This window comes from Vanessa cardui, chromosome 27 (assembly GCF_905220365.1).
Source record: "Vanessa cardui chromosome 27, ilVanCard2.1, whole genome shotgun sequence".
In the NCBI taxonomy this organism is placed as follows: domain Eukaryota; kingdom Metazoa; phylum Arthropoda; class Insecta; order Lepidoptera; family Nymphalidae; genus Vanessa; species Vanessa cardui.
In genome coordinates, this window is record NC_061149.1 from 1,089,044 (window position 1) to 1,161,132 (window position 72,089).

The following is a 72,089-nucleotide window of genomic DNA, read 5'->3' on the forward strand; positions in this document are numbered from 1 at the left end:
CTTATCACAACTATCGTTATTTAAAATGTTTGCCTCATTGTTCAGTATGCAGCTCATTAGGCTGAGGATCCTGAGGTATTGGGTTCAATCCTGAAGCCGGATGTTAAATCGTCATCACTACTCAGGAGTACAAGAGAAATATTATGTCCCTTGTGCATGGTATACATACCATCACAACAATAAGGAGTATTGTCGTCATAAAATTGGATTTAACCCAAGCCTACATTCATGTTCAGTCTGGGTAAGAAAAGTTTAGTCACCTTAAGATCTATTTTCGTGTGCTCATTATGAGCGATAATCTGCTTTACCGATCGAGAATGACATATTGCGTCGCAATGATTCTATGCTTAGATTCAAAAGGCACTAAGAGGTTAATACGTGATAAAGGAATTTGAACACTGACGAAGGTTTTCATACTCTAACTGTACCTATCACTGACACCATTACAGAAACCTAATGTTCAATTCTTATCACAATTCGCACTAGGATCAGCTGTTTTAGGTGACTTGTTTACATTTGAACCCATCGTCAACACCAAAAGTTTTTGCTCCTATGACCAACTAAACGATTGCAATTACTGGGTGGTACCTACCCAGAAGAACTTGCATAAAACCAAACATGATTTATCAATCATGATATCTTCAATACAAGATTAGAAACAGAAAAAATAGCATTGAAGACTATCATCTTTAGGAAGTATGAAATGCAACTAAATTAGAAACTAGAATACATTAACAGTCTGTAAATTTCCTCCTCTCCCTTTGAGGAGAAGGTTTGGAGCATATTGAACCACGCTGCACCAATGCTGGACGGTGTAAACACATGTGTCAGAATTTCGTTGAAATCAGTCACATGCAGGTTTCCTCACGATGTTTTCCTTTACCGACGACCACGAGATGAATTATAACACAAATTAAGCACTTGATAATTCAGTGGTGCTTGCCTGGGATTGAATCCGCAATCATCGGTTAAAATGCACGCCTTCTAACCTCTGGGTCATCTCGGCTCATCTATTTACAACTCAATTCTCTTCATAATTGGTTACCCACCGCTTAAAAATGGGTGCTCGGTTCCAAATCAGCTTGGAAGAAATAACGCTCCTCACTAATACATCAAAATAGTTATTTATGCACTCACGTTCGTCTCCGCGAAACCACTTAGCTTCCTATTTAGAAACTTCAGCTGGTTTTCGAGGTATTCCTTCACGCCGGTCATTTTGCTCTGTAAGAATTATTCTTATTACAAAATTGGATAAAGAATCAGATTCTATTTTTATATATTTCTTTACTGGCAATATTTTTCTTATTATCAGACCATTTTTTTTTCTCGTGATGAAAAGTGGGAGGGGGGTAGGTTTGTGACTCCCTAGATGCTCTCACTCTTAGTGCGCCCAAGTACACCAGGTTTACCCACTAAAAAACCGGCGGCACAATCTCTGTTTTTCGTCGGGCGCCACCGGATCGCTTACGCATGCTACCGTGACGCTTATAGTCAGGCTAAGATTTATATCATGTATAGTATTAGACATATTTCTTTATGTTACTTTCACATGATAGATTGGTAGATATTCTCTTCCTTAATAGGAATTCTAAGTATGCTTACTGTTGACCGTATATGGCTTACTTTTAATAATCTGGTAATGCCTAAATAAAACCTGCCAGTAAAAATTCGAACATTAAACCTTCTTCTAACCTAGACTGTGAATACACATATCAAGGAATTTCATTCGATACTAAAAGATTAGGTATGCTCACAATATTTTCCTTGAAACACACACACATAAACACAAATCAAGAACATGTAGTGCTTAATTGGTCACTAAAAACTTGGTTATATTTGACCATTATCAGCGAGTTTTTAGTTACTGGTTGATCTCAGTCCTTTCCTTGATCATTAATTTAAATCTTATTATATTCATTTACAGTAATATTAAATTAAATTCCATACTTAATCTATATTAATATGATAAGTGTGAAAGTAATTCTGTCTGTTTGTCGCCCTTTCACGACCAAACCGCTGAACCGAATTTCATGAAATTTGGTATGAAGCAAACATGAATTCCAAGAAAGGTCGTAGAGTAAACAACGGAGTAAAACACGAAACCGCGAGTGACTTCTTAGAATCTTGTAAATTTCCCACTGCCAGACTAAGGGTCTTCTCTCCCTCTGAGGAGAAAATTTGGAGCATATTCGACATGTGGGAGAATTTCGTTGAAGTCACTATTATTACATTAATTAGTCGTATCTATTCATGCAGGTTTCCTCACGATGTTTTCCTTAACCGCCGAGCACGAGATGAATTACAAACGCAAATAAAGCACATGAATATTCAGCGGTGCTTGCCTGTATTTGAACCCTCAATCATCGGTTAAGATGCAACACTGGACCATCTCTACTACAGCCGCGGGCGACTGCTAGTGTTTAATAATTAAGTGATATTTTAAATTCAGCACCTTATCCTCATCGCTCATCCCTTCGTACTGCTGGATCAGGTCCTGGACAGCACGGATCGTCCCCAGGCATTCGGTCCGGTCTTCCTGGTGTGTGTCTTCCGTCAAGGTTATATCGTAAGATGGATATGTGGACTTCTCTGTGTAAATGAGATATAACAGATTTCAAAAAAAGAATCAATTTGCTTGTAACTTTTTAGGGTTCCGTAGGCAAAAAAAAGGCTTATAGATTCGTCATGTCTGTCTGTATGTCACAGCCAGTTTTTCCGAAGCTATAAGAACTATACTGTTGAAACATAGTAAGTAGATATATTCTAAGTTTGTAAGTGACTCAAATATGTTCAATTAAAACAAATTAAAAAATATATTTTATAAACATTAATCTTGTTACTGGCTACTACGAAACGAGTCAAATGGGTCGACTCCTTCACGAGTCCAACTCGCACTTGGCCGCCTTTTTTGTAGTTGTTTAACTTGGTGGTAGGGCTTTGTACAAGCCCGCCTGGGTAGGTACCACCCACTCATCAGATATTCTATCGCTAAACAACAGTACGCAGTATTGTTGTGTTCCAGTTTGAAGGGTGAGTGAGCCAGTGTAAATACAAGCACAAGGGACATAACATCTTAGTTCCCAAGGTTGGTGGCACATTGACGATGTAAGGAATAGTTAATATTTCTTACAGCGTCATTGTCTATGGGTGATGGTGACCACTTACCATCAGGTGGCCCATATGCTCGTCCGCCAACATATGCCAAAAAAAAAGCCTTAATGCTCTGACATTTATGAGATGATTTGGATTTTTGGTTTCAGAAAAATATTACAATTTTAATAATTATTTTACTTAAAGGACATCGTGTAGATATTATATCTGTTCTTTTAGCAAATAAAAATCAAAATAATCTTTATTCAAGTAGGCTTTTACAAGCACTTTTGAATCGTCATTTTACAATTAAGTGAAGCTACCACCGGTTCGGAAAGTAGATTCTACCCAAGAGCACCGGCAAGAAGCTCAGTAGTTACTCTTTTTTCAACATTTAAAAAATACAAAGTCAAGTTAGTTAAATACAATTATTTTAATTGATATATCCTACTTGGAAGTCAACAGGTATTAACTCCACGCTTTTGTTATCATCTATAAAATCTTGTATTGAATAATATGCTTTTTCTACCAATGTATTTTTTACAAACGATTTGAATTTACGAAAACGGCAAAGTTAAAAATGTCTGCAGAATTTTATTATAGAAACGGATACCTTGCCCCAAGAAGGATTTATTGGCTTTGCGGAGTCGGAAACTTGGCTTGACTCGAATATCCAAGTTTCCAAAATATTTTGGTCAAATCTCCTATAACCTCAAAAGTCACATGTCTTATCAACAGTATATCTAACTTACGTCATTATGGAAACAACATTACCGTATCTGTTCACGCTATCGTCGATGGTGTAACTTTGTCCAGGGAAAACTTCGTTAATTTCAAAATTAGTATCCTGTGGTACCGTCAGCCATTCCAGGAACTTGTAAAGATCAGACGGCAGTTCTGAAGAAAAAGTCAATTTCGAAGATCAATTTGAATTTAAAGTTATCACCGATTCTGAACGGAGATTCTATCTTAAAGAATCGCAAGGAAACTCATCTAAGCTCGTTTGGGTAGGTACCATTAGACCAGTACCAGTACCATCAGATACCGCTAAACAACAGTACTCAGTATTTTTGTGTTCCGGTTTGAAGGATGAGTGAGCCATTGTATCTAAAGGCACAAGGGACATAACATTTTAGTTCTCAAGGTTGGTGGAGTCATTGAGCGGTGGTGACTATTTACCATCTGGTCGCCCAGATGCTCGTCCACTATACACATACCTAAGCCGTAAAAAAAATAAAAACAATATAGGCGATATGATTTGTGCAAGCTCGTTTGAGTACCGGCTAACCATATATTCTGCCGCCAAGCAGAAATATTTAGCATTGTTGCGTTTCGGTTTTAAGGGTGAGTGAGTAAGTGGAACTATAGGTATGAGAGACAAAACATCTTAGTTCTCAAGGTTGCGCATTATCGATGAAGAAAATATACAGTGCCAATATCTATCGAGTCTGGTGACCACTTAACAGGTGATCCATTTTACCCGAATACCTATTACAGGTGATTTTTAGTTATACGTACAGTATTATCAATATCTTCAATAATAAAACCATATTGGGCATCGTTTAACTTTTTTTTTGTTTATAATCAAACTACCGTACTAAATATTATTATTTCAATTATAAAAAAATATGAGACAACATCACGTATATACATTATTCTGATCCCAATGTAAGTAGCTAAAACACTTGTGATATGGAAAATCAGAAGTAATGATGGTACCACAAACACCCATACCCAAGAGGACATAGAAAACCAATGGTAATCTAACCCCGGGACCTCGGAGTGGCGTACCCATGAAAACCGGTGTACCTCTCGACCTCGGAGCTCGTCGAACATAATAACAAGTTTAATAAAAGCTATTAATAATACCCACTTGCACAATTCTTCTGTTGCACCTGGATATCGACGAGGTCAGTCATGAGACGAACCAGTTGTTGCATGAGGCTTGTAGCAGCACCATCTTCTTTTTTCTCTTCTCGAACTGAACCAAATATGTATAATGTTAATTGTGGCGTGCATACAACAATAAAGTTTTCTTAATGCTATATGTTGGCGAACGAGCATATGGGCCACCTGATGGAAAGTGGTCACCATCACCCCTAGACAATGACGCTGTAAGAAATATTAACTATTCCTTACATCGTCAATGTGCCACCAACCTTGGGAAATAAGATGTTATGTTCCTTGTGCTTGTAGTTATCTGGCTCACTCACCCTTCAAACCGGAACACAACAATACTGAGTACTGTTATTTGGCGGTAGAATAACTAATGAGAGGTTGGTACCTACCGAGACGGGCTCGCACGAAGCCCTACCACCAAGTTAAAGTAAAGTCTATTTAATTAAATAGTTTCACAGCTTTTGGTAGTGCCGACAGGGCACAGATTATTTCGCCAACATCACGTAGGATTGAGAAGAGTTAGATGAGATTTATCAGAACGGCTGCCAAAATAAGGTCAATTAAATTTTGAAGACATGTATTAGCAATAGTAGTAGCATTTTTTTTTGTTAATCCTCAACTTAAAATAACACTTAACACAAGGGGACAAGTTCAAAAACATTGAATTGACGCGAAATCATTGGAAGCTTTTATTTATTTATTTATTTATTGGGTTTGGTAGCCATTTTTCATTTGTCTAACATAAATATTAGGTTGGGGAAAAAGTCTTTTCGCATATAGTATGTATGAACTTGTAATAAAATCTCTTTGGCTATACCATTTGTATCTGGCTGGTTTTGGTATCATTAAAAAGTTTTAATTTTAAAGAAGGCACTTCCAAATTCGAATTAGGAATTTGTGTGATTTTCATTTGTTTTTGTTGTTGTTAAAATGGTGAATCTAAAGAAGAAATTCGATACATTTTAAAATTTCACTATAAAAAAGGTAAAAATGCAACTCAAGCCGCAAAATTTTTTTTTGTTTGTTAAATTTGTGATGTTTATGGACCTAACGCAGTATCTGTGAGAGTAGCGCAAGTTTGGTTTAAGCGTTTTCAAGCCGGAAATTTTGATATCAAAGATGCATCTCGCCCTGTTACGGACAAAATTGATGCCATTTTTGAAAAAGTGGAGCAAGATCGGCACATTAGTAGTTACGATGTAGCTGAAGAACTGGCAATTGACCACAAAACGGTTTTGACTCATTTGAATAAAGCTGGGTACACAAAAAAGCTCAATATATGGGTGCCTCATGAACTCACTGAAAGAAACCTAATGAACCGTGTACTCATTTGTGATCCTTTATTAAGACGTAATGAAACCGAACTATTTTTGAAGAAGCTGATAACTGGTGATGAAAAGTGGATCACATACGACAAGAACGTGCGAAAAAGATCGTGATCAAAGGCCGGTCAAGCTTCACAGACTGTGGCAAAACCCCGGATTAACTCGCAACAAGGTAATGCTGTGTGTATGGTGAGATTGGAAGGGCATCATTCATTATGAGCTGTTACCACCCGGCAGAACCATCGATTCAGAAATGTATTGTGAACAATTGATGAGATTGAAGCAAGAAATTGAGAGAAAGCGGCCAGAATTGATCCAATTGACAACGCTAGACCTCACACATCTTTAGCCACTCAACAAGAATTACGAGAGTTTGGCTGGGAGGTATTAACGCATCCGCCGTATAGTCCTGACCTTGCACCTTCAGATTTTCATCTGTTTCGGTCTCTGCAGAATTCCTTAGGCAGTGTCAGGTTAACATCACGAGAGGACTGCCAAAACCACTTGTCGCAGTTTTTCGATCAGAAGCCCCAAAATTTTTACAGCAATGGGATCATGTCACTACCAACAAGATGGCAAAAAGTTATGGAACAAAATGGCACCTACATACTTTAGTCAAATGTAAATAAACTATAAAAAAAAAACTTTTTGAATTTTCATATAAAATACGAAGAAGCTTTTTCCATACATGATGACGATGACATGCATACACAGATTATGTAAAATCATTTAAAAGCAAACACTACATGCTAATGAAATTATTAATTACTATTACTTGCTACAACAACAAAAGAGAAATAGAAGAAACAGAAGAATATTTTTATACTCAAACTCAAACTCAAATTCCTTTATTCAATATAAAAGCATTACACTTACTTATTGATTGTCAAATAAACACTACCACAGGTTCGGAAAAAGGACACCCTGACCTGAGAAGAACCGTCGAAAGAAACTCAGCGGGTCTTTTTTTTCTGTTATTTATTTTTTTTTTTGTCAATTTTATAAGGTACATAGTAGTATATGATTAGAAATAGCCAGGAGGCGATCGTTTCATTCCCAAGGTGTGCTATCAAACATAAACTCGCTAATTGTATAGTAACCTTTTGCACACAAGCGTTCCTTAACAATTTTTTTAAATTTGGCAACAAAAGCATTTTGAACGCTTTCTGGGATCCTGTTGTAGAAGCGTATACATTGCCCCACAAAAGAGTTACTGACTCTATGCAGTCGAGTAACAGGAGTAACAAGATTGTGTTTGTTCCTTGTACCAATGTTATGAGAATCACATTTTCTCATAAAAACATTAATATTTTTCCGTACATACAAAACATTACAAAATATGTATTGAGAAGCAACAGTCAATATCTTAATTTCTTTAAATCTATACCTTAATGATTCCTTGGTTCCTAGGTTATAGATTGCGCGAATAGCCCTCTTCTGCAGCACAAATATAATTTGGATAGCGGCTGCGTTACCCCAAAGCATAATACCGTAGGACATTATACTGTGAAAGTAACTAAAATATACTAGTCGAGCCGTATCAACATCAGTAAATAATCTAATTTTTTTGACAGCAAATGCCGCAGAACTCAGTCAGTCAGGGAGCCACTGTAACTTGGCATCAAGAGTAAGGCCAAGAAATTCAGTTGTTTCAACTGGATCTGGATTTTTTTATATTATACACATATAATATAAAAAAAGCTTGAGAATTTGCAAAAATGGTATTTTGAACGTCGACAAAGCTATTATTGGAACTTTAGAAGTAGATTAGTTGGAATAGTGTTGTCTTATAATAGAGATATATTAATCACAAACTCTTAGAAAGTAGAGCACATATAGTAGAACTAACAGAACTATGGAACACGTGAATCTAGGTTTGTTTATTTCTCCGATTTTAATAGGATGATAGGATCTCAAAACATATTCAAGTGACAATTTTTTCTAAATCACATTAGAAAACTATATTTTTTTAGATGATTGGACACACTTTGGGAAAAAAACCCGCATAGTTTCTTTAAACACTTTTATCAGTGCTGAGGTGTTTATTTCCAAACCGGTAGTATCTAGATTGTTCAGAATTAAAAACTAAGTTCAAAGCTTCTATATTAAAAAAAAAATTGAATTCGGTTTTCATTATATTCAAAAAGTCATTGTCATTGTCATTGTCTATGGGTGATGGTGACCACTTACCATCAGGTGGCCCATATGCTCGTTCGCCAACCTACGCCAAAAAATAAAACAGTGGTCATTATGGTCGAAGATATGATCACGTTTTTATTTATTGTGATGCTTATCACTATATTAACCTACTATGTTAAATATCCATTATATTAAAGAATAGATTCAATTATAATAATTTACCCGTAAATAACCTTTGATACTCGTCACTATATCAACCAAGAATAGCTCTTAATATTATAACTTATAATAGCCTCTTTACCTTCAATATTCTTCGTATCCTGCACCGCCCTCACAGCTTCTTGGCATACCTTTTTCATATTCTCTGTCAAATCAGCGAAACTCTTTTTTATATCAGCATCAGCATTCTGCAAGGAGTTCTTACATATAAGACTAGTGTACTACTAGCTGTACCCGCGATCTTGTATTGTACGTGTTTGAATTTAACAAAAAATTTGGATCTAAGTTACTCCTTATTATATCAGTTATCTACCAGTGAAAGTCCCGTCAAAATCGGTCCAGCCGTTCCAGAGTTTAGTGAACAAAATATTATTTATATGTTGGTATTCATAAGCTGTTGTACCGCCTTACAGTAAAATTTAGTATTGTTATGGTTTGAACGGTGAAGGAATGGTTAATATTTCTTTCAGCGATTATATATGGTGGTGGTTTACCACTTACTTACTATCAGATGACTTATTTTCTTGAACGCCTAAATAATCCTCTAACAGTACCAAATAGATCTATATTAAACTAGATATTATTATGAGAATAGAGAGAGTAAGCCTGTAAATTTCCCACTGATGGAATAAGGCCTCTTCTTCCATTAAGGAGAGGGTTTTGTAACATATTCCACCAGGCTGTTCCAACGCGGGTTCGTGGAATGCACATGTGGCACAATTTCGATGAAATTAGACACATGCAGGTTTCCTCACGATGTTCTGCTTCACCGCCGAGCATGAGATGAATTATAAACACAAATTAAGCACATACATATATATAGTGGTGCTTGCCTGAGTTTGAACCCGAAATCATCGGTTAAGATGCACGCGTTCTAACCACTGGGCCATCTCAGCTCCTTATTATTGTTATAAACATAATGTACTAAGTAACATAGATCTGTATTTCCAGTAGATTGCAGTAAAAACATTATCCAATTATTTATACAAAGATCAAGCCTAGCAGATCAACTGAAATTAAAAAGGAACTGTGTTTAATTTACTAACATTATTCGTTTGTCTGACAGTTCGTTTGGGAGTATTGACTAAAGTACTGGGACTAGAGGTTATATTCTTAGATAGATTTGGAGATTTATTTGCAAATTTGAATTTAAATTTATTTGTTAAATTTTTGAATCTGTTCTGAAACCAATCTCTTGACTGCCTGACGACATTTCGACCTTTCTTCGCTGAATGCTTGTCCCTGATATTCTGTGAATAGTCTACATTTACTCCGTATTCGTCATCGTAAAGATCATTCCAGACTACAGACTGGTGATCAGCGTTTCTCTTGACGATAGTTTTATTTTCTTTTTTAATCTGTACACTATTACTGATGTTTTTGCCTTTATGTTTCGTAATATTTTCTTTATCGTTTTTGACTAAAACAAGAGCGACAGGTATTATGTTGTCTGTTTCTGAAATAAGAAGACATACTTTTATCACTGTATAGTATAAAACAAAGTCGCTTTCTTTGTCCCTATATCCCTATATGTTTAAAACTACGCAACTAATTTGGATGCGGTTTTTTCTAATAGATAGAGTGGTTCGAGGGTAAGGTTTTTGTATGTAATACATGGACAATATAGTAAAGAAACACTGATAATTTTCTTAGTTTGTAATGTGATGTCGTAAATAAACAAATTCTGTTGTATATTTAGTATCAGTATTGTACCCGTGCAAGCCTGGGCAGGAGGCTAATTTTTAATAAAATAAAAAATAGACATGACAACGCATGTCACCAAAATTGCTCAAATGTCTCTTACCTGTAGACGTATGAGCTGGATCATTCTTTAAAGGCATATTATTGACGCTTTTTTTATCTTCAATAGACATCAGTACTCTTGATCTGTGTCCAATATTATCAACCATATCAGAATCATAAGACGGATAATTAAAATCACCCTGCGTTTCATTAACATCACGAATAACCTTACTCGCTTCCATTTCTGTTGCATTATATCTGTTAACAATTAATTCTATTATGTACTAGCTGTGCCAGCGACCTTGTACGCGTAAGAATTTTACAAAAAAAAAGTTATTGCAGCCTAAGTTACTCCTCATTATATCAGCTATCTGTCAGTAAAAGTCCAATCAAAATCGGTCGAACCGTTTCAGAGATTAGCCGGGACAAACAGACAGACAGACAGACGAAAAATTGTGAAAAATGTTATTTTGGTATATGTGCCATGTATAATACATATGCATTGGGTAAAAGGACCATTTTAATATTACAAACAGACACTCCAATTTAATTACATGCATAGATATTGATAATTTCATTGAATTAATAATTATTTCAAATCCAATTATTGGTAAAGTAAAGTAACAACCTGTAAAATTCCCACTAAGGGCTAAGGCCTCCTCTACCATTAAGGCGAGGGTTTTGAAACATATTCCACTTCCTGTTCCAATACGGGTTGCACATGTGGCAGAATTTCGATAAAATTAGACACATGCAGGTTTCCTCACGTTTCCTTCACCGCCGATCATGAGATTAATTATAAACACAAATTAAGCACATATATATAGTGGTGCTTTTCCTGAAATCATCCGTTAAGATGCACGCGTTCTAACCACTGGTCCATCTTAGCTCTTCAATTATTAGTAATACAATAGTAGTAGAGTAAATTTGACAAACTTACCTGGACTTTTGATTGGTATCACTCGAGTTTACTTTGGAGTCTTCAATTTTACCATTAATAGACAGATTAGGTAAGTTAATCAGCCAATCTGTGAGCATCGATATGAAACTCAGCAAACCATCGGTGGAGAATCCAACCTTATTATCATTAGCATCACTATCATTATTATTAATCAGTGGATTAATAGCTTCATCTGTATTATTAACATCATCTGGATTTTCTATAGATTTTAACGAACGTAAACTTTTCTTCCAATTGAAAATAACATCATTTGTCTGCATTGCACTTTCAGGAGTCACATAGAAATGTGTATCTTTGGTTGTTTCCGTCATCTGTTTACAGTTATCTGTTTTAGTAGTATCTTTTACAAATTTTATATGTTTTGAAATGGATTTCATCAATTCATCTTTTTCATTGGACGTCTCTCCGCTTCTACGTTGGAACGAAAAACCTTCGTATGAATCTAAAGATATAAAAGGATTAGAGATAATTAGATTTTTTTAATATATGTAAAAGTATATATTAAATACTAACTGTGCGAACTTGTTCACTTCTGTAAATACAAATGTTAAATAACAAAAAAAAATTGTAATCTAAGTTACTCCTTATTATAACAGTTATTTGCCAGTAAAAGTCCCGCAAAAATCGGTCCAACCGTTCCAGAGATTCGCCGGAACAAACAGACAGACCGATAAAAATTGTAATTTTTTTTATTTTGGTATATGTACCGTGTATACATACAAATGCATTGAGCAAAATAGGGCTATTTTAATATTACAAACAGACAATCTAATTTTATTATATGTATAGATATAATAAACATTGGACAACATCACATACATTACTCTGATCCCAATGTAAGTAGCTAACGTACTTGTGTTATGGAAAATCAGAAGCGTTCTGATTTTCCGGAACGGCACCACAAACACCCAGACCCAAGACAACATGGAAAGCTAATGATCTTTTTCTAAATCGACTCCGCCGGGAATCGACACCAGGATATCGAATAAAAGAAAATACTAAATATACTACTAAAACTTATAATATAAGGATACTACATAAATAATATTTCAACCTTTTTTCGATCTTTTGAAGAATCTATCCATTAACGACTCTTTATTGATATACGGCTTTAGTTTGTTATACTGATCATTCTCATCATTATCCTTCATAGGTTCAGATCTATCCTTCTTACCATATAACACACCATAATCACTGTACGCTTGTGCCATTTTAAGCATTTTATTGTATTTACTGTCGGCATAATTTTCTATATACTCAGTGTCGCTTACGTCCTTTCCAGGCCTTTCTTTTTCCTGCTTCATAGCTTTTGTATCGACAGGTAACTGATGCATATTCTGTATCGACATTTGTTTTATTGCCGCGTTTATTTCGTCTGGATAAAGTGGCATCGGGCCTTTCCAATTCGTATTGTGCGTGTTTTGTGCGGAATATCTGCTTGGATTCGCCAAAGGCTCAGGGTCATACTTCTGTAACGTAACAAAACATTTTTAAAATCGAGATAGCCCAGTGGTAACAACGCATCTTTACCGATGATCGCGGGTTCATACACAGGCAAGCACTGAATATTCTTGTGCTAAATTTGTGTTTATAATTCATCTCGTGCTCGTCGGTGAAGGAAAACATCGTGACGAAACCTGCATGTGTCGAATTTCATAAAAATTCTGACACCCACCTGCCTTGGAACAGCGTGGTGGAATATGTTGCAAACCTTCTTCTCAAAGGGAGAGGAGGCCTTAACCCAGTAGTGGGAAATTAGCAGGCTGTTGTTGTTGTTGACAAAATATTTTTAATATGAAATTGTATATATATTTATAATAGTAGGGCTTTGTGCAAGCCCGTTTGGGTAGGTACTTCCCACTCATCAGTTATTTTACCGCAAAATAACAGTACTCAGTATTGTTGTGTTCCAGTTTGAAGGATGAGTGAGCCAGTGTAACTACAGGCACAAGGGACATAACATCTTGGCCCCCAAGGTTGGTGGCACATTGATGTAAATAATAGTTAATATTTCTTACAGCGTCATTGTCTATGGGTGATTGTGACCACTTACCATCAACCAGTGGCCCATATGCTCGTCCGCCAACCTATACCATAAGAAGGCCCTACCACTGAGTGGTAGATAAGCTGATTATTAAAATAATTAAATACATTTAAGGTACTCACATCATCTCTTTTATTCCTCTCAACTTGCTTATCTATGTCATCCTGGCTTTGACCTTCATCTTCTAGTACCTCCTTCAAATCTTCATAGACAAGATCTTCTTTATCTTCCTCGTCATCCACTTGCATGAGCCTGCGATGTCCCGGACGTTCGACCGGGGTATGTTTACGTGGAGGCTTTTCCGTCAGTGCCATTTGACTTCTAGACAAAAATAAAACAAGATACATAAAATTTCTTAATCATGTACTATCTATCTGTCGCAGAACGGATAACCGTTGGGGGAAACGTGTTCTAGAGTGGAGACCGCGTCTCGGCAAACGTAGTGTAGGACGTCCTCGGGCACGGTGGAGTGACGACTTACGCAAGACGGCTGGTAGGAGCTGGATGCGAGTAGCCCAAGAACGATCTCAGTCAAGTCAGCAATTGAAGAGGCCTATGTCCAGCAGTGGACGGAAATGGGCTGATGGATTGGATTGTACTGTCTATTTTTGTTTTATTATTTTTATTTTTTTGTGTTCATTCCTGAGATATTTGTATTTTTGTTTGTGGTGTACAATAAAGTATATTAATTAACAATGTATGACTATAGTTATCATTAATTTACTTATGGCCAGACTCAAGAAACGATTTGTTTAGCTAGAATTGTGAACCATATTGCGTTGTGTGTAATTGTGACTTCATGGAAATTAGAACGCTACGATTAGCGTATTGTGGGTTACATAGGATAATATACTCCAAAAATAATTTCAAGAAAGACTTTCAACTACGCATGACATTATATTACACAATTGTGTGGGCACACATAGATAACAGCAAAAATATCAGCTTGTATATTTCCCACTGCTGGGTTAAGGCCTTCTTTTCCTTCGAGGAGGTTTGGAACATATTCCAACACGCTGTTCCAATGCGGTTTTGTGGAATACACATATGGCAGAATTTCTATGAAATTAGACACATGCAGGTTTCCTCGCGATGTTTTTCTTCACCGTCGAGCACGAGATGAATTATAAACACAAGTTAAACACATGAATATTCAGTTGTGTTGATGGGTTTGAACCCGAAATCATCGGTTAAGATGCATGCGTTCTACATGGGTCATGTCGACTCAATCTTATTCATTATCATTTAATTGTAATGACTAGAAAATAATAGCAAACATTGGTATATATTTACGTAGACCTATTATTAATTCATTTTCGATTCAAAATATTCTAAATCGATTCCAAATTACTTTCCTAAAAAATTAAAACATCAATCCAACTTACATGAGTGTCGAAACAGTCAATGCAAAATGGTACGTAGGGAGTGTAGACGTATGTTTATTCACATTAAAATCAGTTGTATTTGGACCGAAACCGGCCCTTTCTCCATCAAGAACCACATCAATACTATCGTAACTATTATTTTTATCCGTCAACTTCTTTTCTTTACGATTAACATTTTTATTTTTGACTACATTCAAATTGGTATTAGCATATTTAGTATCTTCAACAACCTTATCGCTTCTAGTCGTTTTCTTCTCATAGAGCATTTCATCAATTCTCTGACTGTTCTTATAGAAGGGATGCTTGAGTTGCTTCTCGTGATTCTTAGTCTGATGCGAATGGGAGCACTTGGGGAAGTTCCTTCGTCTCTCTGGTATGTATTTTATGACGATCTGTTCATTTTTGATCCACACTCTCGTCACGCCCGTGTCGTTCGGTCTCGAGTGTGTGTTACTTTCTTTAGTTGTTGCAGTAGCATCGTTCGTTGTATCTCTATCGAGATTCTTATGTAGGTCGCCTTCCTTGTTGTGCTTACGTTGACGTTTCGATGCTGATCTCTTGAACCGATCAGTTATAGCTTTTGTGTCCGTCAGATAATTGTTGTTCATGTCCTGTTTCAGTTTTCGAATCTGCGTGTCGGTTTGGATGAGTTTCTTGAAGAATTCTATAAATGATTAAACAATTTCATTAATATAATAAAGTAACTGCCTTTAAATTTCCCACTGCTGCGCTAAGGCCTTCTCTCCCATGAAGGAAAGAATTTGGAACATATTCCACCACGCTGTTCCAATGGGTCCGTGGAATGCGCATGTGGCAGAATTTCGATGAAATTAGACACATGCAGGTTTCCTCACGATGTTTTCCTTCACCGCCGAGCACGAGATGAATTATAAACACAATTAAGCACATATAGTGGTGCTTGCCTGGGTTTGAACCCGAAGTCATCGCTTAAGATGCACGAGTTACTTACCACTGGGCCATCTGAGCTCTTTTAATATTATAAATGCGAAAGTAAAGTCTTTGTCGGTTAAGCCACTGAACCGAATTTGATGAAATTTCATATGAAGCAACCATGAACTCCAAGGCTTTTCGATAAAACCATAAACGTGAGAAAAGCCGCGTGCGATAATTAGTTAAAGTGCCAGATATTTTTTTTTATGGAATAGGTTGGCGGACGAGCATATGGGCCACCTGATGGTAAGTGGTCACCATCACCCATAGACAATGACGCTGTAAGAAATATTAACTATTCCTTACATCGTCAATGTGCCACCAACCTTGGGAACTAAGATGCTATGTCCCTTGTGCCTGTAGTAACACTGGCTCACTCACCTTTCAAACCGGAACACAACAATACTGAGTACTGTTATTTGGCGGTAGAATATCTTATGTGTGGGTGGTACCTACCCAAGCGGGATTGTACAAACCCTACCACCAAGTAAATTTTCTTGTAACGTAAAAAATACAAGCGGTTACAAGGCTTTTTGATGGGAGATTTTAATCCAACACATGCTGTTGTACATCACAATGATTTCCTATATCATCAAGAGCGAGACAATTTATAAAAAAAATCATGAAAGTGGTGCTTGCCTGAATTAGAACCCGCAATTATTGATTCACGTTTTTTTAATCGCACGGTCTCAACTTAACAATTATTGCTAAAATTATTTATTTTATTTTTTTTGTTTTTTTATTTAACACTTTAATCAAAAGCGAGTCTTATTATGAGGTTTATTAGGATCAGAATTGCATATCAACTATATTACTTATGTATTTATTCAATTGGAAAAGTTAATAATTATATTAAAATAAAAAATAAAATATATTTTTTTAAATATATGTAAAATGTTCAAAGAAGTTTTGATGAAACCGAATTTGAACTCCCTACCCCCTAACTTTTTGGTTTATTATTTCTATTGTGCCATAATTTTATTAACCTTATGTACATTACATTATACTATGAGCATAATACACTACATACATATATTTAATTAAATGCATATATTACAAAAGTAAAGAGTTAATCCACAAACGGATACAATGGTTACATATAATAAAACAAAGACTCGGAAACTGTTACACCTATAAAATTCGGCAGGTTACTTGTAGGGTGTAGAAATCCGCTACGAACTGGTTTTACGAAACTCCACCTCCAAGGGGGTAAAACAGGGACGGTTGTGTTTTATACATTCGCGCGGGTAAAACCACAGGTTTAGCTAGTATATATGTCTGTACATGCGAAGCTTATAAACCAATAGATTATGTAAAATATATTACTTTGCATTTATATAATAAAATGTGAAACACATATATGTATGTGGCATCTATCACGTAAAGAAATTTGCCACAATCGAGAATCGAAGCGGTACCATTTCGTAATTATAGAAAGTAAGTATTCATTATTCATAAGACATTCAAATAGAAAAAAAAAATAATAATTTCCATGATACTAAAAGCCCCTTTGCAAATAATAATCTTTTCATCCCTTCCGGCTGCATATTTCCATTGTTCCATCAACCCCTAATGGAAATATAGTTATTTACCGCGTAGACGGTCGCTTTTTCGTCCCTCTATAATTTTCTGAGAGCTTAGGACATTAGCGAGATCGCCACTTAGTCTTGACAGTTCTGGAGAATTCTGGAACAGAAAAGACGCATTACTAATTAACCATTAAAAAAACCGGTTCGGAGTGTAGATTCTACCGAGAAGAACCGGCAGAAACTCTTTTTTTCAACATTTAAGAAATACAAAGTCATGATAGTTAATACAATTATTAAAATTAACATATCCTGCCTGGAAGTCAACAGGTATTAATTCCACGCTTTTTTATCATCTAACAAACTCTTGTATCGAGTAATACGGCTTTTTTACCAATGTATTTTTTATAAACGGTTTGAAATACTACGTTATACTCATTTTAAATTATTAACTTATAATGTAATAATGTTTTAATTGACATCTAGTATAGAAAGATTACCATAGTCTCGGATAACAGCCTTCAAATAAAATAAACGGCAAGTAACTCGCATAGTTGCACTTTTGAAATAAAGTTATTGTTCAATCAGTTGCTATGGAACCCGAGGGTAAATACAGGCGTTATTTTTATGTATTATTTTAATGAATGTAAAGATTTATTGATTATGTTTTAGTTTTAGTCTTATTAAATATTTTTAATTTATTAAATGGTAATTTGACTAGCTTTCCCGGTATATTATACGCGTATACAACAACAACAACAACAACAGCCTGTAAATTCCCACTGCTGGCTTGGGAACATATTCCACCACGCTGTACCAATGCGGGTTGGTGGAATACAGAAGCAGATGGATACAATGGCAGAATTTCTATGAAATTTGTCACATGCAGGTTTCCTCACGATGTTTTCCTTCAAATTAAGCACATGAATCAGCGGTGCTTGCCTGGGTTTGAATCCGCAATCATCGGTTAAGATGCACGCGTTCTAACCACTGGGCCGTCTCGACTCGTCATGCGTATACCACTGTCTAAAAACGTTCTCTGTACCATATGCAAGGAGTAAGTAGGGGTTAAAAGTTTATCTTTATTTCTTGATTGTATATCAATTTTTGTAGAATATATTTGTGAATACTTATTTACTTTACATAAATATACCATGAAACAATTAATACACCTATTTCTTTAGATTTTTCGCGTAATGATATCTTATTACTAATATTGTACATAATTCGAAATCTTTTCTTCCTTTCATTACACGATCAACAATATCCTTAATTCCACACGTAATTAATTAAGATTTTAAATCAAAAATCAATGTTATGAAACGTCCTTATCTAAGAGAATTATTTTATTCAATGAGATTACATTACAGATATAATCACTGCGGTCTTATCTAGTTTTAAGAATTAATACTTTTTGATAATAAAATGCACGGAAGCAACGTATTATATTTTACTTTCATTATTTAAACATTCATTATTCTTCGTATTTATTTATTATGCTTAAGTGGCAGTGGGCTGGCCATATTTGTCGCAGAACCGATAACCGTTGGGGAAAACGTGTCCTAGAGTGGAGACCGCGTCTCGGCAAACGTAGTGTAGGACGTCCTCAGGCACGGTGGAGTGACGATATACGCAAGGCGGCAGGCAGGAGATGGATGCGAGTTAGTAATACCTGTTAACTTTCAGGCAGGATACATTACATGTATAATATTATAGTATTTAACTAATATGATTGTATTTTTTAAATGTTGAAAAAGAGTAGAATCTACTTTCCGAACCGGTGGTAGCTTCACTTAATTGTTAAATGACGATTCAAAAGTGCTTGTAAAAGCCCACTTGATTTTAGATTTTGATTTAGAGTAGCCCAAAAACGATTACAGTGGTGTGCATTTAGTGAGGCCTATGTCCATCAGTGGACAAACATGGGCTGTTGATGATTTATCAAAATAAATATACTAAATTAATTGTTTTCACCATCGGAATTTAGATTAAACCGAAGAGTGCCGTAGAAATTCTAGCAACTCTTTTCCAATATTTTAAGGACAAAGTTTGCAATAGTAGGCCAGTAGAAGGGGGCTATCCTTTTATTGTATCAAATCAAATTAATTTTAGTCAAGTGAACTTCATAATGAAGCATTTTTCATTCGTCAATAAATAAATACTACCACTGTATCGAAAAGTACAGCTTCCAGCGAGAAGAAACGGTAAAAAACTCGCATAGCTGCTCTTTTCATATAAACAGATTTACAATTCTGTTATTTACAGTAATTAGTGTCCTGTGATGGAACCCGAGCCTAACACCAGGGTTTTTTTTTTTAAATATTAATCATGAACTCACTATTACAATTTGTATTAATTAAAAGTATTTACTTCGATTATTCATCTATACGTATAATAAAATTGGAGTGTCTGTTTGTGAATTGTATTAAAATAGCCCTTTTTTCATATAAATGCATATTTATTTTTTGTACCAAAATAACATTTGTTACAATGTTTGTCGGTCTGTCTGTTTGTTCCGGCTAATCTCTGGAAAGGCCGGACTGATTTTGACGGGATTTTCACTGACAGGTGATAAAATATAATAAGGAGTAATCTAGGCTACAATAATATTTATTTTTTGTTAAATTCAAACGCGTACAAGGTCGCGGGCACAGCTAGTTTAATACAATTTTATAACCATAGACTTGACAGCTTTATCGACGTTTAAAAGAAGCAAATCCATAGAGAATATCATAGATTATCCAATTCGAGTTGTTTCATGCTGTGGTTAGAATAATAATGGTTCTTATATTTCAATTATTTCTCATTTTACTAGTCAGGCCTAATGACAATTAGACTCCCTTAATAAAGTACATAATTTCTAGCTATAGAATTGAAGACATTATGTCCCTTTTCGTGCAGTTCCACTGGCTTACTCGTGTTTCAAACCAGTTACAATAATATACCTTTTCAATTTAAATATTTTGAACATAATCCAATACATATTAATTACTTCTTAAAGTTTTTTTTTTAATTTAAAACAAGTCTACGATCATGTTAACTAATTTCGATTAATAATTAACTCAATAAAATAACTCTTATGAAACAAGTAGCTAGTGCAAATTAAAAAACATTATTTAACACTTAAACGCCGGTATAACTCGCGCCTGTAGTGCCACCTGCGGACTTTTAAATAACACCGAGCAAATTTATTGGGAAGGGTTAATATAGAAAATGCTGGCGTCTTAAAGACCGGGTCTCGCCACATTACACACGAGATGGCGAGCGAGTTTATACACATCACGTAAAAAGTAAAGAACAGCCTGTAAATTTCCCACTGCTGGACTAATGGCTTCCTCTCCCATTAAGGAGAGGGTTTCGAACATATTCTACCACGCTGTTCCAATGCTGGTTGGTGGAATGCACATTTGGCAGAATTTCAATGAAATTAGTCACATGTAGGTTTCCTCACGATGTTTTCCTTCACCGCCGAGCACGAGATGAATTATAAACACAAATTAAGCACATATATATAGTGATGCTTGCCTAGATTTGAACCCGAAATCATCGGTTAAGATGCAAGCTTTCTAACCACTGAGCCATCTCGGCTCACACATCACATATATTTATAAAATCATATGTCACATATATGGAAAATTGTTAACATATCTGGTATGTTATGTATATGAACAAGCATATATAACGTTTAAATTTTTATTAACAATACAGTAAGTTAAGAGATATATTAAACATATAGTATTAGACGCGTTCATCTCACCATATATATATATTTACAGGTTTCTTTGACAGGTGAGATCGCTTATGCGTCCGCTCCTGTAATCGCTCCTCTTATGCAATATAATCTCACCCGAACAGCCCTATTAGAGTGGTATATTTATGTAATTTCAACTTTCTCGATTAACTCACCTGCTTTCCTTTTAGCTAAGTGGTCAGTGAATCTCTTTTTAATATATAGCTGGTTTGATTACAGGGCCGATTAAAAAGTTTAATTATTAAACATTTAAATATATATTTTACTTAAAACCGACAAAGTCAGTGCTTCTCAAACTATCGCATAGTTCTACCACCGTTAAGGTAATCATCATGAGAGTCTCATTAAACTCAAACTCAAATAATTTATTCAATATAGAAGCATTACACTTTCTTATATCAATAAGACCATCAGGTCAATTGAAACACTACCACTTTTAAATAATTACTTTAGTGATTATAAACTTATATATCCAGAGTACATAGGTCATCATGCGTTAAGAACTGGCTCCGTAGATGAGTATGCCAGAGAGCTGCTGAGCTTTGTTGGGTTTGTTGTGGGTGAGCCAGTGTAACAAGCACAATATGAGACAACATCACATACATTACTCTGATCCCAATGTAGTAAGTAGCTAAAGCACTTCTGTTATGGAAATCAGAAGTAACGACGGTACCACAAACACCCAGACCCAAGACAACATAGAAAACTAATGGTAATCTATGTATATCAACTCGGCCGGGAATCGAACCCGGGACCTCAGAGTGGCGTACCCATGAAAACCGGTGTACACACCACTCGACCATGGAGGTCGTCTAAATGGATACAATGGACATAACAACTTAGTTTCCAAGGTGCGTAGCGCATTGGCGATGTAAGAAATGGTTGAATTAATTTATACATCGACAACCGTTGACTACAGATTTAAAACTTAAAAAAAAATCTAGTATAGACTGAATACAAGTAATAAGTTTGATGGGGAAGGGGGAAGGTCATCACCGCATGTCAACTATTGCTTGATTAGTTGCGACGCTAAAGCGTAACAAACGTTTAAACAAAAACAAATTCTCATTCATAATATTAGTTAGAATAACAGATTTCGATATATTTTATCACAAGACCCAAAACTTAAATTATAACAAGAAATTCAAATTGAACTGGCGCTATAATGAACTTGATGATTTAAGGGGTAGTTTCACCCTCATTTGTATTATAGCTGGCCAATCCCCAATTCAATTTGTACGTATATGCTTAAGAAATAATTTCTTTATCACTTAATTATGACAAAATAAATATTTATATTAATTATAATTGCGAGAATAAATCTATCTGATACTTCGTGCATAAATTGCTAAACCGATTTCGATGAGATTCGATATGGAGATAGTTTGAATTTGCGGAAAAGACATCGGCTGTTTTTTTTAATATGACCCCCGAGGATGTGAAAATGGTTTGATGGTTTGTGTTCTATAGGTAATGTATTATAAATTTCGCGCGGGTAAAGCTATTACATATGTGAATATAATTAATATTTAAATAAAACCGAACGGCTAGTAGGCCTTGTAAATAACAGCGTTCTCAGGTAAACTACTGAGTTTCTTGCCGATTCTTCTCGGTAGAATCTACATTCCGAACCGGTGGATTAATGTTTAGTTAAGCTTCACTTAATACATATAATATATGTAGAATTTGGTTTAAAGCGATTCAAAACTTGTAAAAGCCTACCTGAATAAAGTATATTTTAATTTTATTAGAAACATGTAAATAATTGATAACATATTTGAAATCCGTTAAAAAGTCTCATATGTGTATGGTACGACACAACTTAGATGTAGCATTATATGTATACGATTACTGCCGATTCATACAACCAATAGAAATAGCTCCCTATCGCGCTATTCGACGCTATAGATTCCCGCGTCAGTTCAACCCGAGACAGCAAGTGCATGTAAATCGACGCGTCAATTGACGAATATATTAGGTCATATGATATTACAAGTTTATTACATTTGTGTAAAGATCATATTCACATAAGAAATATATGCTGATAATTTGGGACAGCGTACTCAATTCGGATGTGATCGGTTTTACGAACTTTGCCGATGCGACATCTGAGTTATCGTACGATTTCAAAACAATACAAAATTAGTTACAAATAATTATAACACAAGAGCCTTAAACGTTTTCAAATTAAGCCGTCGTTAGTACAACGTGACGAACGCGAGCCATTAAATATGCTGCCATCTCGCTCTTAAATCAACGTTGGAAAGAGACGAGAGATCAATTTTTGGAACTCGACTGACGTAAGTCCCCCTACCCACATGTGGAGTTTGTTGTTTATTGAAACGATATTAAGTCTCGATTAATTTATTTGTCACACAGTCGGTTAAAAACATACTATGTTATATATGTTTGTAGTATATATTAATTGGATGTCGTAAATATTTAGTTAAATACGAGCCGAGATGGCCCCGTGGATAGAACGCGTGCATCTTAAATAAATAAATATGAGACAACATCACATAGATTACTCTGATCCCAATGTAAGTAGCTAAAGCACTTGTGTTATGGAAAATCAGAAGTAACAACGGCACCACAAACACCCAGACCCAAGACAACATAGAAAACTAAGGGTAATCTACATCGACCCGGCCGGGAATCGAACCCGGGACCTCGGAGTGGCGTACCCATGAAAACCGGTGTACACACCACTCGACCACAGAGGTCGTCAAATCTTAACCGATGATTTCGGGTTCAAACCCAGGCAAGCACCACTGTACATATGTGCTTAATTTGTCTTTATAATTCATCTCGATTTCGGCGGTGAAGGAAAACATCGTGAGGAAACCTGCATGTGTCTAATTTCATAGAAATTCTGCGAAATGTGTATCCCGACCCGCATTGGAACAGCAGCGTGGTGGAATGTGTTTCAAGGCTTCTCCTCAAAGGGAGAAGAGGTCTTAGCCCAGAAGTGAGAAATATACAGGCAGTTGTTGTTTAAGATTAATTCAATCTATAAAACAAATGACCAACAACAACGCCACCATTAATTTTAATACATATATTGGAGTCTACGAGCGTTATAATATATTGTACAACATAGTATTTCTACGAATATTCAGACCTCACAATCAAATCAAATCAAATTTTATTCAAGTAAACTTCACAATGAAGCGTTTTAGAATCGTCGATAATTAAACACTACCACCGTTTCGGAAAGCAGCCTCCAGCGAGAAGACGCCGCAAGAAACTCGCATAGTTGCTCTTTTCAAATAAACAGATCTACAATGCTGTATTTACAGTAATTAGTGTCCAGTAATGGAACCCGAGCCTAACTCCAGACATTTTCTAAAATGTGCTATTTTAGTCTATACATATAATAAAATTAAAATAGGCCTTTTTTACTCAATGTATGTGTCTGTATACATGATACATATACCAAAATAACTTTTTATACAATTTTTGTCTGTCTGTGTCTGTCCTTTTGTTTCAGCTAATCTCTGAAGTGACTGGTGCGATTTGACGGGACTTTCACTGGCAGATAACTGATATAATAGGGAGTAACTTAGGCTACAATAATATATATTTTTTGTAAATATCAAACGCGTACAATTTCGCAGGCAGATCTAATTAATAAAAAGATTTATTTATTAATTTAGTTCAAACATCATCGGTTAAGATGCACGCGTTCTAACCACTGAGCCATCTCGGCTCTTAATATATTCCAGTTTAAAAACTACTTTACAGTTATGTGACGTCATCAAGCGTGAAATCATGGTCTGGAGTTTATTGCAAACGCCAAGCTTCAGTCTGGAGTGCCTCAACACAACGTCTGCCCGAAATATTATGTTTTGTATTCATTATTTCGTAGTCCGGGAGCATGCGGACGTTTCTTGAAATTACATGAAATTTTATTTTACATGATAATATTACCTACATTCATATTAAGTTACAAATGAAATCTTCTTCTCGGTTGAGTCTACTTTTCGAACCAGTGGTAGCTTCATTTAATATTATTGTTAAATCAACCACCTGCCTTTATCCAATTTTATTTGGCATCAACACAGCATGTCTCCTCCTTCCATACCTCTCTGTCGGACGTCATCTCACAAGTAACATTCTTTCTAACCATATCGTCTTTCACACAATACATCCATCATTTCTTTGGTCGTCCTCTACCTCTATATCCATCTACATCCATGCTCAAGACTTTCCTTACAACATGGTCTTCATTCCTTCTTATAACATATATTATATTAATATAGTTGTAAAATGACGATTCAAAAGTGTTTGTTAAAGCCTACTGGAATAGAGTACAGAGATTTAAATTTTTTTGATCATTCATTAAATATATAGTAAAGTATTTTCGATTCGTCAATATGCCAATTGTATCATCGTTGCTGAATACAGACTTCAGCAAAACGACAAGGTGCTTACAAATTGCTCTTTTAATGAAACAAGAAACAGTTTTGTAATTAATATTAATATGTTGATCTTATTAAGATGTTGGTCAAGTACTTGTACTGTTAACAACTGTTTTCATGGGTACGCCATTCCCAGGTTCGATTCCCGGCCGAGTCGATGTAGAAAAAGTTCATTAGTTTTTTATGTTGTTTTAGGTTTGGGTGTTTGTGTTACCGACATTACTTATGATTTTCCATAACACAAATGCCTTAGCTACTTACATTGGGATCAGAGTAATGTATGTGATGTTTTCTCATATTTAAGTAGCATCCGCAAATATATATTTCATATCAATAAAATAATATAACAATATATATATTCTTTTTTTTAAATTATATTTTTGTATTTTTTAATTTTGTGTGATTTTCTTTTATTTCGTTTTTTGTTTGTTGTGTGCAATAAAGTATAATTCGTTCATTAATTCATTCATTATAGTTATTATTATATAATAAGTAATTAATTAGTTACCCTCTCTGAATTCTCGTTAAAACAATAACCATAGACAACTCAAACTCACTCAAATGGAAGGTTAAACATAATAAAAACATCAAACGACAAAAACCCATTCATCTCCTGGACTAAACTAAGAGATTCCCTCGCAGGTCTCGACGTGAAATGGACAATTTTTTTATGGACCACCAACTCCTTTGTGCATTGTGATAGTCTACACAATCTCGGCATTTTATTACAAATAAAAAAATAAATATGGAAGAAACTTTGCGAATTCAACATTTTGATTACTGTTCCTATCGATGGGTGACTAACTTTGACCTTATCGTTATATCTAAGTCTAGAAGATATATATTAATATCTAGACGAGATCATAATCTTTAATTTAAAAATTAAATAAATATGAGACAACATCATACACAATACTCTGATCCCAATGTAAGTAGCTAAAGCACTTGTGTTATGGAAAATCAGAAGTAACGATACCACAAACACCCAGACCCAAGACAACATAGAAAACTAATGATAATCTACACCGACTCAGCCGGGAATCGAACCCGGGACCTCGGAGTAGCGTACCCATGAAAACCGGTGTACATTCGACCACGGAGGTCGTTAAAATATTATTAGTAGTCGCCCGCGGTTTCGCTCGAGTTTTACAGTTTTTTTGGTTGAAAATGGAGTTTTACAGTTTTTTTGAGAAAAAGTAGCTTATGTCCATTCTTAGAGTTTAAATTTGTTTCATATTAAATTTTATAAAGTTCGACTCATTGGTTTGGTCGTGAAAGAACGACAGACAGACAGACAGTAAGACAGAGTTCCTTTCACATTTTTAATATTAAATATAGATATAGATTAATTAGATGGATAGATTAATAGAGTCGAGATGGCCCAGTGGTTAGAACGCGTGCATCTTAATCGATGGTTGCGGATTCAAACCCAGGCAAGCAACGCTGTTTCATGTGCTTAATTTGTCTTTATAATTCATCTCGTGCTCAGCGGTGAAGGAAAACATCGTGAGGAAACCTGCATGTGACAAATTTCATAGAAATTCTGCCACATGTGCATTCCACCAACCCGCATTGGAATAGCGTGGTGGAATATGTTCCAAAACCTTCTCCTCAAAGGGAAAGGAGGCCTTTAGCCCAGCAGTGGGAATTTACAGGCTGTTGTTGTTAATTAAACGGTTTTGAAAGCTTTGAATTTTATAACGCAAATAATTTTAGCACGCAAATTCGCCCGCGATTCATAGAACATTAGTCGAAAAGTGAAATCGTAGCCTATGTTACGAGAGTAACACTAGCCTTCAATACGGTGTTATGACATTTGATTCTATATCCTAATTTATATCACATTACTATTGCATACTATGAATATAGCAGCTATTGAATTTATTACATACAATTATTATTGTCGTTAATTGATCAATAATTTGTAAAACTGTAATTAATATTATTTTATATGGCATAGCATTTACTGGCATATAACACTATTTCTTATTTTAAATATGATTGAGCTGTCATTAGAAAACAATTGGACGATAGCGTGGCATTGTAACAAAAGATAGAGAGATTGGAGCATCATTGTAAAACGATAATATTATTTTGGCCATCCCGACCTACTGAAATTACACCTACTTTCGTATATGTAATATTAGTTTAAACGTGAACGCATAACTGAAGAAGTATTCTATAAAACGACACTCAAAACTCACCCTCGAATTCGACCGTGAATTATCAGAATAAGAAACGCACATTGACAATTATAATTACACAATTAAGAAGCTGAACGTAACATAAATAAAGAAACAAAAGTCAGTTGATATTTAACGATCATGAAATTCGAAGTGATATTTACGAGTACTCGGTGGTAGGACTTTGTGCAAGCCCGTTTGAATAGGTACCACCCAGTCATCAGATATTCTACCGCCATACAACAGTACTCAGTATTGTTGTGTTCCGGTTTGAAGGGTGAGTGAGCCTGTGTCCCTTGGGACATAACGTCTTAGCTCCCACGGTTGGTGGCGCATTGGCGATGAAAGGAATGGTTAATGTTTCTTACAGCGCTATTGTCTATGGGTGATGGTGACCATCCGTCAGGTGACCCATACGCTCGTCCGCATCTACATCTTAACCGATGATTGCGAGTTCAAACCGAGACAAACACTTTTTTCATGTGGTGAAAGAAAACATCGTAATGAAACCTGCATGTGTCTAGTTTTAACGAAATTCAATTCAATGTTTTCAAAATTAAATTAATTTCGCGTATTTTCTCGCGTATCTTACAATACACTAGATTAACTGTAACTATCAAAATAGACGTAGGCATTATTTGCAAAACATTGCTATTTAATCTTAAAGACGTAGATTTATATATAGGTAAATAAATTCATTTTTTTGTTTATGCCTTCGAGTGGCGGACGACGAATTGGATCACCTGATATCAAAAAACAAAATCGAAATAAACTTCATTAAAGTAGGCTTTTACAAGCAATTTTGAATTGTCATTTTACAATTAAATGAAGCTATCACCGGTGCCGAAAGTAGATTCTACCGAGAAGAACCGGCAAGAATCGCAATAGTTACTCTTTTTCAACATTTAAAAAAAATACAGTCATGTTAGTTAATACAATTATTTAAATTAATACATCCTGCTTGGAAATCAACTGGTATTAAATCCACGCTTTTTATAATCTATAAAATTAAGCACATATATATAGTTGTGCTATATGCTCGTCCGCCAACCTATTCCATAAAAAAAACTAAATTATGCAAGTCGCTAATTATACATATATAACAATAAATATTAACAATTTTAACAAAGATATCACTTATGTGATAACGCACATAAGTGATATCTTTGTTGATAATAAAGTTTTCTAATTAAAAAAAACAATTTCGATCTCACAGGCGTCCCGGTTACATTTAAAATTCATTAATGCAAACATATTCGATACTATTACTTGATTTTAACATTAGTGTTATACAGTAATTCGAATACAGTTTTCGTATTGTTCGCCATAAAAGCTCCGCTAACTAAAATCCGCCCACGATATCCATATCTAAAATTGTCTGAACGTATATCTGTTAGGTATCCTACACACGAGAGGTTTTTTATAAGATGACATCGAAATTTTAATATATGTAGTTTCTTTTGCACTGAAACCGTCATTAAATTTCAAATATACGTTTAATAAAATAGCATGTTTTGTATGAATTACTTGTAACTTTAATTAATCTTTTTTTAAGTGTAATTTGGCATTTTCTTTAAGAAAAAGACATTTTTATATAAAAGATTAAAAAATTAATAATTGACGTATTAGTTTTTTTAATTAAACAAATTATGTTATACTATATCTTGTGTTATATATAATATTGTGAGGAAGGCCTTGAGCATGGATGTGGATGGATATCGAGGTAGAGGACGACCAAGAAAACGATGGATGGACTGTGTGAAAGACGATATGGTTAGAGAGAACGTTACTTGTGAGATGACGTCTGACATAGAAGTATGGAAGAAACCAAGCTGCGCCGACCCCAAGTAAAATTGGGATAAGGGCAGGGGGATGATGATGACTGTATCTTGTGTTATTAAAATTTTATTGAGTTATCTTTTCAATTTGTTAATTAGTGACTGAATTTCTATTTGTCTACAAAATCTAACTTACCGAAAGTCCTAAAAGTAATATATATGACGGCGCATGCGTAGCGCCGTATGTTAAATTATGACGTAACTAGATTTGACAACGTCGTCACTGTCAAACTCTAGCGGAGCGTCGTATGTACCTACTATTAAAATAAAACTAGTTATAACGGATTTGAATCGCGTATCCCCATAGGGATGTCAAAAATAATTAATATACGCGAATTAATATACGCGATTCAAATCCGTTATAACTAGTTTTATTTCAATGTGTAATAATCTCGAAAATTTAAGACAACATTACCTACTATATAATAAGTCCAAGATTTTTAGATATCCGCTCTGCATAAAATCCTTCTACGTGATTTTTTCATTGGATTATGTCGGAGGGTGCCCCCCAAATATAAAACCGAGTTTCTGTCGCCCGAAACTGCGAGCGATAGCCGCCGTCTTGGAAAATGTTTTTTTTTTTGCATATATCTCGGAACCGATAATTTCGTAAAAACCGAAAAGATCTTTTTTGTAGAGAACAAAATTTCCGATCTTTTTTATACCAAACTTTTCCCCCTATTGTTGATATTTTCCGACATAATCCTCCTCCGATATAATCCAATCGAAAAATCACGTAGAAGGATTTTATGTAGACCGATTTTTGGTGCTAAAATTCCTGGACTATATGTATGCTTAGCGCAGACATAATGGCGGCATTGGACAGATAACAGAAACGCTTAACGCTTTTTGTTCCGAGTAATTTATAATAAGGGATGTAAGGGGGCGCAAACTACACCTTAGTGCCCCAAGCCAACCTCACCTGCCCGTGGTGCATCCTGCCGACCAGCAAACAAGGCTCTGGCGACCGACTGATGGCGGTATAATCATCAACATAATAGGCGTAGCTAAATACCACAGGCCGGTGACGGGCAGCAGCGTCACCGGTGCGAGAAGCTACGCCCTGCGATCACCAACCCGCCTGCCCAGCGTGGCGATTATGGGCACAACCTCCACATACAGCACACACGCAAGCCACGGCCCCCAGTTCCCGGCAGCCCCGCTATTTCTCGTCATGGTGGCGACGATGGTAACGGCGGGACGGGGGGTGCTAAGAATCACCGGGCTACGGGAGGCCACCACAACCGACTGACCCTTGCGACGTACAACGGACGCACGCTACGGCTTGACTCGCATCTAGCGCAACTTGAGGTAGAACTTGGGAAAATTAGGTGGCACATATTAGGGCTATGTGAAGTCCGTAGAGAGGGAGAGGACACCGTAACCCTCGAATCAGGCCACCTAATGTACTTCCGAGAGGGTGACCAACAATCCCAAGGTGGCGTTGGGTTTCTGGTAAATAAGTCCCTAGTTGACAACGTGGTGGAAATCTCCAGTGTGTCGAACAGGGTAGCGTACCTCATTATAAAGCTCACCGAGAGGTACAGCCTCAAGGTGGTGCAAGCGTACGCACCGACCTCGACACACTCGGACGATGAAGTGGAAGAATTATTCGATGACATATCGAGGGCCCTCCACTTCACCACGAAAACCCACTACAACGTTGTCATGGGGGACTTCAACGCTAAAGTGGGAGTACAGAACTGCAGCGAATCGGTAGTAGGACCCCATGGACTTGGAAGCAGGAATCATAGGGGGCAAATGCTTGTCAACTTCCTCGAACGGGAGGGGCTCTTCTTGATGAACTCCTTCTTCAAGAAGCAGCCGCAAAGGAAGTGGACGTGGCAAAGCCCCGACACTATGACGAAAAACGAGATCGACTTCATAATGACGGACAAGAGGCATATATTCAGAGACGTCTCAGTGATTAACAGGTTCAATACCGGTAGTGATCACCGACTCCTCCGAGGCTCTCTGAATATCAATTTTAAGGCCGAGCGCGCCCGTCTGATGAAGTCCACGCTCCGACCAAAGCTGCTCCAAACCATTGCGGGATCTGAAACATTCCAGTCAATCCTGGAGAACCGATTCGCTGCCGTGGAAACCACAACGGACGTAAACCAGAACCTCGAAAATGTAGTTCGAATTCTCAGGGAAGAAGGCACGAGATATTGTGGCATGCAGCGTAAGGGCAGGAAGTCGAACCTTTCGGAAGAGACTTTGGGGCTCATGAAGAAACGACGTGAAAACCCACCTGTCACTTCGTCAGAGAAACGGCAATTAAACCAAGAGATCAGCAGGCGCGTACGACACGACCTCCGGTGCTCCAATACTCTTGCAATAAAAAGAGCTATTGAGCAGAATCGGGGGTCTAAGGTGTTCGTACAATCTCTTGGAAGGAGCCACCTGACGAAGTTGACCACAGCAAGTGGAGAAGTCGTTTCTTCTAAGCCGGCAGTACTTTCGGAAGTAGAGGACTTCTACGGCCGGTTATACGCATCGCATGCATCTCGACCTGATCCCGAAAATGAGGATCCTAGAGCTACATTAACACGCCATTTCTCCGAAGACCTGCCTGAAGTCAGTATTGGCGAAATCGAGACTGCTCTTGGACAGCTTAAAAATGGAAAAGCCCCTGGAGAGGACGGCGTTACCACAGAGCTATTAAAAACGGGAGGTAAACCGGTACTTAGGGAACTTCAGACGCTTTTTAACTCTGTCCTCTTCGAAGGGAGAACTCCGGAGGCGTGGAGTAGGAGTGTGGTCGTCCTGTTCTTCAAAAAGGGAGACAAAACCCTGCTGAAGAACTATCGTCCCATATCCCTACTGAGCCATGTCTATAAGCTGTTTTCAAGAGTGATCACGAACCGTCTTGCGCGAAGATTCGACGAATTCCAACCCCCGGAGCAGGCCGGGTTTCGGACCGGATACGGCACCATAGACCACATCCATACAGTGCGGCAGATTATACAGAAGTCCCATGAGTATAATCGGCCCCTGTGTCTTGCATTCGTGGACTATGAGAAGGCCTTTGACTCGGTTGAAATCTGGGCTGTTCTGGAGTCCCTGCAGCGTTGCCAAGTTGATTGGCGATACATCCAAGTGATGAGATGTCTCTACGAAGCTGCCACCATGTCCGTCCGAGTACAAAATCAGCAAACAAATACCATACCATTGCATCGAGGAGTGAGACAAGGGGACGTTATTTCCCCCAAATTGTTCACTAATGCAATGGAGGATATGTTCAAGACGCTGAACTGGAAAGGACGTGGCATTAACATCAATGGCGAATACATCTCTCACTTGAGATTCGCAGACGACATCGTCATCGTGGCAGAAACGCTGCAGGACCTACAACAAATGCTGAACGAGCTGGCTGATTCTTCTATGCGTATCGGCCTACGGATGAACTTGGATAAAACCAAGGTCATGTTCAATGAACATGTTCTACCGGAACCGACTACGATACACGGTACCGTCCTCGAAGTTGTTCAAAAATATGTCTACCTCGGGCAGACTCTGCGATTAGGTAGAAACAACCTTGAGGACGAGGTGAATAGAAGAATTCAGCTGGGTTGGGCAGTGTTTGGGAAGTTACGTCGAATCTTAACATCGTCGATCCCACAGTGCCTTAAGACGAAAGTCTTCAATCAGTGCGTCCTACCCGTCATGACATACGGAGCCGAAACGTGGACACTCACGACAAGGCTGGTCCACCAACTTAAAGTCGCTCAGCGTGCTATGGAAAGGGCTATGCCGGCGTTTCTTTGAGGGATCGCATCAGAAATGAGGTTATCCGTCAAAGAACCAAAGTCATCGACATAGCCCACCGGATTAGTAAGCTGAAGTGGCAGTGGGCTGGTCATATTTGTCGTAGAACCGACAACCGTTGGGGAAAACGTGTTCTAGAGTGGAGACCGCGTCTCGGCAAACGTAGTGTAGGACGTCCTCAGGCACGGTGGAGTGACGATATACGCAAGGCGGCAGGCAGGAGCTGGATGCGAGTAGCCGGAGAAAGACCACAGTGGCGTGCACTGGGAGAGGCCTATGTCCAACAGTGGACAAAAATAGGCTGTTGATGATGATGATGAATTTATAATAGTTTAGTTATTTCAATAAGTGCGTATTATTAAGTGATTAAAGAAACTGCTATTTTGATTTTTTTGGACTAAATACTGATTTAAATTTAATCGAAGAAGTATATTGATTTTACGATTGATTTTGACGTTTTATCTCGTTAACCGATTATGTTCCAAGTCTCGAATAATGGCTAATTCTGACAAAGGTGATATCTCGCCTTTCTATTTTTACTTTAAGCACTTTGTGCAAGTCTAATTTGTAAGAACCACAACCTAACATTTACTTGGTCATTAACTTGGTTGTAGGGCTTTGTGCAAGCCCGTCTGGTTCATTCACCCTTCAAATCGGAACACAACAATACTAAGTACTGTTATTTGGCGGGAAATAACTGATAAGTGGGTGGTACCTACCCAGACGGGCTTACACAAAGCCCTACTACCACCAAGAAATTATATATATTTCTCTTAAATTCAATGTTAATGCATTTATAATTTACAACTAATTTCTGCCCCTCAGTTCTCGTGTATGGAAGGTACGAAGTGCAAAGTACCCTATTATTCGGTCATGAAAATATATATGCAAAATAGTACGTGAATACATAACAAACAAATAACCTCACTCTGCAATACTAGTTAAGACTAAACTTAATAAAATCACTACATAGTATAAAAAGAAGTCGCCTACCGCTGTCCTATTTATGCTTAGTATTTGATTTTGATGTGGTTTATTTAAATATATAGAGTGATTCGAAAGGAAGGTTTGTTATATATAATACATATACAATATAGTAAATGAACTCTGATAATTTCAGAAGTTTCTAATGTGATGTCGTAAATAAACAAATTCTGTAGTGTATTTAGTATCAGCCGAGCCGTTCAAAGCCGAGCGGGTAGCGAGATTATGACCACAAGAACAACAACAGCCTGTAAATTTCCCACTGCTGGGCTAAGGCCTCCTCTCCCATTGAGGAGAAGTTTTGGAAAATATTCCACCACGATGTTCCAATGCGATTTGGTGTCAAACAGATGTGGCAGAATTTCGATGAAATTAAACACATGCAGGTTTTACGATGTTTTCATCCACCGCCGAGCACGAGATGAATTATAAACACAAATTAAGCACATGAATATTCAGTGGTTAAGATACACGCGTTCTAACACATGGGCCATCTCGGTTCACTAGTTATTAAATAAAATGAAAAGAAAAACCGTCCGTCTGCAGAGAGCCTTATCTTAAGCAACTAGGCGCAGACTTTTTTAATCTGCAATGCGCCCACGGCACTCCATTGTTACACCGGACCGTGGTCTTTTTATAAAGCCTTTTGTAAATTGTTTGTTGTTTTTTTTTTGTTCTATTAAGCAGTAGGCTGTTGATAGTCGGGCGTGAAAGACGCTGCTGTCCTTATAATCAGGAAAATCTTCATAAAATAGATTTACAAGTTGACAATTAGTTGTAAACCGCGGTTTCGCTCATATTTTACCGGCAGTTGCTAATAAAAAGTCCTTCGAAGCCTTTTTTTTTCCTATCATTGGAATAAGGCATCTTCCTTTGAGGAGAAAGTGAAACATATTCCACCACGCTACTCCAACACGGGATGGTGGATTTAATTAGACACATCATCCTTACTCATATCACCGGGAGGTTTTCATAAATCCTTTGATGCCTGTCAATTCCCCCTATTAGGCTAGGGCTTTCTCTCCTTTTAAGGAGAAGTTTAGGAGCATATTCCACTACGCTACTCCAATACGGGTTGATGGCTTTAATGAGACGCATGTAGGTTTCCTTATGAAATCGAGACGAATTATAAACATATTTATAATATATATAATTTATATATAAAATATTTACTTGGTGTTAGGGCTTTGTGCAAGCCCGTATGGGTAGATACCACCCACTCATCAGTTATTCTACCGCCAAACAACAGTACTCAGTATTGTTGTGTTCCGGTCTGAAGGGTGAGTGAGCCAGTGTAACTACAGGCACAAGGGACATAACATCTTAGTTCCCAAGGTTGGTGGCACATTGACGATGTAAGGAATAGTTAATAATTCTTACAGCGTCAATGTCTATGGGCGATGGTGACCACTTACCATCAGGCCCAAATGCTCGTCCGCCAACCTATACCATAAGAAAACACCAATCAAGCACATGAAAATATATATATAGTATTTAGCCAGGGTTCGAACTCGCAATCATCGGTCGAAACCTACGCGTTGTAACCGCTGGGCCATCACTCATAATTCCATAACGCACCAAAGGAACAACTCCAATATAAAACAATCCCGGGACAGGAGCGACGGTGTCAGGGTGAGATATATTTTACAATATATCAAATCCCAGACCGAAGATCTGATTCCCTCCGTAATAGATTTCCTGTTTCCGTATGTCACTTTACGCCGGGAGACTTATAAAATAACTCGAACATAAATCTGTTAGGATTGTTTACCGTGGAAGCGATGCGATAAATATTTGCGTAAATGCCGCTTTTTTATGATATCGTGTTAAACCAAAATTCGTTAGATTAGAATGTATCTTGTCAGATTTAACGCATTATTTTTCGCTATATTTTAATTTATCGAAGTTAAACTGTCCGATTACAATATATCCCTGAAGCTCGTCCTGATTGGCCAACCTTATTGTAAGAGCGACCAATCATGACAACGTGTACAATTCCATCCAGGGTCATAAAAAACAACCCCATTAAAATCGGTACAGTCGTTCAGAATTAATTCAGTGACATACACACATACCGAATCTATATTATTATTATAAATGTGAAAGTAACGCTGTATGTCTGACGCTCTTTCACGACCAAAGCGCTGAACCGAATTTGTTGAAATTTGGTATGAAGCAAACATCAACTCCAAGAAAGGCTACTATTATGCCTAACATATGACAACCAACCCTTTGAGGAGAAGGTTTGGAACATATTCCACCACGCTGTTCCAATGCGGGTTGGTGGAATACACATGTGGCAGAATTTCTATGAAATTTGTCACATGCAGGTTTCCTCACGATGTTTTCCTTTACTGCTGAGCACGAGATGAATTATAAAGACAAATTAAGCACATGAAACAGCGGTGCTTGCCTGGGTTTGAACCCGCAATCATCGGTTAAGATGCACGCGTTCTAACCACTGGGCCATCTCGACTCTCGAAGATTATAAATACAACACTATTTCACTTAACAACTTATATCCACTTTAATTTTACTTCTAAAGTTCCGATTATTATTCCGCCAAATAACAGTATTCAGTATTGTTGTGTTCCGGTTTAAAGAATGAGTGAGCCAGTGTAACTACAGGCACAAGGGACATAGCATCTTAGTTCCCAAGGTTGGTGTCGCATGTAAGGAATAGTTAATATTTCTTACAGCGTCATTGTCTATGGGTGATGGTGACCACTTACCATCAGGTAGCCCATATGCTCGTCCGTCAACTTATTCCATAAAAAAGAATCATTAAAAACGCCCTTTTTCATATCCACAGTGAATATCACAGATCAAACAAGCTCTCGACCAATGGTATCGCGTCAATTCAAGGTCAAACGTATATTGTCTTATGATTGAAAAATCTATTCAGCTTTTTTATAGCATGTTATATTTATAGCAACGCTCGAGCGCTGGATTGATACTTAATATTGCTTATAGAAAAACGTGCAAAAACCTAAGTACTGAGTTTAGTGAGACATAAGAATGAAAATGAATGAAGTACGATCGAAAGAAAAAATGAATCGGGTTCCGTGATAAAAAAAAGATGTTATTAAAATATTTGCATTTGTTTTTCAATCGCGATAAATTAATACTACTGAAGAGATTTGCATGCGGCTTTCACTTTATCCTTTAGGATAGAATGATTCATAAGGAAAGTTTTGTTTGATAATAATTTATTACTGTTTTTGTGAATGGACTCAAATATGATAACCATCGTTGACGACCTCCGTGGTCGAGTGGTGTGGACACCGGTTTTCATGGGTACGCCACTTCGAGGTCCCGGGTTCGATTCCCGGCCGAGTCAATGTAGATTATAATTAGTTTTCTATGTTGTCTCGGGTCTGGGTGTTTGTGGTACCGTCGTTACTTAATCTTCCATAACACAAGTGCTTTAGCTACTTACATTGGGAACAGAGTAATGTATGTGATGTTGTCGCATATTATATTGTTTACAAATTGTTATATATTGTTTACACAATCGGTGGATATGACACTGACATTTTATTTTTATAAACTTACAGAGCGTGACTTTATGAATTAAACAAATATATTTGTTGTTATAACCTAAGTTACTCCTTAATACATCAGCTGTCTGGTGGCGCATTGGCAATGTAAGGAATAGTTAATATTTCTTACAGCCTCAATGTCTGTGGGTGATGGTGACCACTTACCATCAGGTGGCCCATATCGTCCACCAACCTATTCCAAAAAAAAAAATCACAAAAATCTTAGTCTTAATAACTTAAAGAAAGCCTCTCATCTAACCAATGCAAAAACGCGATTTCGAATTAAAGAAAAAAAATATCCTATCTACCCACGGAACCCAAATAAAAGAGTTGCCTCTCTATAACCAAGTTCCGGCCACAAATCACGCGGAGCCCGGAGACTGTACAGGCCTAATACTCCCTATGATTTGTTATTTCCTCGGGGGTATATAGGGTGTTCGGTGTCCTGGCAGGTAATAATTTACAATAAATATTATAATTATATATATTTTATCTGTAAAGTTTTTTATCTTTATTAGTTTCTTATAAACCAAGTCCCAGGTGTGAGTTTCATTGGTACTAGGTTCGAATACGGTGGGTTTCATGTTTGATGCCTGTCTCTCAGGTGATCAGGTGAGCTGAGATGGCCCAGTGGTTAGAACGCGTTCATCTTAACCGATGATTTCGGGTTCAAACCCAGGCAAGCACCACTATATACAGGGTTACAGGTTAAGTCGACCGAAATCTTTAAGAGAGGATAGATTCCATCATTCCTAACCGATTTGACTATGGAACCCCATATCCTAAACCTAACCCTTCTCAAGTTATTGGCCTTTGAATTTATTTTATAAAAATGACAGATTTTTTGACGATTGCCCCTTTATTTTTGTTTTGTGTCCCAATTTTGTATTCTTTTTGCTATTTTTGAGTAGAAGATTTATTATTTTAAGATTAGATTAGAAGATCCGTTGTTATTTAGAAGAATCTTGTGGACTGATGAGTCAAAATTCGACCAAGACGGGACAACTAATTATCATAGCAAACAAGTTAACAAACGTCACGAATAGGAAGAAACAGTCCAGAAAACAAGCCAAATCGAGTAAAAAACCAAGAGCACTATGTATCGCATCTACCACGGACGAATCGCGTAAGCAGACTGAATAAGGAATTAAGGAATTACCAAAAAGCACACACAATAACAACAAAATAGTTTTTACCTATCCCTCTCGTACCTAATTACATTGAAAAATGTCCCGCTCGCACTCATTGCAGGACAACAGGCGCTGCGATTGGCTTAACGTTTGTTACTCGGGCGTCTTTGTTTAAAGATTTTTTCCAAGGATTCTAATAATACCCTATGTTATTATACCTTATCGGAAAGCTGAAGAGCCGTAGATATTTTTTAGCATATCTGCAGTACATCTGTCATAGACTTTTTTAAAGATATCTTAGAAATAAAAAATATTTTTTTTAAATGTAATTATTTTTTTAAAAAATTGACTGTCTACTACGACTCATTTGGTATAGTTACTGGCAGTTTTGTAGCTTAAAATATTAAAGCAACTAATCTTCTACTCAAAAATGCATTCCACCAACTCGCATTGGAACAGCGTGGTGGAATATGTTCCGAACCCTCTCCTTAATGGAAGAGGAGGCCTTAGCCCAGCAGTGGGTAATTTACAGGCTGTTACTTTACTTTACTTTACTTTATCTATCTAGGGTGTAGCTTCTTATGCTGTTCCCAAGTCCTGGATTCAAGGCCCCTGTACTATAGAGTATGGGGCGCGAATTCTACTAAAAAAATTACTATCGCAATCGAATCGAAATGTTGCCGCTCTGTTATTTCAGACGATCGAAATCGCATCGTAACTGTATATTAATATGTAGTATTATTTTCATCATTATTATCTCTATCATAACATAGTATAAAACAAAGTCGCTTACCGCTGTCTGTCCCTATGTATGCTTAGATCTTTGGAAATACGCAACGGATTTTGATGCGGTTTTTTATTTTTAATGTATATAATTCGAGACGAATTTTGTATATGATACATGGACAATATAGTAAAGAAATAACAGAAATTCTGTAGTATATTTAGTATCAGTATTGCATACGTGCGAAGTCGGGGCGTATCGCTAGTTACTACATAGTACAAAACAAAGTCGCTTTCTCTTTCTCTATGTTCCTTTGTAAGCTTAAATCTTTAAAACTTTTTTTAATGGATAGAGTGATTCTAGAGGAAGGTTTTTGTTTATAATAAATACATGGACAATATAGTAAAGAAACAAAACACTGATAATTTAAGAAAGTTGTAATGTGATGTCGTAAATAAACAAATTATGTAGTATATTTAGTATAAGTATTGCACCCGTGCTAATCCGGGCGCGTCGATAGTTTACAATTAATCTAATGTTTACTTTTATGAGGAACGGTCAAAAGGTCAACGGTTCATAAATGAGAACACAAGAACGATCGATCGGTAAAGCAGATTATCGCTCATAATGAGCACACGAAAATAGATCTTAAGGTGACGAACCTTTTCTTACCCAGACTGTACATTAAGAATTCGTTAAATGTAACCAAATACGTCTTTCAAGCACAACAAGCTACAGCGAAGATCTGATGATATTTAGTTGATAAGAAAAATTGTAAACCATCACAATATATACACTGTAAAGGCTGTAAATTTCCCACTGCTGGGCTGAGACCTCCACGCCACCGCCACCAACCTTGGGAACTAAGATGCTATGTCCCTTGTGCCTGTAGTTACACTGGGTCACTCACACTTTAAACCGGAACATGACAATACAGCGTACTGTTGTTTAGCGGTAGAATATTTGATGAGTAGGTGGTACCTACCCAGGCGGGCTTACATAAAGCCCTACCACCAAGAATACATGACATCTTAGCACTTGATGACATATTATCGATCTGAACGTGTAATTCCTCACAGCACCAATAACAAAATCAAAATATACTTTATTCAAGTAGGCTTTTACAAGCACTTTTGAACATTTAACAATTAAGTGAAACTAGCCCGGGTTCGGAAAGTATATTCCACTGTGAAGAACTGTCAACAAACTCAGTAGTTGCCCTTTTTCACCATTTAGACATTTAAAACTCTGCTGAGATGGGCCAGTGGTTAGAACGCGTACATCCTTAACTGATAATTGCGGGCTCAAACCCAGTCAAAATCTTCTGTATTCTTCTGTTAATAAATAAATATGAGACAACATCACATACATTACTCTGATCCCAATGTAAGTAGCTAAAGCACTTGTGTTATGAAAAATCAGAAGTAACGACGACACCACAAACACCCAGACCCAAGACAACGTAGAAAACTAATGATAATCTACATCGACTCGGCCGAGAATCGGTGTACACACCACTCGACCACGGATGTCGTCAAGTTGAGAACTACTTGATTTTCATATGCATTTATGTTAATAATTCATCAGTCATCGATGAAGGAAAACATCAAGAGAAATATACGTGAATATAATCTCAACTTAATTCTGTGTCAAATTTGAATCCACCAATCCCTTATAGAGCTTAGTCCAGCAGTGGGTAATTTACAAGCTGTTACTATACATCAAATCCTACATCGCATTACAAGCAAAAACGAAAAGAGCGCGCACGTCCGCGGCACAAAGCCTGTTAAAATTCACAATGACATATTCAAATATAGTCTCTTTCATATTTAAAACTTCAAAACTGAACCCCCATCTAATACATCAAGAAACAATGGCGGCGCTAATGTATACACAACTGTACTGTATACAGAAAAAATAATAAAAGGAGACACAGAATAACGTACCGACAGCAGAACAAGTCGGAAGGTTTTTTTTAGGCCGACTTTAAGAATATTAACCGTTCCTTAGATTACCAATGGGCCACCAACGATAGACTAAATAACACTGCTGTTTGACGAGTGGGTGGTACCGGTAGTACCTGGTGGTAGTCGGGCTTTGAAACTACAAAGTTTCTCGAAGTGTATGTACAAATACATGTATTTTATTACCCCACCCCACCACCCCATAAGAGGATGAGATAGGCATACGAGCGAAAATAATTTCAGAAAGTTTTTTTTATTGGTAACACTGCGGCTTAACACTAAACCAAGGGCAACAAGCCAATCAATAAAATAAAAATAAAAAAAAATGTGTAATTAAAATTAAAAAAGATTTTTTTATTAATATTAAGAAAACCAAACTTTTTTTCTACCACTACTTTCTCTGCCTCTTATTACTATTTTCTGTGAAAAAAAAAAACTGTATGAATGTAAACATGACTTAACTCATATTATTCCAAAAAATATTCATTCATACTATATCCTACCATCAAACAGCAATATTTAATATTATTGTAGTAATATTCGGTTTGAAGGGTGAGTGAGTCAGTGAAATTCCAACACGAGGATATTGCCACTCCCAAGGTTGTTCACGGTTCGGCGATGTGAAGGATATGTAAGGGTTATGAACAGCGACTACAGGCGGTGGTGACCACTTACCATCAAGTGGCAGGAAATGATGAATGAAAAAAAAATTATGTTATTGTTAAATTCAAAAGTACAAATACCAAAGGCTACCACCAATCTGGGTACCACACTTGCAAAAAATCCTACCACTAATAAAATAATTAAGAAAAGCCTAGAATGTTGACTAACATACTTTAAACATTATAACAATATATAACGAATTTTCAGAGACATTTATTACTTAGTATTGCTTAAGTAGGAGATCCCGTCTTCCCACAACGAGCCCTCTGAGGAAAACCGAGACCTACTACGAGTTTACGATATTGAAATTACTTAGGTAATATAAGGCGAGATGACCCAGTCTTTGAAAGCGTGTATTATAACCGATGACTTTTTTATCGAGGATTCAAACCCAGGCAACCACTGTATATATGTGCTTAATTTGTGTTTATAATTAATAGTTTATAATCTCGTGCTCGGCGGTTAAATTTTATAGAAATTCTGCCACATGTGTATTCCACCAACCCGCATTGGAACAGCGTGGTGGAATATGTTCCAAACCTTTTCCTCAAAGGGAGAGGAGGCTTTAGCCCAGCAGTGGGGAATTAACAGGCTGTTGTTGTTGTTGTGTTAGTTAATTTCGAGTTTATTCAACAGATTTTTACCATTTTCAAACCTATGACAGGTTTTATTTGTATTTCATTTAATTTTAGCTGTAAGTTTGTTCGTTTTAAATTTGTTTTATTTAAAAGCACCACTAACTCATCAGATATTTTACCGCCAATAACACGTAGTATTGTTGTGTTCCGGCTTAAAGGGTACGTGAGCCAGTTTCACTACAGGCACAGGGGACATAACATCTTAGCTCCCATGGTTGGTGGCGCATTTGTGGTTTGTTATTATTTCTTACAGCATCAATGTTTATAGGCAGTGGTGACCACTTTTGCCAGTCCGCCTATCTATTATATTTAAAAAACTAGCTGTTCCCGCGACAAAAATAAAACAAACAAAAAAAAATATTGTAGCCTAATTTACTCCTCATTATATCAATTATCTGTCAGTGAAAGTCCCGTCAAAATCGGTCCAGCCGTTCCAGAGATTAGCCGGAACATACAGATAGACAGACAGCCAGACAAAAATTGTAAAAAATGTTATTTTGGTATATGTACCGCGTATACACACATATGCATTGAGAAACAAAGGGCTAATTTAATATTACAAACAGACACTCCAATATTATTATATGTATAGAAAAAATATACACGAATAGAACGCATTAAATATAAACTCGAACGCATCTCGCGTGTAAAGTAAGCGAACAATAGTACCCCTTTAGGGGGCTGATTGATAAAAATAACTCCCTAAACTCTAAATCAAAGGGTGTTTCTTCGTAACAAACGGCAATAAACCTGCTATATCCAATAAATAGGGTCTAATGACGACAGACTGAGGTGTCTTAGTGTGTGGACGAAGGGCACGAGTATCATTACGGTACACGTTTATATAACAAAACTATTTTAATATATTACAGTCGACATATTGTTGAAAAAAGATCGAAAATCTATTAGAGATTGTGCAGTCTTTCTAATTATAATATTATTAAAAGTAACCCATATGCTCGCCCGCTAACCTATACCATAAAAAACAAAAAAAATAAAAAATAAAATATTATAAATACTAAGTCTATGAGGTAGTATGGCTCCCACTACATTTGTGTTCTATAGATGCACGAGTACAATCAGACAGGATTAGATAGAGTTCAAGAGGCACGATTATGTAAGTATGAATGGATAGCTTCTAAGCGTTGTGTTGCCATTGACAAATTTTCGTTAAAAAAACTCAAAGAAAAATAAAGTACGGTGTTACTTGCCGTTTCGTCTCCGCAGAATCTACATTTCAAACCGGTTAAGAACAGCTCTGTTAAATTAACATTATAAAGTTCTAGTAAAGGCCTACTTCTAATTAAGTCAATTTTAATTTTATTTTAAATATTTTTTATTAGACTGTCTCGGGACAGATCTTTGCCAAAAACTCTTAAAAACTACTCACCGAATTTTTTATCCCGTCTCCACCATAATCTGTAAAGAACAGAACAATCAAAGTGATAAATTCTTCAATAAATAATATAGATCAAACTTCAATTTTTATTCTTATCTTATCTCTTACCAGATTCTAAGGCTGCAGAGAGTCTTCCGAGGTTTGAATCGTCCCATCTGCTCCTAAAAAAAAACAAAAGTAAATTAACAATTTACATTTAAATATATAGATAGGTACATTACGAACATATATCTATGCCTGTATTAAAATAAAAAACGGAATTTTCTGATTCAAGTGTCTTTACAAGCACATGGTACCGATTACTGCCGATTTATACAACCAATAGAGATAGTACCCTATCGCGCCATTCGACGCTATTCGTCGCTATAAGATTCTCGCGTCAGTTCAACCGGAGCAAGCAAGTGCGTGTAAATCGACGTGTCGAATTGATTAATATAATAGTTCATACGATATTACACATTATTACGTTTGTGTAAAGATCACATTCAAATAAGGAATAAATATTGGTAATTTGGGATAGCGTTCTTAATTCGGATGTGATCGGTTTTACGAATTTTGCCGATGCTACATCTAAGTCGTGTCGTACTATACACACTAGTTCAATTCCCCTGGCCAGGAACTTTTTTTAACCAACACTAGCAATGTCCCATATTAATCAGAGCATCACTAATATTTCTATTTACCCCTCCTCTTAAGCTTATCACTTAGCTTGTATTAAGGAGTTGGTACGACAATAGTCCAAAGGGGCAGGATTGACTGCCGCTTATACATCGCTGGGTGGCTCATAATCTTTTAAGCTATTGACGCTTGCAAACCCGAGATGTAAACAATGATTACATTTTTTTACGTCACCAATGTCAAAGTACTATTTAGGTGAATTATTCGCCAGTATTATCAAAAATCATCATTTAACAATTATATTAAGTGAAGCTACTACCAGTTCCGAACGTAGATTCTACCGAGAAGAACCGCCAAGAAACTCAGTAGTTACTATTTTTCAACATTTAAAACAGTCATGTTAGTTAAATCCAATTTTATGTGTATATAAATGTATGTGTATCACATTGTCATTTAACAATAATATTAATCTAATATATACATATTATGACGAGGAATGAGGACTATGTTGTAAGGAAAGTCTTGAGGTTAGATGTGGATATAGAGGTAGAGGACGACCAAAGAAACGACGGATGGATTGTGTGAAAGACGATATGGTTGGAAAGAATGTTACTTGTGAGATGACGTCTGACAGAGAAGTATGGAAGCAGAAGACATGCTGCTTTGATCCCAAATAAAATTGGGATAACGGCAGGAGGATGATAATTTAAAAACTATAATAAGTAAAGCTACCATCGGTTCGAAAAGTAGATTCTAATAATAACAACTGGCAAAAGTGGTCACCATCACCCTTAGACAATGACGCCGTAAGAAATATTAACTATTCCTTACATCCTCAATGCGCCACTAACCTTGAGAACTAAGACGTTATGTCCCTTGTGCCTGTATTTACTGTCTCACTCAACCTTCAAACCGGAACACAACAATACTGAGTACCGTTATTTGGCGGTAGATTAGCTTATGAGTGGGTGGTTCCTACCCAGACGGGCTGGCACCTAGCTCATAATGCATGAATACTAACCGTTCAGTGTAATCACTCCAGCCGTAGTTCTCAGTCAGCTGCCGTTTCTCCTTCAGAACTCTCATCTTGTTCACAAGGCTGTCATCATCACATTTTACGTCTGTTGCGTCGCTACAGGATATCGTCTTGCACACAGTCAAGAATATAATCGCCACTGATATCGAGAATAGAATGAAGAGACACGCCACACAGGTGTATTCGGAACCAGCGATCTTTTTTAATCTGTGAACAATTTGTTACACTACATAGTATAAAGCAAAGTCGCTTTCTTTGTCCCTATATCCCTTTGTATGCTTAAATCTTTAAAACTACGCAACGGATTTTTTTAATAGATAGAGTGATTCGAGAGGATGGTTTTTGTATAAAATACATGGACAACATAGTAAACAAATTCTGTAGTATATTTAGTATTTGTATTGCACCCGTGCGAAGCCGGGGCGAGTCGCTAGTTAGAATGTATATTTTGAGTTCAAGGATTAACAGTTTGGTCCTCGCGACCGGATTTCTAGAGCGCACTAAAGTTTTTATGATACGCCCTTTTTGAATTTACTGAATTAACCTCATAGCATTGATCATTCTAGAACTTAGTGGGTGATGTTTTAAGATATGGAAATGGTTTTGTTAATAATGAAAATTATGAGTTTACTTTAGAGCAGTAAAATTCAATACTCGGAAAGACGTCACGACAAATTTGAAAGTTGAGTAAAACAATACTTTTATATGACGTATTATATTATAAAAATATTTTAGTGTGACTTTCCGAACGTCATACGTCAAGCTGTCGGATGTATTTTAAAATAATTCTCGTTTTGGCGGGAAGCGCGAAATACGGTCAAGCACATCATTGTTATACTGTTCTTGTAATAATAGTAGTAAAACAGAAATTGATTAAAGTATTTTATTGTTAATTATTATAATTTCATATTTTTGCAATAAATGTATTAAAAGCAATTTTGTTTTGATAATAATAAACATATTTTAATCTAACTTAATTCAATGACAACTCTGCCTGTATACCCCTTATTGACAAAGACCTCCTCAAAATCCTTCCATTCTTATCTATTTTCTATCAAGACGTTTACTAGCTGATTAAAAAAACAATTATAGTAAACTCACGCGCAAGAAACGCAGGAGCAAGTATCGTCTGTCCTTTTCTGCTTCTGATTTTCCTTCTGGCTATCACCCTGAAAGCATAAACAGGAATCATTAGTTGTTGTGATAGTCGTTATCAGGATTTGGATTAGTCCAAAATACTTCAGATTAAACAGCTTTCATTACTCATAAAGAACCTTATAGTTCACTTTTACAATGAGTAAATACATATAACTTATATACAAATTTGGTTTCAGTGATGGAATCGGTGGCATTACATGTCTACAATGACCTGAAAATCTGGTGGTACGCCATCGTATCATACTGTTTGGAAAATAGTGTCAATGGGAGTTGAACGGCGCTCCAGAAAAGCGTCGCGTCGATGGTAGCGAGGCGGCTTATGCAAAATATTCGTACTAATATCAGAAATGGTTCCAAAAAACTGACGTAGCTAGAATTTTCTTTCCTACTGAGTATTACTTTTTAGATCTCTACTTGTTATCAACCACATAAATCTCTTACCCAGAACCACCAGCTGTCCCTTTTCTCCCCTTGAAAAGGCTGAAAAAAATTAAAATATATAGTCCTTCAATACCTATTTGTCTTCAGCTGATATGGCTCAAAGGTGAGGGGCAGAAACCATTGCTAGTTTAAGCTCGAAAACGCTTGTTCCCCTTAGAACATTGCAAATATTTAAGCTACATCGAAACATATAATAAAATTGGTGTGTCTGTTTGTAATATAAAAATAGCCCTCTTTTACTCAATCCAATGCAGCTCGGTGGAATGCACATGTGACAGAATTTCGATGAAATTAGACATATGCAGGTTTCCTCACGATGTTTTCCTTCACCGAGTATGATATGAATCATAAATACAAATTAAGCACATATATAGAGTGGTGCTTCCTTGAACTCGAAATCATCGGTTAAGATGCGCGCGTTCTAATCACTGGACCATCTCAGCATTGAGAATGAACTCAATCAGTAATCCATTAATATAAAACTTGTGTTTACTTCACTTTTTGTTCTGGTCTGGTTGAACCCATTCTTGTCCTCTTGTAGTTCCTGAACAGTAATCTTTGTTTGTTCATTCGTTCTATATCTCTCAGTGCTGCTAGAGTCGTAGGACCTCTACAAATTTATATAAAATATTTAATATTCACCTTGTTACAACTAGTATAAACCAAACAATTTAAATTGTCGTAGTTGTCTAAACAGCTCACTAGTGGAGCCACTGTCTATGCCGCGATATTGTCTTTTCTATTCGGCCGTATTATATTCTTTATATTCACTCTCTTGTGTCAGCTGTTAAATGTGCTGAGTGCAGACTGGATTACAAAATAAATCTCAGTATACCAATTAGATCTCTACTCATTTTCGCCCAATCTCATCACATCTTTTACGTAAAGAATGTGATCGAAGCAATATAAAATTAATCCATCTCTTTGGTAGTTTTAATACCAAAAACATGAAGAGAGATTCAGTTACAAACGTCCATAACATAATATTGAGCAAAGTATCAGTGGGTAATTAATATACATAATATTTATAGTTTAGAATTATGTCCGAAAATCCACAACAGCGCGATTTTAAAACATTTTCTACTTCGCACAATCACTCCGCAGCTTTCGCCAGTGGTTTTTCCGAACCGACATGGGAACCTTCAAGAAAAGAATACGCTTTCCTTAAAGGCCGGCCAAGCAAGCCTCAACATCAGATGAGTCTCCTGATCAGCCAGCTGTCACATAAAAAATTATGATCTCATGTACCTTGTGCTTATAGTTACACTGGCTCACTCATTCTTCAAAATTGAAAAGAGTAACTACTGAGTTTCTTGCCGGTTCTTCTCGGTAGAATCTACTTTCCGAACCGGTGGCAGCTTCACTTAATTGTTAATTGACGATTCAAAAGTGCTTGTAAAAGCCCACTTGAATAAAGTTTATTTTGATTTGATTTGAAACCTTCTTGGTAGAAGAATATCTGATAAGGCGAACCTTACCATATGGACTCACACAAAAAACATCCATATATAATTAAGGGCCATCTATCTTACTATTACTTACTTGATCTAACTTCGGACGAGTTTCGGGGTAGACTTTTTTCTTCTTATCTCGTTTCTTATCTTTGAGTAAGTTTACCTTTTCAGGATCTCTGAAAGAGGCAGCACTTTTAATAACATATTTGTTTTAATTGGGATACTAATCGAAATGTATTCCTTGAACATTGATACATTCACAGTTTCAATGAGGAACGAGGTTTAATACGCCTCGTATGTGTCGCTTCCAGTAAACTAAAAAAACATAGTCTTCTCTGTCGTGTGGAGGCTGTAATATCTATTTGATATATTGTAAGAATTGTAGGAAAGGAATAAACATATTTAGACATCTATCGAAAACAATGATATGGTGTACCTACTTTCGGGGTCTCTTTAAAATTGGATCACATATATTAAGTTTTAGTTTCATAAAAGTTACGGGGTCTAATAAGCCCCGCGCCGAAAAGATAGTTTTCATACGAGGCCTAAAACGCCTCGTATAGCAAAAATGGAAAAAATAAGAAAATGATGCCGCTGCCAATTTGTTAAAATTCATGTGACGTACTTGATTTCCTTCTGCATGATATCTTTGAATATCTTCAGAACAGGCGATTGTGTTTCTTTATCAGTTTTCTTTCCATGACTGGAAATAATGATTTCAATTAATTGATAAAGTTTTAATGACTTTTCTTAGGAGTTTGTAATAGTAATCACTTTTTCGAATATTATGAAAACTTTTGGATGATAAGTTTGTCGAATAAAGCTTAGTTACTTAACGAAACAGCTAAGTTTGACAGTGGATATATGTATACGAACAGATAATGCGCTTGAAAATGAACAAGTTAAATAAGAGTAAAAAGTAGTAAAGTAACAGCTTTTACATTTCCTACTGCTGAGATAAGGCCTCCACTTCCATTAAGGAGAGGGTTTGGAACATATTCTCTCACGCTGTTCCAATGCGGGTTGGTGGAATGCAAATGAGGCAGAATTTCAATGAAATTAGACTCATGCAGGTTTCAGATAGTGCTTGCCTGGGTTTGAACCCGCAATCATCGGTTAAGATGCACGCGTTCTAACCGCTGGGCCATCTCCGCTCAACATACTATATTTTACTTAAATATTATGTTTTTATTTGAATGGAAGTGTTTATCCTTAGGATGCTTGGGAAGGAATGGGCGAAGTGGCAAATAAATTCTAGGCTCTGGCATATCATCTTTGTCATTTGACCTTAACTTTCCCATCTTCCGTCCTTGCTTTCGAATCTCCAAATCCATGGTTTTTTATTATTTAAATCAGCGTATTGGTCATCTTATACAAAATAAAGTAACACTATTTATTTACCATAGCTGGTTTAAACCTTCCTCTCCTTTTATAAGGAGAAGATTTGACACTTGGTCTATAACGCATCTCCAATGCGGTTTGGTGGAATTGTGGCAGAATTTCATTGAAATGGATTCCTTGAAATATTTTACATGACCACCAATTACCAGATGAATTATAGATAAAATTATCAACATAAAAATTTACTAGTGCTTGCCTATTCAGACATTTGCAGCAAGCATTCATGAAACTGGGGTATACTCTATCCTATCCTAAATTCCTGTACAGAACCCCAACAGTTAGGGATCCATTTTCCAATGTTAAAACAATTTTCTATTTCAATGTATGTTTATACTTACCCAGGATATGATATTCCACTATTTCTATAAACGGTCTGAAGATGTTCTTTTCGCAAAAAATAGTTCCAAAAATTTTTGTGCAAAAATTGAACATGAGTTATTTTTTAAATTATTTGGTAAAAGATTACGAACTCACCTTTTACGGTTTATGCCCATAATAATATTGTACAAATAAAAAATGACATTTTAAAATATTTTCGTACGTGACTTCCAAAATTATATCTCGTTAATGACATTCGACAAAGAAATTAAAATATATAGAAACTCTTTTGAGAAATAACATATACAGAAGTTGCAAAGCAAAACTTTGGGGGAATTTGAAATTATTGCAATTACTGCATTTTGATTTTTTGATCTTGGTGTCAACTCTAAGATAAGAGTGGTAAGCTGACGTGTCTGTGATGGATATGATGGTAAGTGGCCACCACAGCTCATAGACTGTAATTAATATAAAACAAAGTCCTTACCACCGCGTCTTCGGTCTTTCTAAATAAAACTCAGAAACCTAACCTAACAGTAATCTCCATTTTGAGGGCCCCACTCTTGCGGAGGTCTCAGGGAAGTTGTGATGGTTGCTATAAATTTGGCACATGGTTTATGTACAGTCCGGGAAAGAAAGGGTTCATCACCGTAAGATCTATTTTCGCGTATGAGCGATAATCTTTACCGATCAAAAATGACATATTGCGTCGCAATGATTCGATGTTTAGATTCAAAAGGCACTAAGAGTTTGAGACTTATAAAGGAATGAATTTGAAAACTGACGAAGGTTTTCTTACTCTGTACACAATATTCGCCCCGTAAGGCCAGGTAAATTATATGTATATATTTAGAATATTAACTTCACGCTGTTTTATAGATATTCAATTGAGATCATCGTTATAACGTAAATATAAACGTGAGAGGTCACTAAAGTATCTTCGTGGCAATTATTCTATGAGATGCTGGAACGGTTTTTTATAGCGCGGCTCGTGAGGTACACGCAATTTACTTGAGTGAACCGGGAACTAGAATTTGGGTTCCGTTGTGAAATAATAAAACCATTACATAATGTATTCCATAAATTTTGTAGGCTTATAGTAAAATCATGTTTCATGATTTTTGTAGATATACTTATATAATTTTTATTGAGATAATAATATTTAGTGCGGCTTTGATTTTTAAATACGTTTTTATTTAAAATAACATTTATAAGTATGATTATTGATTCGGTTATCGACACCGTATTGTGGGACTCCCGTCACTTCCTCTCGTGGCGCGGTGCGGCGAGCTGGTACTGCCTGGCACCAGAAAAACAAAAGGCGGTGGATTTTGAACGGGAAGGGCAGAATAAAGCTACAATCGTGGATGGGCGGTCAAAGGATATAATTATATACAATAAGCGGATAAATAGTATATGTATCGATTGGTAAATTAATATAGTGACATAAATTAATGTTGTGTTAGTAATTTTAATACATATATGTGCTTTTTTATGATGTGTGCGCATAGTTTGTCATTAAAACTAAACGATGGGATTGTCAGATTGCTTGAAGTACATAAATTCACAGCTTATCTTATTTTACAGTGATAATTTTATGACAAATTTAAATAGTCGGTAATTTAAAGAAGTGTCATAATAGAAGTGAAAAGTAGAAATTACACTCCTTCTTCCTACCTTCCTTCTTCCTGAGTGCTATAGTCGTTCAGTGAATAAAGAAATAAAGAGCGAACTTCGGAAAAAATAAGGAAAAGCTGGATTTTTGGGATGAACCTTCGTTTTGTGGTCTAAAAAAATCCTAAAAGTCCCAAAAAAAAGTTATTAGAGGTCGCGACTAATTCGTGAACTCAATTTTTTGCGATAATCTCGTAAACGGTCACAACTATGAAAATAAATCGATGATCAAATTTGGAGCTCTGAAAATTTCTGCGTCTCGGCTAAAACAAAAATATTATAAGCAGAATTAGTGTGAGTCCCTGAACTTCATGCGTCAAGCTGACATATGGCTTTCTCTTTTTCGCGGGAGGTGGCGCGAAAAACGGTCAGGTGTATCATTGTTTTTCTGTTTTTGTAATCATATTCGAAAAGCAAAAATTCATTGAAGTATTTTGTTGTTAATGATTATTATTTTATATCCTTGCAACATGAGTCGAGATGGCCCAGTGGTTAAACGCGTGCATCTTAACCGATGATTGCGGGTTCAAACCCAGGCAAGCATCGCTGATTCATGTGCTTAATTTGTCTTTATAATTCATCTCGTGCTCAGCGGTGAAAGAAAATCATCATCGTGAGGAAACCTGCATGTGACAAATTTCATATAAATTCTGCCTCATGTGTATTCCACCAACCCGCATTGGAACAGCGTGGTGGAATATGTTCCAAACCTTCTCCTCAAAGGGAGAGGAGGCCTTTAGCCCAGCAGTGGGAATTTACAGACTGTTGTTGTCGTTGTTGTATCCTTGCAACAAATTACGTATAGAAGTAATTTTTTTGTACGGAACCTTAACTTAAAAACAGGAGCACGCTTAAGCGAGTTTATTTCGTTTTATTTGATATGGTTTTTGAGGTATGAGCGTACTAAACATGTAATAAACTGTTTAACTCGGCCGAAGTGGGCAATTCCACTGGCTTATAGTACAGGGGAGTGTTTACTTAAATTCGTGTTATGTTGGGGGTCACGCAACGCCCATGTCATTTATATTTAATGTCCGTTTTTGTCAACATACCTCGAAAACATCTTTGAATGTGCTTAAGAAGTGTCATCGTGTTTATTGAGTTTAGACACGACGTGAGCCGAGATGGCCCAGTGGTTAGAATCATCTGATGATTGCGAGTTCAAAGCCAGGCAAGCATTACTTAATATATAAACATTAATTTTTGTGTGTTGTATTCGTATATTGCACTAATATTGTAAATAATTCGGTGAGATCTTTTCCGAATAACTATACTATTTCAAAACTCTGTAATACTATTTCGAACTCTTTAAAGAATCTCATTCTATCTAACAATTATTTAACAAGGCTGAGATGGCTCAGTGGTTAGAACGCGTGCATCTTAACCCATGATTGCGTGTTCAACCCCAGGCAAGCACCACCATATATGTATATGTGCTTAATTTGTGTCTATAATTTGTCTCGTGCTTGTCGGTGAAGGAAAATATCGTGAGGAAACCTGCATGTGTGTAATTCCAACAATTTCCTTAGTTTTCAATGTTGTCTTGGGTCTGGATGTTTGTGCCATCTTTACTTCTGATTTTCCATAACACAAGTGCTTTACATTGGGATCTGAGTAATGTATGTGATGTTGTCCAATATTTTATTATCTACTGACACCTTCTCCGAATTACGCTGAATTTCATTTCAGTTTTATGCATATTAGCTTAGTAATTCAGTCTAAACTGAAAAATTTATATATATATATATATATATATATATATATATATATATATATATATATATATATATATATATATATATATTGCAATTGCACAAGGTAATACAACTGACATATAAGATGGGAACAGCCAAAAAGTATTACGGGTAACCGGATCGAGTTCTCCACAGGGGTGTGACGGGGTGACCATGTTACAAGGCCCCTGGGAATACCCTACCATAAAACTATTACCCCTAAATTTGGACAAATTGTTAATTTATTATCGCGTCAATATTTATGCTATGTTCGTCTAACGTAAGGAAGAGTCGTGATGGCCCAGTGGTTAGAACGCGTGCATCTTAACCGATGATTGTGGGTTCAAACCCAGGTAAGCATCGCTGTTTCATGTGCTTAATTTGTCTTTATAATTCATCTCGTGCTCAGCGGGGAAGGAAAACATTGTGAGGAAACCTGCATGTGACAAATTTAATAGAAATTCTGCCACATGTGCATTCCACCAACCCGCATTGGAATAGCGTGGTGGGATATATTCCAAAACCTTCTCCTCAAAGGGAGAGGAGGCCTGTTGTTGTTGTAAGGTATTATATAGTCTCTAGTATTCACAGTGGTCGAAGATCATAATGATACATACTAGTTAAATATGTTAGATGTATAAATGTTATAGTTAGTTAATTGTGTGTTAAAACAATACTTTTAACTTTTCCATAATTTTCCGAAATAAATACGTTATTATTATTTTTTTTATGGTAAGTGGTCACCATCACCCATAGACAATGAGGCTGTAAGAAATATTAACTATTCCTTACATCGTCAATGCGCCAACAACCTTGGGAACTAAGATGTTATGTCCCTTGTGCCTGTATTTACACTGGCTCACTCACCCTTCAAACCGGAACACAACAATATTGAGTACTGTTATTTGGCGGTAGAATAACTGATGAGTGGGTACCCAGACGGGCTTGCACAAAGCCCTACCACCAAGTAAAATGTTAAGTGGAAGTGTCACCGCTGTCCTTACACATTGACTGTACGAAACCATTTATAACTTAACCAATATACCAATAACCTTGAGAGTTAATCTCTCTCTCCCTCTCTGCATCTCATGTTCACCCTTCAAAACGGAACACAATAATGCAAAGTACTCCTTTTAGATTTTAAAATAATTCGATAAATAAATAAACAATTATTTGCGGAGATGCTGAGAATCGAAAACCGACATGGCCCAATGGTTTGAATGTCGCAGATGATTGCGGGTTCAAATCCACCATTGAATTATCATGAACCTAATTTATGTATATCTTGAGTTCGGCGGTGAATCCATTGGATCAGCGTGGTGGAATATTCTGACCTCGTCAAGAGGGGCAGGAAGGTAATGTAACATTTTCTAATGTAAAATAAACTTAAGGTATGTTATTACAGGAAGTAATAGTGGGTACGTGTAATAAAACGCGAATCGAACCTAAACCCGGGGGCATGATGCGACGTCTGTAATTTATGTACATCTGTCACTCACATATTATTCGTAGGGTTGCCACAGACAATAAAAAAATTGATTTTTTTTATTCTATATAAAAAAATAATCAACACTTTGGTCAACATTTCGCACTAGTTATTGTAAGATCGAAAGATTGTGAATTCAATTCAATTTATCGATAACGAATATATCACTACGTAGTATAAAACAAAGTCACTTTTTCCGTCCCTATCCCTGTTTGCTTAATCTTCAAAACTACGCAACGGATTTTGATGCGGTTTATTTTAATAGATATAGATATATTCGAGAGGAAGATTTTTGTGTATAATACATGGATAATATAGTAAAGAAACACTGATAATTTTAGAAGTTTCTTATGTCGTAAATAAACAAATTCTCTTATAAATGTAGTGTCAGTATTGCACCCCTGTGAAGGGGCGGGTCGCTAGTTATTATAAATATGAAAGTATCTCAGTCTGTCTGTCTGTCACTTTTTCAATACCAAACCACTGAACCAATTTTAATTTGATATGAAAAATTTGAGTGTACTCGTACACAAAAGCGTGGAATTAATGCCCGTTGACTTCCAGGCAGGATATATTAATTTAAATAATTGTATTAACTAACATGACTGTATTTTTTTATTTACTGAGTTTCTTGCGGGTTCTTCTCGGTAGAATATACTTTCCGAACCGGTGGTAGCTTCACTTAATTATTAAATGACGATTGAAAAGTTCTTGTAAAAGCCCACTTGAATAAACTTTATTTTGATTTTGATTAATAAAAAAAAAATTTTTGGTATAGTTTCAACTCATTATGTTTTAATTATTTTCAAATATTGTTAATTAATTTATTTGTATATGTTATATATTACATAATACATAGCGAAATCAACTTCGTCCCAAGGTCAGGGTATTTTTTTGTTAGTATAATGCCTTCATGCACACCCCTACACACGCTGTTTACTCGGCCCAGTGCCTCCTCCCTTATTTATAAGAATTTTCACATTTACATTCCGAATGTGATCATGTTTACCAAAGTCTTATTCCCCTGGAAAACCTGACGTCCAATGACGAACATTGCGGTGAATCCACTGATTTAAAACAAGATATTTATTCAACATAACTTATAAATCAATATTCGTTCTGATCCTTAAAGATATACTGGTATAGATGAAATTGGAGAGTTCCGAGAACATATATACGTTATATATTCATTTGTGTGGTATAGTTAAAATATATATGTAAAAATAAAATAAATAATATGTTTGTGATTAAAATACAATAAATCGTTTGAACGATTACTATTACATTTGCGTGTTTATTTATATATATTTTTACTTATTATGCTTTTAAATATATGCTTAATATATTAGAATGTATTATACTTTAATTAATACTCAACATATATACGGATACTAGCTGTTATATTTGTAAGTCAGTTATTACTCTTTTCCAAAAGTTTTTTTTCAAATTAGGTATGTTATTTAATTAATTATATACCTCAAATAATTAATGAATTCAATAACGCTTATATAATATATTATCGAAGGCGGCTCATTTAACAGTTCTTAACGAGATTTCAATTTATTAATTTGTAAATTCCATATATATAATAAAGTTACTAATTAATTAAAACATCTCAGTAACTAAAACACCTACAATCTTGAAATTTAGCATATACGGTGCCTATAGGTTGTAGACATCCGCAAATTACCCCTAAGTGAGCAAAATGGGGGTGAGTGTTTGTGTTTTATAAATTTATAAAGAAAAGCCGTAGGTTCAGAAAGCTGTATTACAAAAGAGAAAAGTTTGGAAGGATGAATCGACTTCCCAGAAACGGAAATGACATTACAAGTTTTTTTTAGCCAACATTATCATGACATAGTATATAACAAAGTCGCTGTCTGTCCCTATTTATGCTCAGATCTTTAAAATAACGCAACGGTTTTTGATGAAGTTTTTTGTAATAGATGGAGTGATTCGAGAGGAAGGTTTTTGTATATAATACATGGACAATATAGTAAAGAAACACTGATAATTTTATAATTCTAATGTCGTAAATAAAAAAATCCTGTAGTATATTTAGTATCAGTATTGCATCCGTGCGAAGCCGGGGCGCTGTACTCAAATAAGATGTGTTAGTGTGATGATTCAGTGGTGAATAAATACTGATTCTAAACCTCTATTCATCAATGAATTAATATGCCTATAAGACAGAAAGCTGTTTCTGCACAGTAAGACATTTAAATTTTATTTACAACCTTTTGATTTTATAAACGTAATTTTAGTGTCCAATGGTCCTTCTGATGGTAAGATTTGCTCTTAAATATTGGTATCTTATAAAATAATTAATATTCCTTAAATCAAAATGAAGACATATATTTTGGGCCCGTAATTACACAGGGCTATCACGACAAGACTGACTATAACGGGCTTGTACAAAGCCTTACTACCAAGTATAGTCGGGGTAAGAAAAGGTTCGTCGCCTTAAGATCTATTTTCGCGTGCTCAGTACGAGCGATAATCTGCTTTACCGATTATGACATATTGCGTCGCAATGATTTGATGTTTAGATTCCAAAGGTACTAAGAGTTAAAGGCTGGATAAAGGAATTAATTTAAAAACTGACAAAGGTTTTCTTACTCTTACAAAGTAAGTATAGTATATATGTACACAGTCAACCCGTTCCGATGTAAACCAACAAAACATAGGATTCAATTACACCAGTAAAATGAACTGTAACAACCAATATCATGTCACCTTTGGCTGTGTACATCGTAAAATGGTCGGCTTATACTAAACCCGAGGGGATCCTTGGAATGGTACGAGTTAGAGAATGAAGCGTTTTTTTATTTACCTTATCATTCATAAAAAAGTTTTTAACAGGATTATAAGAAACACGAATTACACACAAATTTTATGAACACATCAACACATAATATAAAACAAAGTCGCTTTCTATTTCTATATAATACATGGGACATAGTACATAAAAACTGATAATTTTAGAAGTTTGTAATGTGATGTCGTAAATAAATAAATTCTGTAGTATATTTAGTATCAGTATTGCACACGTAGTTGATATTAAAGCAGCTTATATTTCCCACTGCTAGGCTAGGCATCTCCTTTCGATGTGAAGATTAGGAGCATATTACACCACGCTACTCCAATGCGCGTTGGTGGATTAAAATGTTGCAGAATTTCGTTGAAATCAGACACATGTAGGTGTCACAATGCTCACCTTCACTGACAAGCTCGAGATGAATTATAAACACAAATGAAGCACATGAAAATCCAGTGTAGCTCGATTGGGTTTGAACCACGCGATCATCATTATTATAAGTCAATCACAGTCCACTGCTAGACATACCTCTCTCAAAAGGCGCCAAATATCCCAGTTTCCTATCTTCCGCATCCAATTGGGGCTCCACTTGAAGTTATTTTTCCACCAGGCTAGGATATATCTTAAGATATTATTAAAACGCTGTCGCTTGTGCATTAGACCATGCATTATCAATGTATCGATAGGTGATGCGATGGAGTGAGCGCTGTTTTTATGATTGTGGCTTTTTTTATCTGTTATACGGTACTCTTGGAATTTACTACGAGCTTAAGTCTACGTATTTATTAAAAAAAATACCATTTAAAATAAGCACGTATAATAATTGTATAATACTAGTAGTCGCCCGCGGCTTCTCTCGCGTTTTAGAGTGTTGCTTGTCATGTGTCAGGCAAATAGGCCTATGTCTTTTCTTATAGTTTAAGTTTGCTTCATACCAAATTTCATCAAATTCAGTTCAGCGGTTTGGTCGTGAAAGAGCAACAGACATACAGAGTTACTTTCACACTTATAATATTATATAATATATACAGATAATATAATTTCAAAAAACGACATATACATACATCTATCTCATACATTGCTTATGTGTAAATATAACCACCTACCACAATATGGTACAAATCAAATAAAAATATTGAACTGTCAAATTACAGTATTGAATTAAATTTAAATATACCACCGATTCGGAATGTAGATACCAAAAAGTATATAAATAAAAAAAATCTTACAAAATCGATTTAATTCAACACACTATGTAAATTGTGATACACATACAAAAAATATATTAAAAAACTCATTACTCATTTTTCTACGTCCACAGTCGAGTGAAACATAACATAATCATATATATTTCCAAATCTCCTAATACACAGTCGAAGATAATATCTGCACCCTTTTTTTCACGGGATTGACAACAAATACACCGAACTTCTGAAATAAAACCCTTAATTAAGGGAGCAGTAGGGACTCCATATATAAGTATTGAAAATCTGGGATACATATAACTTCAAAGATTTTTTGATTAGATCCACTTTATCTAATTATACATTTTATATGTCATAATAAAGTAAAGTAACAGCCTGTAAATTACCCGCTGCTGGGCTAAGACCTCCTCTTCCATTAAGGAGAGGGTTTGGAACGTATTTCACCACGCTGTTCCAATGCGGGTTGATGGAATGCACATGCAGAATTTCGATGAAATTAGACACATGCAGATTTCTTCACTATTTTTTCCTTATAATTCAGAAATTTCCGCATTTATTCTTCGATCCCATTAATATGATTTAGACAAAAATTAGACCAATTTGAAAGTACATCACTACATAGTATAAAACAAAGTCACTAATCGCTGTCTGTGTATGTACGCTTAGATCTTTAAAATTACGCAACGGATTTTAATGCGTTTTTTTAATAGATAGAGTGATTCAAGGAGAATGTTTATATGAATAATACATGCACACATGACTGAAAAACTGTATTCCGCAGTATATTTAGTATCAGCATTGTATCCGTGGCAGGTCACTAGTAGTTCATATAAAATTGTTCTTACTAAGTAGGCCTTTTTTTGTCGCTGGAAAAACGCCTTATGCGCTTCCCCCACGTCACTCCCCGGAGCCCTGGACTCCGAGTGTACCCAAGATAAACCGCGTGAAATGCTGCCACCATTCCACGCGGTCAAGATTTATACAGTAACTAGTAGGTATAAGTTCATATTTGTTTATATTTAAGCATTTAATATTATTAATTCTATGTTAAAAAATTATATTAAAAATCTAAAATATTTAAAAAAAACATCCATTAAAATAAAAACGTACAAGTCACAAAATCAATCATAAATAGTACGTTTCATAGAATCAATTAAATAATTTTTGCGATTAGAAATTAGATCATTATCTTATCTTTTATCATCAAATCTCTAAACTTTAGTTTTATAATGTTTGGAAAACGATATCAAGATAAATAATTAGAAATTAAATATTAACTCCTTTTGAATTCAGTTATTCAGTGCGCTGATCGAGATGCAATCTACATGCAAAGATCAGTTGATGGTACATCTGCCACCAATAAACGTGTTAAACGATCTTACAGCCTCTCCAATTCGTTCTAGAAGTTTGAATATAAGTTTCTAGAATATCCAGAAGTCTGAAGGTTATTGGTGTGAAGTCTGCCATCCCTTGTTAAAGCCTTAAAGTTATACCTCATCACTACATAGTATAAAACAGTGGCTTTCTCTGTCCCTATATCCCTTTGTATGCTTAAATCTTTAAAACTACGCAACGGATTTTGATACAGTTTTTTTTTAATAGATAGAGTGATTCGAGAGGAAGGTTTTTGTATATAATACAGGGGAAATTTAGTAAAGAAACACTGATAATTTTAGAAGATTGTAATGTGATGTCGTAAATAAAGAAATTCTGTAGTATATTTAGTATCAGTATTGCACCCGTGCGGTGCCGGGTCGCTAGTTAGTTATAAAAGATTCTGGTTGTGATATGATGTTTAATTAATTTATCGGAATGACAAATAGAAGATGTACTTGTGTTTGAGTACAGATTTGTGTACAAATAATACATCCCGCAAATATAACTCGTCATTCTTATCAATGGCCCATGTAGCCAGTAAAACCCCCTCAGGGATTCAATCGAAATTTAGGGGGAATCAAGATGGAGGATTCATTCAATTTGGGAAAAAATAAAAATGAAAAGTATTTTTTAAAAAACTACCTAAATTGATAACAAAAACTAAATTTTTGAAAAGATAGGTATTTTAAGTAAGTAGGTAAGTAAGGTAAGTTGTTTAATTTCAAATTGTTGATTTTTATATGGTGTAGGTAGGCGGAGTTGTAGTGGTCACGATCACCCATAGACAATGACGCTGTAAGAAATATGTATTAACTATTCTTTACATCGTCAATGTGCCACCAACCTTGGGAACTAAGATGTTATGTCCCTTGTGCCTGTAGTTACACTGGCTCACTCACCCTTCAAACCTTTATTAGGCGGTTGAATGATTACAGATATATTCGAAACTTTCTTTCAATCAAAGAAGACAATACAATAAAAACGTTATTGGTGTTCAATCGACATTTAGCTTTATTTACGGGACTTTTAATTTGGCCTATGAGAAATATTTTGTAGGAGTTGCCAAAATTGTTTGTTACTGTATTTTTTATAGATATATTTAAATAAAATGAAAAAAAAAAAACGTTCGAACGAATAGCTACTGCCTACTGTCACACGGCTCATATATTAGGCTGTATTATATCAAAGCCAGGAAAACAGAATACATGGATACCCTACTTTGGAGTCAAAAGAATTACGGTATCGAGTCAAATCCTCATACTGAACCAATGGCGGCTTACAATATCTTTGATACAAAAAATATTTAAGAAAAAATCGTGTCACAATAAGATTATATTCAATAATAATAATAATATTTTAGATATTTGTTAAATTAGTATTAAGATTTTTTATTTTTTACTTTTATTTGTTTTTAATTTTGAGTGATTTATTAATTGTTTTTTTTTTTTATTCCTTTATAATTCTTGCATATTTTTGTTTATATTTTAAAGATTTATTAATGTAGGAGTGTAATGTTTTGTAATTTGAAATGTAAAATGTAAACGCCTGTAGTGGTGTATCACACCGTACATGAATTTATTTCTTGCTTTTTCTTAATGTTTTGTGAATATGCCGATGGTGTTTCGAAAACTATAAATAAATAAATAAATAAATATTAACTGTATACATATAATAGTTATTAATAAATTATGAGAACAAGATGAATTATATACGTACGTTATGTAATGCCTAACTGAAAGTACTTAATCAAATTTTATAAAACTTAAAATCAGTAGATGCAGAGCGTTTCGGAAAAGGTTTAATCACATAATATAATTTAATAAGTACCCTTTAATAGAGAATTATACCTGTATTTTCGGCATTAGAAAGGAGTAAGTCGTTAACCATGATGTAATACGAGGTATTAACAACAAATTCGGACAAGAAAATAAAAAATCAAGTTCCCTGCTAACCACCCTGATATCCAGATATCCACGAAAAACGCGATTGCTAAGGCATTTTCTACCTCGCACAACTCTGTGGAACCGACCTTCGCGGTTCGTTTTTTCGAATCCACTTGGGAATCTTCGAAACGACCCATACCAAAATCAAAATAAACTTTATTCAAGTGGGCTTTTACAAGCACTATTGAATCGTCATTTAACAATTAAGTGAAGCTACCACCGGTTCGGAAAGTAGATTCTACCGAGATGAACCGACAAGAAACTCAGTACCTAGTTACTCTTTTTTAACATTTAAAACACCTTTCTTAAAGGCCAGCAACACACCTGTAAGCCTCAATCTTGTAGATATCCATGGGCGGTCACTATCCATAAGGTACGTCTTGCCCATTTACTACCTATACAACAACAACAACAACAGCCTGTAAATTCCCACAGCTGGGCTAAAGGCCACCTCTCCCTTTGAGGAGAAGGTTTGGAACATAATCCACCACGCTGTTCCAATGCGGGTTGGTGGAATACACATGTGGCAGAATTTCCATGAAATTTGTCACATTCAGGTTTCCTCACGATGTTTTCCTTCACCGCTGAGCACGAGATGAATTATAAAGACAAATTAAGCACATGAATCAGCGGTGCTTGCCTGGGTTTGAACCCGCAATCATCGGTTAAGATGCACGCGTTCTAACCACACACCATCTCATCTCCGACCGATTTACTACCTATAGCATAAAATATAATCTATTAGTTTACTATTTCAAATTAGTATATATCATATCAAACCAAGTGTCACGTCTTCGATCGTAAACAGATCTGATAAAGAATTATGATTAGAGATCGTTATCATTTATCAGTGATAACATCTATTAATTCGTGAGATAAGATCTCTTGATTAAAAATGTTTTTTTCCGTAAAACAATATTAACCGTGTGTGATTGTTTATGATGATTTAATAACGTTTAATAAATAAAATAAAGTGTTTCCGGTATTCTTATACAGGTTGTACTTAAAAAATATAAAAATAGAAATGACGGTAATGATTGTCCACTGCTGGGCTAAGATCTGTTCTCTGTGTTGAGGACGTTTGGAGCGTGATCCACCAAGTTGATCCAATGCATGTCGTAAATTATCATCCGACACATGCTTGTTGCCATATTTTCAATTATATTTTTTGATAAAATTCAACCGCTTTTGCGAATACAGAGCTGTGATGGCCCAGTGGTTAAAACGCGTCGATATTAAACGATGATTACGGGTACAAACCCAGGCAAGCACCACCGAATGTTCACGTGCTTAATTTGTATTTATAATTAATCTCGTGCTCGGCGACGAAGGACAATATCGTTAGGAAACCTACATGTGTCTGATTTCATTGAAATCCTACATATGTATTCCATCAACCCCATTGGAACAGAGTGACGGAATATGTTCCATACCTTCTCATAAAGAGAGGCGGTCTTAGCCCAGCAGTGGGAATTATACAGGCTGCTGATGATAATGATGAATGAGAAGTACAGACATTAACACAAATTTTTTTGCACAGATTTGTCAATCTGTCTAGGTATGTGTGCGACAAGCGTCTGTGCCAAGTCTGTGTCTTATGTGTCCGACGATTTAATATAATAATAATAATAAATATTGGACAACATCACATACATTACTCTGATCCCAATGTAAAGCTAAAGCACTTGTGTTATGGAAATCAGAAGTAACGACGGTACAAACACCCAGCCACGAGACGAGATCGAAAACTAATGAATTTTTTCTACATCGACCGGGAATCGAACCCATGAAAACCGTTGTACACACTTCTCGACCACGGAGGTCGTCAACCATTATAATAGATTGATAAACGATCACGAAAAACTAGTCTATCATGAACTATTAATTAGATGATATCTTTTTAATAGAGCTAGTGATGTTATTCTTATCAAATAGATAGATAAAGATTGTACACTAAAAGCAACAAATTCCTAGACTTTGTTGCTACGAACGAATGTTATCAAGTATGGTTTTTTATGTTGGAAATGAGTAACTACTGTTACTCATTTCGAATATAACCATTGGGCCATTTCGACTCAGTGGTTCGAACGCGTGCATCTTAACCGATGATTGCGGGTTCAAACCCAGGCAAGCACCGCTGTTTCATATCCTTAATTTGTCTTTATAATTCATCTCGTGCTCAGCGGTGAAGGAAAACATCGTGAGCAAACCTGCACGTGACAAATTTCATAGAAATTCTGCCACATGTGTATTCCGCCAACCCGCATTGGAACAGCGTGGTGGAACATGTTCCAAACCTTCTCCTCAAAGGGAGAGGAGGCCTTTAGCCCAGCAGTGGGAATTTACAGGCTGTTGTTGTTGTTGAGTAACTACTGAGTTTCTTGCCGGTTCTTTAATTCCCTGTTAAAAGTGTGTGTCAGGTTACATTGAGATACGGTGGTAGCTTTACTTAGAACTAAACATACCACTATTGGGCTTAGGTCTGATCTATCTATTTATATTCTTATATATATTATTATATATTTATATAATATAACATAGTAAATTTGACAAAAAAAGTCCCGCCAAGTTTCTTTCGCCGGTTCTTCTCAGGTCAGGGTGTTTTCTTTTCCGAACCGGTGGTACTGTTTGATTTGACAATCAATAAGAAAGTGTAATGCTTCTATGTTGAATAAGGGAATTTGGGTTTTGAAATCTTCGAGAAGATGGTTTCACCAAGTACACTTCATGCTATGTGTACCATTAAAATGAATTACGTGCAGGTTTCCTAATAATGTTTTCCTTCGCCAATATGAATTAAAAAAAAACACAAAATATAAATTTATACACGCTTGGATTTGAACCCGCAATCATAGCTTAAGATACGAGTGTTTTAACTGGATCTTGTTGTCTCTATATTACATAATGGTCATATTACTGAGTTATTTATTATAAACAAAATGGCTTCATTTGAACCTGTCAACTTTATCTCTCGTTTGAATCGGAAACATTGATAAATAAAAAAAAACACAAGCACAATTATCACATTAGGAGTCACTATACATTTTTAAGTCATATCGCGGAGCAGTCAGCCTCACGATAGTATCCCTCCCTCCCAGTCACGCACTAATTGCGGAGGGCCGGAGGTACTCGGGACGGCGTTATACAGCGAGTACAATCAACGGGACAATCATTCAAAATTTTACTAGCATACAACTTTCCCTTGTGCCTGTATATGGCTCACTCACCCTCATGCGTTTTTGACTGTTGGTTGTCATGTGTTAGGCAAATAAAGTAACCTATGTCCTTCCTTAGATTTTTTTTGCATGAAAATCTTTTAGTTATTTCAAAAATTTACTACAGTATCCCAGAAAGCGTTCAAAATGCTTCTGTTGCCAAATTAAAAACAAAAATGTTAAGGAACGCTTGTGTGCGAAAGGTTACTATTCAATTAGTGAGTTATGGATGATAGCACACCTTGGGAATTAAACGATGGCCTCCTGGCTATGTCTGTTCATATTCAATATATGTATATATGTAACTAGTTTGACAAAAAAAGAGACCAAGGGACATAACATCTTAGTTCCCAAGGTTGGTGGCGCATTGACGCTGTAAGGAATAGTTAATATTTCTTACAGCGTCATTGTCTATGGGTGATGGTGACCACTTACCATCAGGTGGCCCATATGCTCGTCCGCCAACCTATACCATAAAAAATAAACAAAAAGAGACCCGTTGAGTTTCCTTCACCGGTTCTTTTCAGGTAAGGATGCCTTTTCCGAACTGGTGGTAATATATATGACTATCAGTAAGTAAGTGTAATGCTTCCATATTAAATGAAATAATTTGAGTTTGAAATAAGTTATTTAGAGGTGGTGGGGTGCTGGTCAAGACTATCTAGATAGGTATTACTCATCAGATATTACAAAGACAAACAATAATATACAAACAATAAAAATAGTTGTGTTCCGGTTTGAAGAGTGAGCGTGATATAAAGATAACATCTTAGTTCCCGAGGTTGGTGCCGCATTATATGAGATGAAATGATTAATATAATAGCACCATTGGTTTTGTATATAATTCATGGATAGTATAGTAATGATTCCGGCAGAACCTGATATATTACTATCATATAGCTCACCTGCGAAGGTGCTATCATATAAATGCTAATGAAATAATGTTTAAACACAGAAGTAATTTCGTTGCAAAAAAGTTTCCCGCATGAGACCATCCAAAAAGCAGCGTCGTGAATTGTTGAAGCTTTTAAATTCCATTTAGCGTGAACATCGTCGATTGTGGAGCGAATATAAATAATGTGTGTTTGTAAATAAGGGTAGGGCCGAAAAAAGTGCTCGCTTCCCGCGAAAAAATACAACATGGGGGTTTGAAAAAAAGGAAAAAAAAACTATTTTTTCATCTACACCTGTCTCCGTTTCAATATATGTTAAAAAGTTTACGCTATAGTCATCATACGAGCTAGATTTTCAAAATCAAAGTTTTATTCTTCAACTAGCACCCGCCCCCGGCTTAACACAGGTGCAATGCTAAATATACTACAGTATACAGTATATAGTTATATATACAACGTTCACAGCTCTTTATCATTGGACTATACCGCTGAGTCGAGATGGTTAAAACGTGTGCATCTTAACCGATGATTGCGGATTCAAACCCAGGCAAGCACTGTATATTCATGTGCTTAATTTGTGTTTATGATTCATCTCGTGCTCAGCGGTGAAGAAAAAAATCGTGAGGAAACCTGCATGTGTCTTATTTCATAGAAATTTTTTCACATGTGTATTCCACCAGCCCGAATTGGAACAACGTGATGAAATATGTTTCAAAACCTTCTCACAGAGGGAGTGGAGGCTTTAGCCCAGCAGTGGGAAATTTACAAGCTGTTGTTGTTATACAAACCGATGTAGTATCTTTGCAAATATTCATTTCAATTACATACTGTGAAGGACAATGTTGATCTATATTAAATAAACAGTGAATTTAAGGTACTTAATTGGATAATATTATCGCTTCGAAAATTAGCCATTATTTCTTGTACTAAGTAGAGGATAAGAAATGGTTATCGTGGTTTATCACTAAGAGATAGTTATATCATCTGAGAAAAATAATAATAACCCATTATTGTCAGTGACGAATGACTCCAGTTGATGACAACTGGAGTCATTCGTCACTGTTTTGCAGCTTACAGGCACGTCTATTATATTACAGAAAGCATTCATTCTCACTGCATGTAGGATAGGAAATTTTTATCAAGTGATTAGGTAGTAGGTAATAAGATCTCGTTAAAACGAGAGCATGGAAAACGTTAAAAAAATAAATAATAAAAATAATTTATTTATTCCATACAAAAATAATCTTTATAAACAGTTACGTGGTTGAACTACGTCAAAAGTAACACAGATCAAGTAATGGCTATCCTAGCTAGGCTAATTAAATAACCTGTGATAAGGATACACAGTCAACGAAAAAACCGTGATGGTGTAGTGGTTACATGGCGTGAATCTTAATCGTTTCTAAGTTTACCCGGGATACAACCAACGAATTAATGTTAATTGAATAAATATTTTTATTATATTTGATGATCTCCGTAGTCCTAGTACTGTGTACAACGGTTTTCATCACAGCCGAATCAATGTAGAAAAAGTTCATTAGTTCTCTATGTTGTCTTGGGTCTGGGTGTTTGTGGTACCGTCGTTAGTTCTGATTTTCCACAACACAAGTGCGTTAGCTACTTACATTGGGATCAGAGTAATGTATGTGATGAAATGATGACAAAAAAAATGTGCTTAATGTTTAATATGCATTTATAACACAACCTGTGTTCCGGACATCGTAAGGTATCCTGTATATGATGTATGAGAATCTGTCATGTGTATCCACCAGCAGTTTGGTGTAGCATGGTGGATTAAACTCCGAAAACTCTTCAAATGAGAATTAACAAAGTGACGTGCACCCAAAACTTTCAATCCAATCAATCAGCCCATTTCCGTCCACTACTGGACATAGGCCTCTTCAATTGCACGCCACTGAGATCGTTCTTGGGCTAATATTAATACTAATAATACCCGAAACTTTAATATTGATAAATATATAGGCCATAACCTTGATTATTATTAATATTTAATTAAGTAATACTCATATACATACACAAATTAAGCTCACATATATAGGTGGTTGCCCGGATTTGAACCCGAAATCATAAGTTAAAACGCGTTCTAACCACTGAGCCATCTCGGCTCGCACTGAGCTATCTCATTTAAAAAAAATGCTATGATATAAATATAATTTATATATAGCACTTGGAAATGATGTAACCAGTAAAACTAAAATGTATGTCTTTATGTCATAGCTGTCAAAGTGACTACCACCGCCCATGGACATCTGCAACTCCAAGGGGTTTGCAGGTGCGTTGCCGGCCTTTAAGGAAGGAGTACGCTCTTCTCTTGAAATTTTCCATCGTATCGGTTCGGAAAAAATATGGAATATTTTTCTATAGATTTATTGTTGTTTTGATATTTATTTATTTATTTACTAAGGACAACCAACAGTACATACAATAACGCATTGAATACATACAATATAAAAACTTGAATCAATGAAAGTGTTCTACTAATTACAGGTAGTCTCGGCATGCACTTATAACATTACAATACACATATTTTATAAAATATTTTTAAGTGAAAACAAATACATATAACAATTCCACTAAACTATTAAATAATCAAGAAATTTTATTAATTAATAATTAGAAAATAAAATTAAAGCATTACCCATCTAAACAGAAATTAACATTAATATTTATATTTCTCTAGATTACAACATTTCATTGAATTAATTTATGTTAGGAGTAACAATAACAATACACTAATTACAACTGGGCTGTATATGTATGTATGGAATATGTACCGATAATGAAAAAATTTGAACTAAATCATTAGCTCTAGATTATTCTCTACGTTGTTATAATCAAATGTAAACAATAAAATTAATAAAATATTTCTAAATACAAAAAGAGGTTAGTATTTTTTTAATACATATACAGTATAGATATTAAAATTACAATAACGCTTTGAAATCCAGTCCCTTTTAGAAGAGAAATCTGTCTCATTTTAAGGCAAGCGCGCCTACATCTGACGCCATCAAATTACTGAGGGATGAAAATACTGTAAGTGCGCTGATTAAATGAATTAAATTAAGTATATTAATTTTCTGATCACTGTGCCACCTATTAGGTCCATTCTATAAGTATATGAGGGCTCAATGAAATACACATGAAACTTTCATGGTCAGTCCTATTATTCAGTTCAATGAATTTGATGATTTATTTAAGGAACGAAATGACACCTATTGCATAAAATCAAAATCAAAAATCAAAATCAAAATAAACTTTATTCAAGTGGGCTTTTACAAGCACTTTTGAATCGTCAATAAACAACTAAGTGAAGCTACCATCGGTTCGGAAAGTAGATTCTACCGAGTAGAACCGGCATAAAACTCAGTAAATACTCTTTTTCAACGTTTAAAAATAATAATCTATATACATATAATATTAAAGCGTCAAAGAGTTTAATTAAGACTTTTTTTTATCATACTGGCGACGTGAATACGACGTGGAACACACGACATTAAAAAAATAGGATATTTCAAAGAATATCGAATGAAATATATTACGAACGTAAAAAACTAGACTCATATTTTAATTAACATCATCTCTAATAACGAGCTGATACCTGACTCCTCGTTATATATACGATTAATAGCGAAATGACAGAAAATATAACATCTAAAAACTTGACTTTCGTCAGATAGGCTCTTATGGAGTGGAGTCATCCACTTAGGATGGATTTTACGAAACTCCACACCTAAGGGGGTAAAACAGTGCTTGGAATAACAAAAACGACAACAGCCCCCTGTAAATTCCCACTGCTGGACTAAACGCCTTCTCTCCCTTTGAGGTTTGGAACTTATTCCACCACGCTGTTCCAATGCGGGTTGGTGGAATACACATGTGGCAGAATTTCTATGAAATTTGTCACGTGCAGGTTTGCTCACGATGTTTTCCTTCACCGCTGAGCACGAGATGAATTATAAAGACAAATTTAGCACATGAAACAGCGGTGCTTGCCTGGGTTTGAACCCACAATCATCGGTTAAGATGTACGCGTTCTAACCACTGGGCCATCTCGACTCTGTTTGGAAGTTTTTGTTAAATATATTCGAACAGATTAACACAATTATTATAATTAAACAAAGATTTAATTACGAAATCAAATAATAATGTTATTTGCGTCTTAAAAACTTCATTCATAAATTTACTTGGTGCTAGTGAGTAAGTGTAACAGGCATAAAATCTTAGTTCCCAAGGTTGGTGGCGCATTGGCGATGAAAGGAACGGTCAATATTTCTTACAGCGTCATTGTCTATGAGTGATGGTGACCACTTACCATCAGGTGGCCCATATTCTCGTGCGCCAATCAATAACATGAAAAAAATGATTTCAATAATATATAATTAGTACGATCGGATATGATGTTGATATCAAGTGTTTTGGTATAATAATAGTACTTGTATCGAGGAATATTTTTAACAAAGGAATGTCGATGCATTACTTGCAACAAGCTCCTGTAACAAGCATTGTTTATATAGTAATTACTCTCAGGTATGTCTGCTTCGGTCAGAACTACAACCAAACAAATTACTGAATAATATCTTTAATCAATATTTGATTTACGTTTTTTTTATGGTATAGTTTGGCGGACGAACACTTGGGTCACCATCACCCAAAGACAATGAATCTGGAAGAAATATTAACTATTCCTTACATCGTCAATGTGCTACCAACCTTGGAAACTAAGATGTTATGTCCCTTGTGCCTGTAGTTACACTAGCTCACTCATCCTTCAAACCGGAACACAACAATACTGAGTACTGTTGTTTGGCGGTAGAATAACTGATGAGTGGGTGGTACCCAGACGGGCTTGCACAAAACCCTACCACCTATTAAATGGATTCTATACATATATTGTACTTATACTTTTAAAATAGACATGGTATGTTTACAGAAAACAATCAAAACTATAAGACTATATTTAATATTATAAATGCGAAAGTAAGTCTGTCTGTCTGTCGATCTTTCACGA

At 35.9% G+C, this 72,089-nt stretch overlaps 1 protein-coding gene and 1 long non-coding RNA gene across 2 annotated transcripts; both read right to left on the bottom strand.

The window, feature by feature from the left end:
* Positions 1-1,125: 1,125 nt before the first annotated feature.
* On the bottom strand, positions 1,126-48,677 carry LOC124540929. Its single transcript, XM_047118704.1, has 19 exons — positions 48,672-48,677; positions 48,037-48,153; positions 47,544-47,582; positions 47,046-47,113; positions 45,930-46,151; positions 44,399-44,451; positions 44,282-44,310; positions 17,349-17,442; positions 14,806-15,469; positions 13,543-13,741; positions 12,431-12,845; positions 11,356-11,818; positions 10,477-10,673; positions 9,719-10,128; positions 8,755-8,860; positions 4,964-5,071; positions 3,865-3,987; positions 2,453-2,589; positions 1,126-1,221 (listed from the first exon to the last, which is right to left on the bottom strand). The coding sequence occupies exons 1-19, from the start codon at positions 48,675-48,677 to the stop codon at positions 1,126-1,128; spliced, it is 3,546 nt and encodes a 1,181-aa protein (XP_046974660.1).
* A 415-nt stretch (positions 48,678-49,092) lies between these two features.
* Positions 49,093-50,948, bottom strand: LOC124541034. Its single transcript, XR_006967187.1, has 3 exons — positions 50,873-50,948; positions 49,623-49,700; positions 49,093-49,173 (listed from the first exon to the last, which is right to left on the bottom strand). It is a non-coding gene; the product is annotated as an uncharacterized LOC124541034 (long non-coding RNA).
* Between the last annotated feature and the right edge of the window lie 21,141 nt (positions 50,949-72,089).

What these genes read in the sequence shown, in the direction of transcription:
- LOC124540929 (XM_047118704.1), bottom strand. An exon ending in CTTCAAAAGATCGAAAAAAG is followed by an intron (nt 11,819 to 12,430) that starts GTTGAAATATTA and finishes TTATATCTTTAG; the next exon opens with ATTCATACGAAGGTTTTTCG. An exon ending in TCCAGCTCATACGTCTACAG is followed by an intron (nt 10,129 to 10,476) that starts GTAAGAGACATT and finishes TTCTTATTTCAG; the next exon opens with AAACAGACAACATAATACCT.